Genomic DNA, 72089 nt, shown 5'->3' on the forward strand with positions numbered 1-72089 from the left:
TTTGCCTTATACGAAAACCCTACATTTTGAACTAACCACTTTTACTATTCATCTTCTCTCTCTTGTCCGTTTGAGCCTCCATCTTTGTAACCATAGCACTTGCAGAGCCTGCGTCCTTACTACCATCTTCGTGGTTTTTGATCTACATTCTCTCGTCTTCAAACCGTAAGTAGCTTAATTCTCTTTTTCTTTCTATTCATACAGTCTAGCAACATGTAACATTGTTTATGTGTGTCTTTTCACAACACTCTCAAATGGTTTTCACAATAATGAGCAATAGCCTTTTGAATTGGATTTGCAAACAAACTGAAATGGGATGTTTTTTTATCCAAAATCATACCACGACCGTGATAGGAACTGGTCTGCCATAGGCGCATTTTAGACCGAATTAGAAGCCTTACCCATCGACCGAGCTTAAACTTGGAACCACCCTTTGCACTATGTTCGAACTATAAAGCTTAACTAATGACCGAACAAAAAACTATGAGCCTCCTTAGGTTTTACAATCGAACTAGGAACCTGTTTGTAGTTAGGTGTCCACTCAGCCAAACAAATAACTCCCCCAATAACCGAACTAAAACTTCATACCACACTTGAAGTTTCAGTCAGTCTAAGAACCTTGTGCTTCCTTTGGCCGACCTAAAGTCCTTCGCTCCAACCGAATTAAGAACGGATAGTCTCCCACGTAACCGAGCTAGGCTTACATTTATTTTTGCCTTTATACTTAGCACGATCCAACAATCTGGGCTTAACACTTTTTCCTTTTCACTTTGCAGACTGACTTAGGTTTGCCAGGCACTTCTTTGAACGCTCAACCGAGATACTCAACATCATCTCAACACTGAGCTAATTTATATATAATTTAAGTCCATATGGGCAAATATAGATTCCTAGTAAACTCACCAGGGGCTATTGCCGAATTTCGCAAGGACTACAACATCCCTGATGACGTCCACCTTTCACTAGCTGAGCTAGATATAACTCCATGGGGAAAATAGGGCTTCGTTCCCTTTACCGTCTTTTCCATTGTAGAAACCAGACTCCGATTCCTTGTCCAACCACTCCTCTGTGAATTCCTTAGGCAGACTAGAATATGCCCAATCCAACTCAACAGTAATTCTTATAGAATAATAAACGGTATCGCTGAGCCAAATCCCCGGCTTGGCCTCAACCTCGGTTTAGCCGAGCTATTTCACCAATACTCCCTTGGCTAGAACGAAGACGGCAGGGTATACTACTTAAGAATAAGACGCCGCCGAGAGAAAATAATAAAAAACACTCCAGATAAAGATGTAAATGACGATGACTTTTTCTGAGTTTCTGGTAACTTCAAGAACTAGGAAGCCCAAATACTAGGAGACCGGATTAACTGGAATAAAGGAGCGGCCAGTATAATTACCTCGGCTCAGTTTTGTGCTTTCTTTACTCCGTTGGTCACATTTTGAACTATACTAACCGTTGTCTTTTTCCTTTATGCAGACTTAAATCATCTAAAGTGGCAGTATAGTTACCCCAATCTAGACGCACTTCGCGCCGCGCTTCGATATCGCGAACGAGGTTGGGCCCAGTTACTCAATTTTGAACCGACATACAGATACAGCAGCAGGAGAAAGACCAGGTGTAACAACCCTCATACTGTTTACCGATTAATGACTGATTAACCGCTAATTACTGTTAACCGAGACTGATTTTGACTGATAATTGAACTACCTAAGGTACTGAACTGACTGACTGAAAACTGGAATCGAATTGACTGAGTATGTGTGTGTTAAATTGTGTTCTATCTGTTTGACTGTTTGACTATCTGTTCCTGTTTGTATGTTTAAACTGCTAATTGAAGGCCTTATCGGCGGCCGAATTAGAAATCGACTGATGTTCCGTGACCCTCATAATTAATGTGATTTTACGGTATATTTACCTGAAAACTGTTTAGGTATGATTAAATTAGATTAAAATAAGCTAATTGAAGAGTTGGACTTAATTACCGTTTTGCCATTGTTAGTGGGCCCTTATTATAACATGTTAGAGCCTTGGTATGCTTGAATCAAACATTTTTTCCCAGCTCATTTTCTTGCTTTTGCCGACCAAGAGAGGAGAGTTAGAGAGAGAGAGAATTGTTCTTGTTGATTTTGCTGGTAAATTGCTTGGTAATTGAAGAATTGTTGAAGTGATTGCATATTTGAGCTCCCTTCTTGAAATACAAGACTAAAGGTAGCTCCATTGTCTTCTTATTCATGTTTTGAGTGGATTCTTGCATGATTCATGCTTCCTTGTAGAACTAAGTCATGTTTTGGTTCATTGTTGTTGAATTGAGGCTCAATCTTTGCATGCATGTACATATATTGAAGTTTTGAGGTTGTAGTTCATAATGCCTCACATGCATGTCCATCTTTTGGTCATACTCCATGAGTTCATCTTGTTTTTGAAGGTTTGAGCTCTTTTGAAACAGCATTGAAGCTTTGAAAATGATTTAAGATCATGCATGTCATGTTTGAGGATTGTTCTTGAAAAATGGTTTGAAATTGAGTTTGAATTAAACACCCTTGGGCTTTGATTTCTCAAATTGAGCTTTAAAACATGTTATTCTATACGTTTATAAATGTTTTCTGGAAATTTAGCCCAAGAGGTCGAGTTTTGATGCTTTTGAACTTGATTTTGAGCTTGGAGGTGCAATCTGGGTTTTCCAGATTTCGCACTTCCGCTCGAGCGGGGGAAGTACCGCTCGAGCGAAGAATCCGAGCATCCAGCATCTCTCTGCACTGTTTTACTGTCCGCTCGAGCGGAGTATTGGGCGCTCGAGCGGAGTTTGTCTCAAGCTCGAGCGTGCGTCGAGCGGAGATTTCACCCATCCAGTACTTTTACAGTACGCTCGAGCGGGAAAGTTTACGCTCGAGCGTGTACCTTCGTTTGCCTGTACGCTCGAGCGAGGGAAACCTGCGCTCGAGCGGGACTCTGTTTTTCTAAAAATGCTTTTAAATGTGCATCTTTGCATCCTCATCCCGTTCTAGGCATTCTTAGGCCTAGTTTAAGGCATCTTGTTGAGGATATAGATATAGAACACACCGAGGCATTAGGGATTAAGTTATGAGTTTTCCCAACTGTGTAGCTTAGTGTGTTCAACCTGTTAACTGTGTAGGGTTGGCAACTGGGGAGACGCGCTCTAGCATACTGTAGCCCAGAACTCTGTGAGTAACAATTGTGTAAAGATATGTTCAACTGATATCTTTTGAATACTGAACTGAACTGTTTACTGAACTGGTATTATTTACTGAATGAATGTATGTCCTTTATTTCTGAACTGTACTGTGGCATCCTTAGTGCTTACTGTTTACTGTTACTGTTACTGCGACAAAATTCTCTGTCGGTTCCCTCGTGGAACCACTACTGTTTACTGACTGATGGCCATCATTACTGTTCGGTCTTTTAAGACCTAATGTTACTGTTATGCTAATGGATGTACCACATATGACTGTTTACTGTACTGAACAACTGAAATACTGATTGAATTGAACTGTTTTCATCACTGTAAGGACATTCATTCTAAACCCCTTTACGCATTATGTTATTCACTGGGCTTTAGCTCACTGCTCATATATATATGTAGGTGTACAGGCACCAGACCGCAGCTAGAGGCGTCAGGGTTACTCCAGTTTTGTCAAGCCAGCCTTTGTGCCTCACTGCGAGGTTCCGAGTTGCCATGCTATGGCTTGGGGGTGTTTTGTCTGTTTTTCCCCCTTCTGTACTGTTTTACTGTTTTGTATAGACCGTGCTGTTTTGTACAGACGGAATGTTTTCTGTACTGTTCTGTAGGGTTGAGTCCCTAGTTGAATGATTGTAAATATTGTGTATACTGTTCTGCACTGTTTATGTATAAATGTGTGAAAAGTCCTTTTGCATACAGAATGTCACAGCTCAATGGACACTATTTACTTACTGTATTGGCTTCCGCCAGGCCCTGTACTCTGTCTTACTGTATTACTGTTCTGCAGGCCTTTGGTAATCTCGGATTACTGGCCGGTTACGGTGCTAAACCCATAGGACCGGGTTTGGGTCGTGACAGAGTGGTATCAGAGCGATACTTAACCACGAGTTATACCGCACACACGTGTCCAAATGAGCTATATGGTGTCCTAGAAAAGTTATTAGGGCATCTCATGAGCATGATAAGTGTGTGGTTATGTTATGACCGAATACATGCTAATGTGTTAAACTGTTAAACAAATGACTGCTTATGTTTAAAACTGTTATAACTGCTTATAGTGAAATGGATAATGCAAATGAACCTGAGTCCTCATCTACTGAGGCAAGAATGGAAAGAATGGAAAGAATGATAGAACTGATAACTGCTAGACTGGAACAACAACAGAACCAACAGCCCCCACCTCCTCCTCCTCCTCCGGTTCAGCCGGAACCTAATGTGAATGTGAATGATGGGGATATTATTGCTCTTACCCAGAAGTTCAGCAAAATGAAACCGCCATCCTTTCAGAGAGGCCTTGAACCGTTAAAAGCTGAAGCTTGGGTTCTGGAAACAGAAAAATTATTTGAAGTGTTTCCGTGCTCGGAAGCGAATAAGGTATTGTTAGCTACCTTCACCCTCCAAGAAGAAGCTAGAAGGTGGTGGATGTTGATCCGTGATACAAATACTGTTATGACTTGGGCTCAGTTCAAGGAGTCCTTCTTTGAAAAGTACTTCCCTCAGTGTGTCAGGGATAGGAAAGTGACTGAATTTGAGCAACTGAAACAGGGCACCACGTCGGTTGCCGAATATGAAACGAAATTTACTGAACTTGCCCGTTATGCGCCGCACATGGTGGATACTGAATATAAGAAGGCCAGAAAATTTGAAGGTGGCCTTAATGTGGCAATACTTGACCGGATAAATGTTTTGAAATTACCGACTTTTGTAGGTGTTCTCGACCGGGCATTGATGGCCGAGTCGAACATTGCAGCAGTGAAACAATCTGAAACACCAACAACTGAATGGCATGGTAAAAGGCAGGGTTTCAAATTCAAGAAAGGCAAGCACAACCCAGCCAATAAGAAACAGAACACGGGATCAATGACTAGCCCCAGTCAAGGGAGTGGGTTCATTCCACCCTGCTCTGTATGTGGTAACAAACATAAAGGGGTTTGTCACAAATTATCTGGGGCCTGTTACAGGTGTGGCAAGGTGGGCCACATGGTTAAAGATTGTCCTTCTGCTCCTCAGGGCAATAGCAAAGCTGCAGCCAGCGGCGCAGCATCAAACGCTCCACCAAAACCGAACCCTAAAGCTATCGGGAAAGAGCCTGTGAGGCAAGGCCGAGTGTTCGCACTAGTACCGGGAGATGTGCAGAATACCGAGACCGTTGTGTCAGGTATTCTCTCTATCTGTACTCAAAATGCATATGTACTGATTGATTCGGGGTCTACGCATTCTTATGTATCGCATGCTTTTTCACGGAAATTGAATAGACCCTTAGAACCTATGAACTATCTGCTAGCCGTATCATCACCTGTAGGGGGATCCATGACATGTGCTTATATGTACCCCGCATGTGAAATTATTGTTGGGGATATGCATCTGTTTATTGATTTACTGCCATTGAACATTGATCATTTTGACATAATATTGGGAATGGATTGGTTACAAAAATATCATGCCACTATTGACTGTGTGACCAAGCAAGTTGTTTTCCGTCCACCTGGTCTGCCTGAATTCGTGTTTGATGGGGTTGGAGTAGTACCTCCCCCGTATCTGATTTCATCTGTGAAAGCTGTAAAATTGATTAGAAAGGGCTGTAAGGGATATTTGTGTTCTGTACTGACTGTATCTACTGATGATAATGCTAATGTGAACTGCATTCCTATAGTCAGAGAATTTCCAGATGTTTTTCCAGATAATCTTCCAGGAGATTTGACTGATAGAGAGGTTGAATTTACCGTTGATGTGATTCCCGGAACACAACCAGTTTCTAAAGCTCCGTACCGAATGGCCCCAACTGAACTGAAGGAGTTGAAAGTGCAACTACAGGAACTACTGGATAAGAAGTTTATCAGACCTAGCACTTCGCCATGGGGTGCGCCTGTTTTGTTTGTAAAGAAGAAAGATGGCTCACTGAGACTGTGCATTGACTACCGTGAATTGAACAAGGTAACTGTAAAGAATAAATACCCATTACCGCGTATTGATGACCTGTTTGATCAGTTACAGGGTGCTAAAGTATTTTCCAAGATTGATCTTAGATCCGGATATCATCAACTGAAGGTTAAACCGGAAGACATTGATAAAACTGCTTTTAGAACGAGGTATGGACATTACGAATTTTTAGTTATGCCTTTTGGGGTCACGAATGCACCAGCTGCATTTATGGACCTCATGAACAGAATTTTTAAACCATACCTTGATGACTTTATTGTTGTATTTATCGATGACATATTGATTTACTCCAAAAGTATAGAACAGCATGAACATCATCTGAGACTTGCCCTGCAAACCTTAAGAGAACAGAAACTGTATGCTAAACTGTCTAAATGTGACTTCTGGCTTGACCATGTTATGTTTTTGGGGCATGTTGTTAGCAAAGATGGAATTTCTGTTGATCCGCAGAAAATTGAAGCTGTAGTGAACTGGCCTAGACCGACAAATGTGACTGAAGTCCGAAGCTTTTTGGGATTGGCTGGATATTACAGAAGATTTGTCAAAGATTTCTCCAAAATTGCTCTACCATTGACTCAGTTAACTCAGAAGGGGACATCATTCGACTGGACTGACCAAAGAGAATCTGCTTTTCAGGAGTTGAAAACTCGATTAGTGACTGCACCGGTTCTTACCTTACCTTCAGGTACGGATGGTTACACTGTATTTAGTGATGCTTCTCATAAGGGTTTGGGATGTGTTTTAATGCAGAATGGGAGAGTTATTGCTTATGCTTCCCGACAACTGAGACCACATGAAAAGAACTACCCGACCCATGATCTGGAACTTGCTGCAGTAGTATTTGCACTGAAAATCTGGCGTCACTACCTATACGGGGTAACATGTGAAGTATATACCGACCACAAGAGTTTGAAATATTTCTTCACACAGAAAGAACTGAACATGAGACAGCGGAGATGGCTAGAACTGATTAAAGACTATGACCTACAGATATTGTACCATCCGGGAAAAGCCAATACCGTTGCCGATGCATTGAGCCGAAAATCGATTGGAAACTTAGCATGTTTGCTTATCGGACAGAAAGAGTTACTTTGTGACCTTGAAAAGTCTAAAATTGAAATTGTTTTAGGAGAACAAGGTGGAACCTTAGCTGCTATTTCTGCCCAACCAGCACTGATTGAAGAGATTAAAGAGAAACAACAACTGGATGATTTCTTGAAGAAGATCATCGAGGAAAGAGAATCCAAACAGAGACCGGGATTCAAATTTGAGAATAATGTACTGAAATTTCAAGAAAGACTGTGTGTACCAAATGATACTGAACTGAAAAGAAGAGTTCTGCAAGAAGGCCACAATTCAAAATTGTCTATCCATCCGGGGAATACGAAAATGTACCAAGATCTGAAACAGAATTTCTGGTGGCCGGGAATGAAGAAAGAAATTGCTGATTTTGTATCCAAATGTCTTCATTGCCAACAGGTCAAAGCTGAACATCAGCGACCTGCCGGATTATTGCAACCCCTACCCATACCAGAGTGGAAATGGGAGCATATCACGATGGATTTTATCGTCGGATTGCCTCGCTCCAGAAAAGGTATGGATTCAATTTGGGTTATTGTTGATAGACTAACCAAATCTGCTCACTTCTTACCTGTCAAGACGATTTATAATGCGGATAAATTGGCTGTTATCTATATTGATGAAATTGTAAGACTGCATGGAGTGCCTGTGTCTATTGTTTCTGACAGGGATTCGAAGTTTACATCGAGGTTTTGGCAAAGCCTACAGACTGCATTGGGTACAGAATTGAGGCTGAGTAGTGCCTATCATCCTCAGACAGATGGCCAGTCAGAAAGGACCATCCAAACTCTGGAGGATTTACTGAGAATGTGTGTCCTTGATTTTCAGGGAGACTGGGAAAGTCATTTGCCCTTAGCTGAATTCGCCTACAACAACAGCTACCATTCGAGTATTGGTATGGCGCCTTTTGAGGCATTGTATGGCAGAAAATGTAGATCTCCAATTTGCTGGGCAGAAGTTGGAGATGGGCCTTTGCTTGGGCCCGAGATTGTGTATGAAACAACTGAAAAAGTGAAACTGATACAGCAAAGACTGAAAACTGCGCAGAGTAGACAGAAAAGTTATGCAGATGTCAGAAGACGGGACAGAGAGTATGAAGTGGGTGATCACGTTTTTGTGAAAGTGACACCAATGAAAGGCCAGACTCGTTTTGGAGTCAAAGGCAAGTTAGCGCCGAGATATGTCGGACCGTATGAGATTATTGAGAAAATCAATCCGGTGGCGTATCAAGTTGCGCTCCCTCCTGAAATGGAGCATATGCATAACGTCTTCCACATTTCGATGTTGAGAGACTACCTCCGGGATCCCTTCCATGTAATTGAGCCTACTCGTATAGTGCTGAGTGATGACTACACTTACGAGGAACGTCCTATGCAGATTGTTAACAGACGGATCAAGAAACTGAGAAACAAAGAGATCCCGCTAGTGAAAGTTGACTGGCAGAACCATGGTGGTATGTATGCCACTTGGGAAAGGGAAGATGACATGGCTAAAAGATATCCTGAACTATTCCCACTGAATCCTGTTTTCTTCCAGAATGAAGGTAACTCGAGTTTAGAGGACTAAACTCTTTATAAGGAGGGGAGACTGTAACAACCCTCATACTGTTTACCGATTAATGACTGATTAACCGCTAATTACTGTTAACCGAGACTGATTTTGACTGATAATTGAACTACCTAAGGTACTGAACTGACTGACTGAAAACTGGAATCGAATTGACTGAGTATGTGTGTGTTAAATTGTGTTCTATCTGTTTGACTGTTTGACTATCTGTTCCTGTTTGTATGTTTAAACTGCTAATTGAAGGCCTTATCGGCGGCCGAATTAGAAATCGACTGATGTTCCGTGACCCTCATAATTAATGTGATTTTACGGTATATTTACCTGAAAACTGTTTAGGTATGATTAAATTAGATTAAAATAAGCTAATTGAAGAGTTGGACTTAATTACCGTTTTGCCATTGTTAGTGGGCCCTTATTATAACATGTTAGAGCCTTGGTATGCTTGAATCAAACATTTTTTCCCAGCTCATTTTCTTGCTTTTGCCGACCAAGAGAGGAGAGTTAGAGAGAGAGAGAATTGTTCTTGTTGATTTTGCTGGTAAATTGCTTGGTAATTGAAGAATTGTTGAAGTGATTGCATATTTGAGCTCCCTTCTTGAAATACAAGACTAAAGGTAGCTCCATTGTCTTCTTATTCATGTTTTGAGTGGATTCTTGCATGATTCATGCTTCCTTGTAGAACTAAGTCATGTTTTGGTTCATTGTTGTTGAATTGAGGCTCAATCTTTGCATGCATGTACATATATTGAAGTTTTGAGGTTGTAGTTCATAATGCCTCACATGCATGTCCATCTTTTGGTCATACTCCATGAGTTCATCTTGTTTTTGAAGGTTTGAGCTCTTTTGAAACAGCATTGAAGCTTTGAAAATGATTTAAGATCATGCATGTCATGTTTGAGGATTGTTCTTGAAAAATGGTTTGAAATTGAGTTTGAATTAAACACCCTTGGGCTTTGATTTCTCAAATTGAGCTTTAAAACATGTTATTCTATACGTTTATAAATGTTTTCTGGAAATTTAGCCCAAGAGGTCGAGTTTTGATGCTTTTGAACTTGATTTTGAGCTTGGAGGTGCAATCTGGGTTTTCCAGATTTCGCACTTCCGCTCGAGCGGGGGAAGTACCGCTCGAGCGAAGAATCCGAGCATCCAGCATCTCTCTGCACTGTTTTACTGTCCGCTCGAGCGGAGTATTGGGCGCTCGAGCGGAGTTTGTCTCAAGCTCGAGCATGCGTCGAGCGGAGATTTCACCCATCCAGTACTTTTACAGTACGCTCGAGCGGGAAAGTTTACGCTCGAGCGTGTACCTTCGTTTGCCTGTACGCTCGAGCGGGGGAAACCTGCGCTCGAGCGGGACTCTGTTTTTCTGAAAATGCTTTTAAATGTGCATCTTTGCATCCTCATCCCGTTCTAGGCATTCTTAGGCCTAGTTTAAGGCATCTTGTTGAGGATATAGATGTAGAACACACCGAGGCATTAGGGATTAAGTTATGAGTTTTCCCAACTGTGTAGCTTAGTGTGTTCAACCTGTTAACTGTGTAGGGTTGGCAACTGGGGAGACGCGCTCTAGCATACTGTAGCCCAGAACTCTGTGAGTAACAATTGTGTAAAGATATGTTCAACTGATATCTTTTGAATACTGAACTGAACTGTTTACTGAACTGGTATTATTTACTGAATGAATGTATGTCCTTTATTTCTGAACTGTACTGTGGCATCCTTAGTGCTTACTATTTACTGTTACTGTTACTGCGACAAAATTCTCTGTCGGTTCCCTCGTGGAACCACTACTGTTTACTGACTGATGGCCATCATTACTGTTCGGTCTTTTAAGACCTACTGTTACTGTTATGCTAATGGATGTACCACATATGACTGTTTACTGTACTGAACAACTGAAATACTGATTGAATTGAACTGTTTTCATCACTGTAAGGACATTCATTCTAAACCCCTTTACGCATTATGTTATTCACTGGGCTTTAGCTCACTGCTCATATATATATGTAGGTGTACAGGCACCAGACCACAGCTAGAGGCGTCAGGGTTACTCCAGTTTTGTCAAGCCAGCCTTTGTGCCTCACTGCGAGGTTCCGAGTTGCCATGCTATGGCTTGGGGGTGTTTTGTCTGTTTTTCCCCCTTCTGTACTGTTTTACTGTTTTGTATAGACCGTGCTGTTTTGTACAGACGGAATGTTTTCTGTACTGTTCTGTAGGGTTGAGTCCCTAGTTGAATGATTGTAAATATTGTGTATACTGTTCTGCACTGTTTATGTATAAATGTGTGAAAAGTCCTTTTGCATACAGAATGTCACAGCTCAATGGACACTATTTATTTACTGTATTGGCTTCCGCCAGGCCCTGTACTCTGTCTTACTGTATTACTGTTCTGCAGGCCTTTGGTAATCTCGGATTACTGGCCGGTTACGGTGCTAAACCCATAGGGCCGGGTTTGGGTCGTGACACCAGGGTGACAGATTTCCTCCTGGAACCCTCACCAGAACCAGATCCAACACTACCACAAATTAATTTGATCCCACTAACAGAAGAGCAAGAAATGTCTAAGAAGAGAGCTGTTAGAGCACTTATCACCGAAACAAATGCACCAGCCGTTGGGGACCAAACCGTGGTACAACAAGCTGGCCAAACACAAGAGGCTGTGGTGGCCCTCCCAACAGCCCGGGCCTCGTCATCCCGGCCAAGCAAGCGCGCTCATACTTCCACAACCGAGCCGCAACACCTTGTTAACGAAGATGAAACCGTGCTCTCATAAATCACTTCGCCAAGCTCAGAGCTCACACGACCTGACCGGGCTAGCTCTTTAGAATGGGCACCAAAACTGACGTACAAGAACCAAGCCATAGCTAATACTGACTCAGTGGTGGCAGATAAAGACCACTCACTTGCCTTTAATCTTGCAAAAAGTGTGTGTCTGCCACCTGATATGGAACATCACGACCATCTTACCGAGCTCAAAGCCATCCGTTCAACCACCAAATCGATGGTGCTGGTGAGTGCCTTTTTCTTTTTTCTTTCCAAATTTGTGCATCTGTTTGTTTGGTTTTACTCAAAATTTCTTACCTCCTTTTTGCAGGCCATGTAGAAAAACCACATTGCTCATAAGCGTATATTGGAGCTACGCAAAACAGCGCGGCTTGTCGTGGCCGATGCCGACGCGAAGACGGCCAAACTAAAGGAAGCTCAACAAAAAACCATCGAGCTGCTTTCTGGCAATGCCCGACTTACCGAGCTAGTTAACTCGGCGGAATTCGATAAGCAGCAAGTTCTAGCCGCGCTAAAAGACCGCTATTTGCGCGAGCTGGTCAAGCTAGAGAAAAAGAAAGACGCTGAGATTGCCGAGGGCTATAAGGAGAGGGAAGCCACCTACATTCTGCAGTGTGAGGCTGCCAAGGATATATTTTTCAAATGTGGGTGGAAGGCAGCCGTGGCGAAGCTCGGTCATGGCCAGGAGACCGAGATTTTTCAGAACCCTCCTCCCCACTTTATCCCGAGCTACATAGCGGAGTATGCCAATGCAATTCAGTAAAAATTTCTTCAAGTTGAGGAAGAAAAAGAAGAGGCATCCCCAGAACCCAACAACACCTCGGCCGTTGTCAATGATCCGATGTTCAAGTTGTTCAGTCAGCTCGGGTGGAGCTCCCGGTACCCATTATAGTTGGAGATGCGACCGATCTTCCTGTTAAGACCGGGCTACGGCGTAATGAAACTCGAGTTGATCTTGACGCAGACCTTGATGATCTTTTTGCTTGATTTTGTACTTTTCTTCTTTTGATATCAATGGAGTTTGTAACCAGGCTACGGCCTCTCCTTTTGTAATGCACTTTGGAACGAAATCTCCAGTTTGGAATGAGACCTTCAATTTTTTCATCTTTTTGCTCGGTTTATTCCATACCTGCCTTTGTTTTTTAACTATAATTTGTATGAAGTTTAGCTTTTTCTGGCCGAGGTACTTATCTCGGTCTTGGAGCCTCGTATTTTGTTTGGTCGTGCCTGCCAACCTCTTCAGCCTAGATCATTATCTCGGCTGAAGAGCAATAAATGTTGGTTTTTCCTGTCAACCTCATCAGCCTAGCTCTTTATCTCGGCTGAAGAAATGTTGGTTTTTCCTGCCAACCTCTTTAGCCTAGATCTTTATCTCAGCTGAAGAGCAATAAATGTTGGTTATTCTTGCCAACCTCTTTAGCCTAGATCCTTTTCTCGGCTGAAGAGCAATGAATGTTGGTTTTTCCTGCCAACCTCTTCAGTCTAGATCCTGATCTCGGCTGAAGAGAGATAAGTGTTGGTTTTTCCAGCCAACCTCTTCAGTCTAGATCTTGATCTTGACTGAAGAGAGATAAGTATTGGTTTTTCCTGGTTTTTCCAGCCAACCTCTTCAGTCTAGATCCTGATCTCAGCTGAAGAGAGATAAGTGTTGGTTTTTCCAGCCAACCTCTTCAGCCTAGATCCTTATCTCGGCTGAAGAGCAATAAATGTTGATTTTTCCTGCCAAACTTTTCAGCCTAGATCCTTATCTCGGCTGAAGAGCAATAAATGTTGGTTATTCCTGCCAACCTCTTTAGCCTAGATCTTGATATCGACTGAAGAGAGATAAGTGTTGATTTTTTCAGCCAACCTCTTCAGCCTAGATCCTTGTCTCAGTTGAAGAGCAATAAATGTTGGTTATTCCTGCCAACCTCTTCAGCCTAGATCCTGATCTCGGCTGAAGAGAGATAAATGTTTGGTTTTTCCAGCCAACCTCTTCAGCCTAGATCCTGATCTCGGCTGAAGAGAGCTCAGTATTGGTTATTCCAGCCAACCTAGAGCGAAGTGTTTAGTTATTCCTGCCAAACTTCTTTTTAATCATTCCCCTGAGCTCACATACCCACTCAGGTTCGAATACCCCATGTATTACGTTAATTACACCTTGAGGTGGAGCGTCGACCGGCATCCCATTTAGGTTGTTGTGGTTCTAGGGGGCTGGCTGCGTCCCTCCTTCTATGTATTGGTCCAGGTGCCTAGCTGCCACTAACTCCTTCAAATGATACCTCAACGGCGTGCAATTTTCAGTACGGTGCCCCTTTTCATCATGGAAGGTGCGCTGGGACCTCTCGTCATAGTTTTTTTGTACTTCTCCCAACTTAGCTGGCTATCGGACGAAAGGTTCATTGCGTATCTCACTGAGAATCCAGTAGATTGGTTTTTTGAACACTGTGGAAATGGCAGTGCAAACTCTTAACCTCCTTTTGTCTGGGTCCTCTCTATTGGCCCGCCTACCTCGCCCATTCCTGTTAGGTTGCTCTACCGTGTTGACTTTTGCTGTAGTCTTTTTATCTGGCATTGCTGTTATGCTGGATTTTGCCTTAGCACGGGCGCTATCTTCCTCCACGCGAATATGTTGGTGCACTCTCTCCATTAAGGCCTCCATCGTGAGGGGTGGCATCATAGTAATTGAATCCCTCAACTTGTTTCTGACTAGTAGACCACTTTTGTATTGCGTGATGGTGAGATTTGTGAGGCAATCCCCTATCTGGTTGAAAGTCTCCCAATATTGACGGTTGTAGGATCTCAACGTCTCCTTATCTCCCACGTCAATGGAGAGTAGTTGGTCGATCTTCACTGGTGTCTTGGTGTTCGTCAGGAATCTAGTCACGAACACCTCTGCCAATTGTGCCCATGACGTGATGTTGCTTTCTGGTAGCCTTTCGAACCAGATTAAACCTAGGTTGCCAAGGTTGGATGGGAACAGGATACATATTAAGGCCTCGTTCTGCCGGTATACTGCCATAACCTGGCGAAAGTGGCTTAGGTGCATTTAAGGGTTGGACTTCCCCTCATAAGTGGTGAACTTAGGCTGGTGGAAGCTTGAAGGCAATGGCGCGTTCTCAATTGCCAGAACGAATGGCGAACCTTGTAACCTTGCTAATATTTTGTTTGCTGGTTCGTAAGTAAGGCGCGACATTGGCATTTCTACCTCGACGCTTCCATGCGTCCGAGGGGCCAGCCGCTGAAGGGCTGAAACTCTGCGCGGGTCACATGCCTTGGTATCCTCCTTCCATCGGGCCCTTTCATCAAGCACAGTCCGTAAGTCAGATGATCTAGGCAACTCCGTGTGCCTAGATAACGTCTGGTGTGTGTGCGAGGGCCAATAGGTGCTTCTCTCAGTATTTGACCTCTCAGTTCTCGTTTTCTCAGACCTAGAGTAACGAGTCCTAGAAGTCCTTGATTGAGTGTCGCCTGTTCTAAGGCTCCTACTTTCTTCTTGTGATGGTGTGGTACGTCTATCACGATCATCCGAGTGGCGAGAGAGCGTGTTGCCTTTGCGCCTCTCTCCTGTCGCCACCTCTTTCCCTTTTATCTGGCGCTTCATCGACTCCATGTCTGCCGCCATCCTCCTTATTAACTCGTCCTACTCCTTCACGCGATCCTCCAGAACTTGAAGGTCCATCCTCCGCCTTTGTCTTTCAGGACTTTGAGAACGACGAGGGTTGTTAGCCCGCCTCCTCCTTGCATCTCTCCGGGGGTTCTGTCGCTGGGGTTCTAAATCTGCTATGGAAGGGGTAGAAGGCAAACCTTCGCGCCTCTCACCCCTCTCCGGGGTTTGCCCATCAGTGGCTGATTGCGGCAAGTCTTCATTGTGTGTCATTGCTTCCAACTAGAGAGGAAAGCTTGATCAAGAGGTTTTCTTCGTTGTGGAATTCCCACAGACGACGCCAATTGTACGAGCAAGAAATAATGTTCTCGTATAATCCTGTTGATCAAGTCTGCACTCCTCTAAACGTCGTCGCATTACTCCCTGAAAACACAAACGTGAGCTAGCCGGCGGGTGTGTGCCGGATACCTCTCCAATGCCTAAGTCAGCAAAATAGACAAAATAGACCAAAAGTCTGTGTATTCGAGAATCAAAGTTGTGTTACCTCTCCATAGGTTATGTTGTGATCTTTTATAGTTTTTGCCTGGCACAATCCTAGTAGGACTTTTATTCCTCCATGTAGAGTCCTCCTAGGAATCACACTTCTGAAAGATAATGTTTATCCTTCAACACCCCCCCCACTGCTTAAACCAAGTGAGATGGTTTTGCTTCGGTTGGATGAGAGTACGACCGTGCTAACATTAGCACTTTCATACTTAATCCAGCGCCTTCACATGCAACTCATATCTCGGTTCTTGTTCACTTGTACCTCGGTTTTGTCCGTTAAGACCCAGCTAACTACAACAAACTTTGACCGCGCTAACCAGAGCAAGGTCCACCAAAAGAAGCCATAATACCTCGGCTTCGAATACCATGACCGAGCTAATTATCCCCACTCCAACCATGGTGACTCTAATCATACTTGGACCGAGCTAACACTAAGGTCCACTTGTTAAGCCCTTTTCACCACGGCCCATGGAACGGCCTATTACTACGCCTGGGCTTAGCTCGGCCCTAATGCTCATAAAAACTCCCTCTCAGGAACATAAAATTCATTTTATATAAGTGAAACAATTTCCTTTTTTCTTATTTTTCTTAATGTGAGATTGTAAAATAAAAATTAACAATTGTTTGGGCGAGAAGTTTATTTCTAATCAAACAATCAGTCGTTCAATTTTTAATCAAGTCAATCTTTAGTTTATTTCGAATAAAACAATCTAACCAATATATTTTGATAAAACCACTAAAATTGCAGTTAAACTAGTGAATTAGTCAAACAAAAAATGATTCAACCTAATTGGCAAGGTCAAAATATCAACCAACTTACACAAAAATTAATTAATTCAAACTTTCAAATTTTATTTTCAAATTTAAACTGTCTTGAACTGAAACATGCACAACACTACAATATTAAATGAGAGTATAAGATTCACTTCATATAAGTGAAACAACTCATTTTTTTCCCTTATTCTCCTGATGTGAGATTATAAAATAAATTATATCATAGACTAATTAGAGTTTTTATTTTAAAATTTGAACTATCTTGAACTGAATTATGCATAACACTACAATATTAAAAGGTAGTATAAGATTTATTTTATATAAGTGAAACAAACTTTGCTTTTTCTTCTTCTCCCGATGTGGGATTATTAAATAAATTATAAACTAGTTAGAGTTTTATTTTTATATGGCTAAATAGAAGTTAGCCAATAATTTTTTTTTAATTGTTTAAAATTAATAAAATCAATATGGAAAATCGCAAAAAATGGTTCATCCTAATCGGTTAGGTTAAATGACCAACCAACTTATATAATAATTAATTAATTAAAACTTTTAAATGTTATTTTAATTTTAAAATTTAAACTGTCTTAAATTGAAATATACACAATACTACACTATTAACATTCACTTTATATAAGTGAAACAACTTACTTCTTTCTTCTTTTATCGATGTGGGATTATAAAATAAAAGTTAACAATTATTTGGACGGAAAATTTATTTCTAATCAAACAATCTCAATCTTTTAATTTTTAATCAGATCAATCTTTAGCTTATTTCGAATCAAAAAAATCTAATCAATATATTTTGATAAAACCGCTAAAATCGCGGTTAAACCAACGAATCAATCAAATTAAAAATGATTTAGCCTAATCGGCTAGGTCAAATGGTCAACCAAGTTATACAAAAATTAATTAATTAAAACTTTTAAAATTTAAACTATATCGAATTAAAACATAGACAACACTATAATATTAAATGTGATTGGAGTATAAGATTCATTTTATATGACTGAAATGACTTTTTTTTTCCTTCTTCTCTCGATATGGGATTATCAAATAAAAACTACTCAATGAAGATTTTCTTAATTGTTTAAAATTAAGAAAATCAAGAAAATTAGTATGAGATATTGAAACTCTCACAATACTCCTCACTAAAAAATTCATTTTCCTTAGATAATATATAATATATAGATAGATAGATTTTCGAATCAAACAAATCTAATCAATATATTTTGATAAACCTCTAAAATCGCAGTTAAACTAACGAATCAATTAAATCAAAAATGATTTAGCCTAATCGGCTAAGTCGAAAGACCAACCAAGTTATATAAAAATTAATTAATTAAAATTTTTAAATTTAAACTATATTGAATTGAAATATGCACAACACTATAATATTAAATGGGATGGGAGTATAACATTCACTTTATATGAGTAAAACAACTCATTTTTTTCTTTCTTTTTCCGATGTGGGATTATCAAATAAATGCTAGGCAATGGAGATTTTCTTAATTGTTTAAAATTAAGAAAATCAAGAAAATTAGTATGAGATATTGAAACTCTTACAAGGCTCCTCACTAAAATACTATTTTCCTTATATAATATATATATATATATATAGATAGATAGATAGATAGATGGATAGATTATGTTAAGGTGTGGTTTGACAATATTTACAATTTGTTGTTTTTAATTTATAGAAAATATTAAACATGTTCATGGTTATTTTGAGTAAAAATGAAAACAAAAAATATGTTTGGTACATAAATATTTTAAAATTTTATTTTAAAAATAAGAAAAAATGGGTGATTACGAATGGTAATTGTCGACGGTTAGTGATGATGGTTGTAAGTAGCTGTCAGTTGGGGAAGAGATAGTAGCCGAAGGTGGTTGCCACTAGTGAGAGGTATTTGGCAATGGTTGAAGGTTGTTGCTAGCTATGAGAAGTGGTGGTTGAAAGTAATTGTCAATAGTAGGAGATAGTGACCTATTGGTTGCCGAAGGTAGCAGTTGAAAGTGATTTTCAGGTAAAGTGATGGCCGAAGGTGGCTATTGCCAATAAGTGGTGGTTGGTGGCAATCTCAAGTGGTTGGCAATTGAAGGAGGTGGTGGTTGAAGGTGATTCGTGGAGAAGGTCATCACCGATAGTAGCCAATAATGATGAGCAATGGGTAATTGTGAGAAAGAGTGGAAAAAGGAATAAGAAATAAAACAAAAAAGTGAAACTAACTTTTTTATGTTTAAAAATTTTATCAAATTTCATAAACTGTTTACAACTTTTTTAAATAAAAATAAAAATAAAAATAAAAATAAAATAAATTTTTGTTTATATTTTTTAAAAATTCTATAAATATGAATATTATTAAACAGGCTTTTAAGTGTTTTTATTATATCAATTGTAATGGTTAATGATGCTGTTTGGTGTACCTGTTAAAACAGATTATAAATTATAACTTAACAGATTATAGATTATAACTTTAATCAGAAGCTGTTAATCTGTTTGGTATAGTTGTTGGATTATAGATTTAAGTTGCTGAGTAGTGTTTGTTAAATAAGCTGTGAAGTAGCTTTTTCAATTATTTTTTATTTTTTATTATTCACTATTTGTCTACATTTTTCATTAAAAAAAAATAATATTTTATAGTCCATTTGGGTCTTTTTCTATTTTTAAAAAAATAAAAAAATAAAAAAATCTAAGAGTATAACCGTAAATTAACATGTCCACAGCAGAACCTGATAATCAGAAGTAAGGGGTGAGCAGCTTCTCAGAATCAGCTTTTTTGACTTAAAATACGTTATTAGAATAAAAAACTATTTAAAATAAATTTAACCAAACAGTTCAAAATAAAATTTTAAAAGTCAAAAATTATAAATTTGCTAAAAAAACCTCACCAAATACCTCCAATATAGCAATGGATTACATGTATCTTTTTACTGATGTGATTCATTATACTGATGCGGGCTGACACGTGAAATTATAGACTAAAAATAATATAAAAAAAATGATAAATATAACATTACACTATATATTGAAAGTCATTGGAAATGTATTTTGAGTGATGCTAGAAATCTATATTTTAGAATCACAAATTTACTCATAACGATTTGTCAAGGAATGTAAATCTTATATCACTAGCATATTATTCGTGCTATGCACAAGATTTTAAAATATATATATTTAATGAGTTATTATATATATTTTTTGTAATAAATTTTCCTTATCAAAAAAATTATATATACAACTATCTTAACGTTGATCTCTAGATCTATTAATCATTCTTTTTTAAAATGCTTCCTCTGATAACCCCTATCAATCTCCACCATTCACCAACTATCATCTTTTTACTTTTCATTACCTGTCTTTTGATCACATGAACTCTTATTTAAAACATATCTACTACACGACCACCTCGACTTATAACCTTTATTCTCTACATTTTTCCCCAAGTCGACCTCTATTCCCACCGATAATCTCTCTTTTCAAATCTCACATTACCTCTACCCTTCCGTTTGTTTGGCCTATTTTAGAATAAATTGGTTGAATTGGGATAGATTAAACTTAGACTTGACTTGTATAAGATAATGAATAATTTATTTATGATGCATGTATAAATAATAATAAAAAAAAAAGAAACCTAAAAAAGCCTCTTAGTGATTTTTTTGTAGTACTTTCTTATTATTATTGTTCATTTTTTATTCTATCAAATCATAATAATGAAATTAGTTATTGAGGTTATTAGGTTAAAATCAATTTTTAGATTGTGTGACCATAGTACATGTAGGTATTAGAAAATAAATTACATATACAGAGTTTGTTTGGGAAGAACTTTTTTAGCTTGAGCTAAATTAGTTCTGTTTGGGAAGAATTTTTCGATTTTTTTTTATTTTTTTTAGAGAAAAAATGAAATGATTATGGTTTGAATGTGACATTTGTTTTATTGGCTTATTTAGTTTATTTAGTCTTTTTGTGTGATTTTTGTATTTTTTTAGTCCCAACCTAAACCCAACTCACTTACCAAATATGGACACAGAAAATAATTCAAGTTTGAAAAATTTTATTCACAGAGAATAATTAAAATTTGCAAAAGAAAATGAACAAACATATCATATGTATTTATATAAACTATGAAAACAAAAAGTCTCTTCATATGTACATCAAATCATTTAATTTCATAATTGAAAAAAAAAATCAAAATAATAACATAATCAATTTACAAATTATGAACAAAAATCTAATAGATCTCTTTTACCTATATATATATATATTATTCTACCAACCATGATTAGTCAACACTACGCACACATTGCATACTTGATGTTCAAAAAAATATTTGAAATTTAAGGATATTGCTTATCTATAATAAAAATTTTAATAGCAGCTCATAGTTAATCAATAATGATTTAAAATCACATTTAGCCAAACCAATAGTTAACCTTATTTGAAACAAATGGTTTAATAGTAAACCGTAATTAATCAATAACCTATAATATCATAATTAGCGTATAGAATATTCTAAAATCATTGGTAGCGTAAGAGTTCCCACAATATTTCTTTGTTACAAACTCAATTTTGTAAAATATATATATAGATTTCATTATTTGAAGAAAAATATAATAAATTACATCTCTGATTTAATAAAAAATATATGTCACATCTTTGTTTGAAAAAACAAAACAGAGCTTGTAATTTATCAGCATATTTATCATCATCCAAAGTCATGTTAAGAAGCTAGAAAAACAAACCCAATTAAAATTCAAATTGAACAAACTAAAGTAAAATGTGCAATTCTGTAAATCAATTGCCAATCTTGATTGGTGGCTATATATCTAACGAAGAGGAAATATGTGAATCTAAACCATAACTATGATATCACAATCATAAAAATAATCGCTATAAAAAATAACATAATATCATATTGGGACTGGACAGTCTCCGGTCTGTTATCGGACTGGACCAACCAGCCCAGGCCATTGGGCCTACTTTTGGGTCCCCTCTGTGATGATCGGGTGTGCTACTCGTTTCGTTTTCCTTCATTTAACTTCGGGTTTGTCTTGTTGGGGTGTCAAGTTGACTTGGAACCTTGTTAGTTGATTGGGTTTGTTGCATTCGGGAGTTTTTCTCAAAACTTTTGCTCTTGTTTATTCTAGGGTTGAATTTCACTCGTTTCGGGGGGTGCGAGGTCGTTCCGAGGTGTTTGGTGTTGTGAAGAGAAAATTCTGTGTTTAAGGGCCTTGGGCCGCACGTGCGGGAGAAGGCTGCACATGCGGTAAGAGAGGTGTTTTCTGGGTTGCATTCTGCATAAAAGGCATGAGAAGAGGAAGGTGCGAAGTGAGGTGCGGGAAGGGACCACTGCACGTGCGGGAGTGAAGGCCGCACGTGTGGGGAGACGCTTCGTACGTGCGAAAAAGGGCGCCGCACGTGCGGGCCTCTGTGTAGTCTGAAAATCTACTCCTTTTTCTTTCCTTGGGTTGAGTGTATATCATTATACACATCTCTCTCTTTCTCTCTCTAAAAACTCTTTTCTCCTCAATCTTTCTACATTTCCTACACGAAAACACTTAGAACTCTTAATCTCTTTGGATCTATTGCATTTCTAACCTAACCTCCTTCATCAAAGTTGAAAAGCTCCTCAAGAGCTACATTGTGTGCGGTGAAGATTGGGTTTTGACACTGTACGGGGAGCAAATATTCCGGCAAGCCCGTACTCCTTTCTTCCGAGCTCCGTCTCTGTCCGATCACCTGCGAGCCAATAAGGGTGAGCTACCCAGCGGTGTGTGGCCGGAAAAACCCTCCGACGATCAAGTTAGCACACACCTTAGGATGGAGAGAGAGAGAGAGGAGTGTTTAAGTGTAAGAATTTCTTTACCAAAAAATGTTCGTGTGTCCGCGTACGGGGGGCGTCGACATGCATATATACCCTCTGCGCCTCATATCTACTCCCAGTCATCTCCTGACACGTGGCTCCGCTATCCCATTTGTCAGCATAAACCTTGCTGAACATCACCTAATCTCAACTGCCTGCCTTCACAGCTGGAGCTCGGCAGCCGAGCAGCTCTATCCACTGCCATGCCGTGCTTCATACCCAAGCACTTCACTGGCTAAGCCTAAGGAGGACCGGGCTAGGCTGCATCTCGGCAAAGCCTAGCCCGAGGCACCTCCTGTGGTCGGCCTTACTGCCGATCAAATGATTACCTCGGCTAACCACGCCTTTCCGGGCGCCGGTCATTCAGCTTGACTGGCTCCGCCTTTGTCTGATCAGGGAGCTCGGTCCAACCGAGCACTTCCTGCCGAGCAGCTTCTTTACGGTCTGGTCGGCACATGCTTGGCCCAATTTCTGCCAAGCCCAATTCCTGGCAGCCCGTCAGCGGGCGGATCGCCGGTCATCTCGGCCCCATGCACCATTAGACTCTCAACCTGCTTGGCCGTTACTTCGGCCCAATTCCAGACCATAAATCTCCCTCTCAATTGCCCCTCAATTCCGTCCGCGCGAGCGTGACTGGGATTACTTATACTTTGACCGGGGTAACATTTCTTCGGTCTTCAAAATGCCAAAGGGCGACCGGGCTAGTTAATCATTACTATCTGCAAACTTGCCCGGTTGTCCTCCTCGGCTGACATCCTCTTCTTTGAAAGTATCCCGGTTGGCTCTTCGACTCTTCAACCTGTCTCTTCAGTTCTGACGTTGCCATAAATGGGGACACGTGGTGGGCTGCCATTGGTCCTCGAGCAGCCAACCCGCCGTTTTTACCAGAATTTGAATTTGGGCGGCCTCACTTGCCTACATATACCAGACCCCTCTTGTTCAATTTCTTCCTACTGCTTCTCTTCTATCTGACGCTTCGGAGCTCAAGCAACTTCCTCCCAGCCTCGACTGCCATTCTTCGTGCTTGAAGGAACAGTTCCTGCCCTTCACAGGTAAGACCTTCAATCCCTCTTTAGTTACTATCTTCTTTAGTATTACACACATTAGGGCACTAAAACGTAGCTCTTAGGGCATAGGCCATAGAAACCGTCCCAAACCTCCCACTGTTCTTGGTGTTCTTTATTTTCCTGAAGAACACTGTGGAACTGGGGCGGACCGGGCTCCTGGTCTTCATTTGATCCAAAAAACCAGTCTAACTAAGCAAATAACATGTTTGCCTATATCCCAGCAAAACCCGAGATAACAAAAGGACTTGGCCGCTCAACCGGGCTAACATCTGGTCTGCTTGGGCGACCGAGCTCCTTAGTTAGAATAGACAACCGAGGTGGTTTGGCACTCTTAATGACCGAGCTAAAGTCCAGCTCCTTTTGCGCGACCGCGCTCACACTTACACTTGCCATCCTTTTCCTGCAGAGTCCAAGGGGACCACTGTCATTCCTGAGGCTCTCAGGACCGAGCAGCAACCAATTACCACAGTGCCAAACCCCTCAGCCGGGCTATACTAAGCCGGCCACAAATGGGGAAATTCCGCTTCCTAGTGGATACTCCGGCCGCGCTAGCTGCGTTCAGGGAGGAGTACGGCGTCCCGGCCGATGTCCACCTAGAGCTCGCAGAAGAAGAGACCACGCCTTGGGGTAGAACAGAACAATGCCCCTTCACCGTGTTGTCGATCGTTGAAGGAGGACTTCGCTTCCCTCTGAACCCACTCATCACCGAGTTCCTACGCCGAACCGGGCTAGCACCCACCCAAGTGTCCACCAACACTTACCGGATAATAAACGGTGTGCACGAGCTAAACAACCTGTTAGGCATATGCCTAGGTTTAGCCGAGATCCTGCGCCAATACACCCTAGGCCACACCGGCGACGGTCTCGCCTATTATCTCAAGATTAGACCGGGCAGAGAGAAAATCGTGACCGGCACACCAGACAAGGATCTTCACGACGATGATTTCTTCTGGGTGTCTAGCAATTACGAGACAGCTAAGGTACCGGGCTGGATGATAAGCAAAAACTTTGGCAGCACATGTAAGCCGGGCAAACTATCTCGGTTAATACACTTTGTTCGTGTTTTTGTACTTTAATCATTTTCTTTCTTGTTTCTTTTGCAGCAATCCAAGCCTTGCAAGCCAACTACCATTTCCCCAACGTAGAGGCAATCAAGACCGCGCTCCGCTACCGCGACCGAGATTGCAACCAATTGCTCGGCTACAGTCCCACATACAGATACTCCGCTCTCCGCCGGAGTAAAGTTACAGACTTCCTACGCGCTCTAACACCTCCACCAGATCCAACTCTGCCAGACGTTCCCCTCATTCGCCTGACAAAGGAACAAGAAATGGCCAAGCGCAGCAGAATCAAGAAACTGCTCACCGCCACATCCGCCGAGATGCCGAGCGTTGTCACTCGCTCGCCAGCCGCCGGTCAATCCAGTGGCGCTGTGGTCCCCCTTGCCTCTCAAGCGACCGGGCAATCCAGCCGAGAACCTGCTGCACGACGTGCCGGTAAAAGAGCTCGGGCAGACCCATCCGCCGAGCTAGTCGCCGAGCTGACTACCGAGCATCCATCTGACGCCCCCGTCCCAGTGCCGGCCTGGCGTCCACAGTTGAAGCACCGGGGTCAAGACATCCCGGCCACGGCTTCGATCAAGGGCGACAAAGAGCATTTGCTCGCCTTCGATCTTTCCAAAGCTCTTCTACTACCGAGCGACGTGGTCGGCAACGACCACGTCCCTGACACTCGGTTGGTCAAATCATCAGTGAAGTCTATGGCTAGGGTAAGTCAATGTTCCTCTGAAAATTTCACAAGTGTTTGCCCGGTTCCTTTTCTAATCAACTTTGCTTCTTGCAGGCCATTCAGAAACAACATCTCGTATTGGAGCGCATCCATAGGCTTCGGCAAAAGGCCAATGACACAGCCAGCCAAGTGGAGAGCCTCCAAGCCGAGCTCGGCCGGGCAAAGTCTTCGCTTGAGATTGCAAACGCCGATAACAACAGACTGCTCAGTCAGCTGGATGCGGCCGAGAAAAAACGGGATGAGCTCCAGACCGAGGTAGACGCGCTCAAAAAGTCGAAGAAGAAAGCTTGCCGGGCTGCTAACAACGCCGGCTTTAACGAAGCCGAGCAGAGCTACAAGAAGCAAGTCTTTGCAACACAAGACATCTACTTCAAGGTTGGCTGGAAGTCCGCCTGCGAGCATCTCGGCCAGGACTCTGACACCGACGTATTTGCCAATCCTCCTCCTGCTTCGCTACCGGTCTACCTCGTGCCTTACGCGAACGACGTCTTCAACGCTTTGCAAGCTGAGGCCGAGGAAGGGCTTGAAGAAGGAGATGGTGAGACAGATTCAGAGGAAGAAGATGCCGAGGTGCAGGAGCAGCCCGGCCATGATGAGCCCGGTGCACTAGACAAAAGTCCAACCATCAACCTTGAAGCCGCCGAGGACGAGTTTACCAATCTCTCCCCCTTAGTTTAGTTTTCTTCTATGTTTGTATTTTTGCTTTCGCGCTTTTGATGTAACCGGGCTCTGTCCCCACCTTTTGTATTTACTTTCTTATCAATGAAAAAACTCAAATTTCGCTAAGTGTTTGCACGGTTGTTATCAATTCCATCTTCGGCAAATAATCTCGGTTGGGAATCCGCAGTTGGACAAAACACCAACTTTTCCAACCGGAATAAATCATCTCGGTTGGGAACCCAAAGTTGGACAAAACACCAACTCTTCCAACCGGAGTAGACTATCTCGGTTAGGAATCCGAAGTTAGACAAAACACCAACGCTTCCAACCAGAGTAAACCATCTCGGTTGGGAACCCAAAGTTGGACAAAACACCAACTCTTCCAACCGGAGTAGACCATCTCGGTTGGGAGCCCAAAGTTGGACAAAACACCAACTCTTCCAACCGGAGTAGACTATCGCGGTTGGGAATCCGAAGTTGAACAAAACACCAACGCTTCCAACCGGAGTAAACCATCTCGGTTGGGAACCCAAAGTTGGACAAAACACCAACTCTTCCAACCGGAGTAGACCATCTCGGTTTTTTACATTAAAACAGCAGTCCAAGTGCTACAGCAAAATTACTTCTTATAAATTGACAAAAAGATTTACATTGTGAAGTGCAAGCCAAAAAATTCCTTTGCACAAGAAAAGAAAGCTAAAACTTAAAAGTAATACAGTTTCAGGTTGGCCGCATTCCATGGCCGGGGTATTGCTCTTCTCTCTAGATCCTCCAAGTGGTAAGCCCCCTTGCCCGCCAGACCGGTGATCTTGTAGGGTCCTTCCCAATTTGCCCCTAGTTTGCCTTCACCTGGCACTAGGGTGTTGCCCATAACTTTCCTCAAAATCCAATCACCAACTTTGAACGGTCTGGGGTGCACCGTCTTGTTGTATTTCTTTGAGAGCTCTTGTTGGTAGGCGGCCACATGGATGAGGGCCTTCTCCCGACGCTCTTCTGCTAGGTCTAGCTCCAAGGCTATAGCCTCGGCGTTGAGTTTGGGCTCAAAACTCTCGCTTCGTAGGGTGGGCATGCCAACTTCCAAAGGTATGACCGCCTCCATGCCATAAGCCAAAGCAAATGGAGTCTCCCCGGTAGATCGCCGCGGTGTTGTTCGGTATGCCCAAAGGACGCTGGGTAATTCCTCAGCCCACTTTCCCTTTGCCTTCTCTAGCCGTTTCTTCAGTCCATCCAGAATAGTCTTATTCGATGCCTCGGCTTGACCATTGGACTGCGGGTAAGCCGGAGTGGAGTTGTAGAATTCAATCTTCAAATCTTCACAAAATCCTCGGAACAGGCGATCGTTAAACTGGGTGCCGTTGTCAAAGATCAAGATCTTTGGGACGCCAAACCGCGTGACCACGTTCTGCCAGACAAATTGCTTTACGTCTTTTTCTTTGATGGTTGCCAAGGGTTCAACCCATTTCGTAAAGTAATCTGTGGCCGCAATAAAGAATTTCCGGTTGCCCGGTGCTGTTGGCAGTGGCCCCACTATATCTAGCCCCCACATGGCGAAGGGCCAAGGACTGGTGAGGGGAAGAAGTTCCCTAGCAGGCTGATGGATCTGATGGGCAAATTTCTGGCATTTTTCGCACTTGCAGACGTATTTTTGTGCGTCGGCCTGCATGCACGGCCACCAATATCCCTGCGAAATAGCTCGGTAGGCCAAGGACCTGCCCTTATGTGGCTGCCACAAATGCCTTCGTGAATTTCGTACAAGAAGGCCTCCACACTATTCGGGTGCACGCACTTTAGATATGGATCAGTGAAGGACTTTTTATACAGCGCACCGGATGGAGAGAGCCAAAACCGCTCTGACTTCACCCGAATTTTGTGGGCTTCTTTCTTATTAGTTGGTAGAGTCCGGTCTCTGAGGAATAAGATCAAGGGGTCCATCCAGGAAGGACCTAGCGCGGCGCATAGTACATCCGTCTGCCCGGCGTCTTCAATGCTTGGCCGCGGAAGAAAGTCAATTAACAGGGGGTTTTGAGACGTACTGTCTACCATGGAAACGAGGCCGGCCAGCTCATCAGCTCGGCTATTTTCTTCACGGCCAATCTGTTGGACTCTAATTGCCTCAAACTGCTTGATATGCTCCCTGACCAGAGCTTGGTACTTCGCCATCCTGTCGTCCTTTGCTTCGTAAATCCCAGAGACTTGGTTAACCACAAGCTGGGAATCACTGTACACCAGGAGCTCGGCAGCCTTCATTTGAATTGCGCTTTTGAGCCCGGCGAGAAGGGTCTCGTACTCGGCCTCGTTGTTAGATGCTGGGAAGCCAAGCGTGATAGAATGTTCAATGGTTAGGCCATCCGGGGAGATAAGAACGATACCAAGGCTGGCACCGTGACAGTTGGACGCTCCATCAACAAAAAGCTTCCACATCTCCCCCACAAAAAGCTTCCAGCAGTCTGATGGGTCCTGAGAGTGGCGAAGGGCAATGGGATCACAACTGCTCGGCTGTGTGGTTTCAAGTTCTGTGTTGACCGGTTCCAATTCAATCCCCATTGGTGATTCGGCACCGGACTCAGCAAGTTGATCTGTAATGCTCAAGTCCGTAGGTGAATCATCAGGTTGTGGTGTTAAGCCGGCCGCAGGTTTTGAGCTGTGTGGGTCCATTCCTTCCCCCCTTGATGATTCGGCACCGGACTCAGCAAGTGGATCTGTAATGCTCAAGTCCGTAGGCGAATCATCAGGTTGCGGTGTTATGCCGGCCGCAGGTTCTGAGCTGTGTGGTTCAATTTCTTCCCCCCTTGGTGATGCGGGACCGGACAGAGCGGATGTTTCGGTGATATTTAACTCCGTCATCGCATCACCGGGTGGTAAAACCGTGCAAAATGAGGGTGCTTCAATGGTGCGCGCAAACTCCGCATCGCTACCTCCTCCAACTGGTTGTACCTCGGATGGCCTTGCGTGCATCTCATCATCTGCCACGGTAATATCGACCGGGCATACCGGATGAGTGCCCAGTGAGAATTCGGCGACGAAGTCGGCCAAAGTCTGAGCTTTGATAGCAGTGCGCGGCTGGAACTTTACATCAAACTGTCCCAACTTGACCGCCCACTTAAGAATCCGACCGGAGAAGTCTGCCCGTTTGAATAAGGCTTTGAGAGGGAACTCGGTCAAGACAATGACGGTATGGGCGTGAAAATAATGCCCCAACTTCCTTGAAGCCATCATCAATGCCAACGCAAGCTTTTCCAGCGGCAAATATCTCGTCTCAGCCGACAGCAAGGTCTTGCTGACATAAAAAATTGGGAAGTGCTTGATTCCTTCAGCGCGGACTAGCACCGCACTGACCGCGTGCTGGGAGATGGCAAGGTAAAGGTAAAGTTCCTCTCCCGGCTTTGGTGTAACCAACAGTGGCGGAGTAGACAGATATTCCTTGAGCTCGGCCAAAGCTCGGTCACACTCTGCATCCCACGAGAACTTTAACTTCAATGCTTGAAAGAAAGGGCGGCAGCGATCTGATGACCGGCTTATAAACCGATTAAGCGCGGCGGCCATCCCGGCCAGATGCTGCACGTCCTTAGCCGAGCTGGACTGTTTCAATTCTTGCACGGCTCTGATCTGAGTAGGGTCTGCTTCGATGCCTCGGTTCGTGACTAAGAATCCCAAAAAATTTTCGGATCCCACGCCAAAGGCACACTTTGACGCATTCAAGCGCAGCTTTTGCTTCTTTAGAATGGCAAACATCGCGGCTAAGTCGGACAAATAGTTTGCTTCATGTTGGCTCTTTACCACCATATCATCGATGTAGGCCTCCATTGTTCGGCCAAGCAAAGGAGCAAACATTTTGGTCACCATCCTCTGAAAGGTTGCCCCGGCGTTCTTCAAACCAAAAGGCATGACTCGGTAGCAGAAGAGTCCCCTTGGAGTCGTGAAAGAGGTGATCTCTCGGTCAGGCCCGTGCATGGCAATCTGATGGTAGCCGCGGTAGGCATCCAAGAAGCTGAGCCTATTATGTCCAGTCGTCAAGTCCACTAGCTGGTCAATGCGCGGCAAAGGGAAGCTATCTTTGGGACAAGCTCGGTTGACTGTCTTATAGTCGACACAAACTTGCCACTTTCCATTCTTCTTGGGCACCACTACTGTGTTGGAAATCCACCGAGGGTAGTGCACTTCCTGAATTGCTCGTGCCTCAAGCAGGTTCTTAACCTCCTCTGCAACTACCTCGGCGTGATGCAGTGTCGATCTCCTTGTTCGCTGGATGACTGGCTTTGCTCCAGGGAAGACGTTGAGGTGATGGCAGATAAAACTTGGATCGAGGCCAGGCATGTCGTAGGGCGACCACGCGAAGACTTCGATGTTGGCCATCAAAAACTCAACCATCTCGGTCCTCTCTATGGCCGTGAGACTTGAGCTGAGCAAGAAGAACTTGTTCGGCTGTTCTGTATCAATTCGCACCTCAACCAATTCCTCAACAGCCTTGTCTTTGGCCTTGGTGCCCACATCATCCAAGACACCCTGGTCCTTCGGTCCCTCAATCATTTGAACGAATCCTTTGGCAGCTCGGCTTCCGTTGACTGCCACGAAGCACTGCTTGGACATGACCTGATCGCCCCAAATCTCCTCGATTGCCCCCATAGCCGAGGGGAATCTCATCACCTGGTGGTAGGTCGACGCTACAGCTTGCATGGCGTGTAGCCATCCCCTTCCAAGGATAAGGTTGTACGTCGAAGGCACTTGTAGCACTCAAAACTCAACTTGTTTGACCACGGATCCCGCTTTGACCAGCAGGATAATCTTTCCCAAAGGCCACTCCGGTTGTGAGTTGAATCCAACCAGTGGCGAAGTTGCCGGAGCCAAGTCTGTCTCCCAGAGTTTAAGCTGCTTGAACGCATCATAGTACATGATCTCAACCGAGCTTCCCTGATCGATCAAGATCCGTTTAACATCAAAGTCCTTGACGCGTAGTGTTACTACCAGGGCATCATTGTGCGGCGTCTGGATATGCTCTAGATCCCTTGAGATGAAACTAATCACGTCTTTTTCTTCAGTCTTTCCCCTTTTGATGGCAGGCTGTACCGACAAAACTTCCCTCATATGTTCTGCCTTTTTTATCATGCCCCGGAGTTCACAAACACGCTCCGGTTCTATGATGCCATGGATAACATTAATAACTCCCTGTGGCGGCGCATCTCGGTCATCCTGTCCCCTGGGATCAACAGGAGCCTGATTCGGCTTCACACCGCCATCAATGTAAAGGTCTAGGTGCCCGGCCGCGACCAGCTCTTCTAAGTGTTGCCTCAAAGGCAAACAATCCTCAGTCCGATGGCCTCTCTCCCGGTGGAATGTGCAACGATACCGCGGATTGTAGCCCTTCTGTCCATCGCCCAACTTAGCAGGAAACCAGACATACTCCTCGTCTCGGATTTCACTAAGTATGCGATAAATTGGAATCTTGAAGACCGTGGTGATGCCAGTCCTCGCCTTCAATCTTCTGTTAGCATCCGCCACATTATCTCGGGCGCAGTCATCCCGGTCGTTCCGACGTCCTCTACCCCGATTTTTGCGATTCGAGCCATGGTGTGATTCCTCTGCTCATTCATTTGTGCGGCTGGACTCTTGCCCAACTGCGTGCACCTTGCCTGCTGTCTTCTTGTCTGTTGCTACCGGTATTGCCTTCATGGTAGAAGCTGACGCGTCATCCTCTACTCGGATGTGCTCATTGATGCTCTGCATGAGCTGGCCTATGGAGGTCGGTTGGTGCATGGTCAGCGAGTCCCGCAATCTATGGCCGACCGGGAGACCACGCTTATATTGCGTGATTGCGAGGTTGACCGGGCAGTCCAAGATCTCGTTGAAGGTTTCCCAGTACCTTGAGTTGTACGTCTTCAGTGTGTCGCACGGTTCCATCTTGACACTTAACAAGTGATCGACTTCCTTCGGTGTTTTTGTGTTGGTTTTGAAGCGTGTAACAAACGCCTCGGCCAACTGATGCCACCTTTGTATGCTCCATTCCGGCAACCTCTCGAACCACTTTAAGCCCAGCTCGCCTAAACTTGACGGGAAGATTAGGCACATAAGTCCGTCATTTCGCCTATGTCCGGCCATAACCTGTCGGAAGTGGCTCACATGCATGTAAGGATCGGTTTTTCCGTCGTAGAGTGAGAACTTAGGCTGGTGGAAGCCTGCCGGAAGCGGTGTTGTTTCTATTTCCAGGGAGAAAAGGGTGGCGCTCAGCCTGGCCAAGTCCGTATCTTCAAAGAGTGGCACTGCTTGGCGGGGTGGAGGCATTCCGACCTCCTCGCTGGCGTGAACCCCATAGGATAACCGCTGGAACGCCGGTATTCTCTGAGCTTTGCGCCGGCGAGCTCGCTCCTTTAAAACTGCCCGCAAATCCTCTGAATGAGCGGAGTAAGAGTACCTCGACGTCGTCTCTGGACGTGAGGGTTTGTAGGTGCTGTCTCTGCACCCGCGTCAGAATCACCAACCTGGTAACTTCTGGTAATAGATATGGACTGAGTACGTCGCTGACTCTATCCGCCTGAACGGCGGGATGGGGTGCGCTCACTGTGGTCTCCCACTCCAGCTACCCCTTTCCCTTTGACATGCCGCTTCAGGTCCTCCATCTCCGCCGCCATTCGCCGGATGACAGCATCTTGGTCCCTTAACTTACTTTCCAGTCGCCTGGCGTGTGAGTCTCTCCTCCGCCGGTGACCGTCTGGACTCCACGAATGACCATGACTTCTTTCGCGCTTATCCCGCGCGTTTACTGACTGTCCTCCAGTGGGCGTCCCCAAGTCCGCCATTGGATGGATGGCGGGAGGACCTTCTCTCCTTCGGGTGAACTCCGGGGTGGCTTCGTCTATGGCAGACAACGAAAACTCGTCGTTGTTCGCCATGGACGGCAATCAGATGAACCTGGAAGACAAGGTTTTGTTTGTCAACTTTCCCACAGACGGCGCCAGTTGTACGGGGAGCAAATATTCCGGCAAGCCCGTACTCCTTTCTTCCGAGCTCCGTCTCTGTCCGATCACCTGCGAGCCAATAAGGGTGAGCTACCCGGTGGCGTGTGGGCGGAAAAACCCTCCGATGATCAAGTTAGCACACACCTTAGGATAGAGAGAGAGAGGAGTGTTTAAGTGTAAGAATTTCTTTAACAAAAAATGTTCGTGTGTCCGCGTACGGGGGGCGTCGACATGCATATATACCCTCTGCGCCTCATATCTACTCCCAGTCATCTCCTGACACGTGGCTCCGTTATCCCATCTGTCAGCATAAACCTTGCTGAACATCACCTAATCTCAACTGCCTGCCTTCACAGCTGGAGCTCAGCAGCCGAGCAGCTCTATCCACTGCCATGCCGTGCTTCATACCCAAGCACTTCACTGGCTAAGCCCAAGGAGGACCGGGCTAGGCTGCATCTCGGCAAAGCCTAGCCCGAGGCACCTCCTGTGGTCGGCCTTACTGCCAATCAAATGATTACCTCGGCTAACCACGCCTTTCCGGGCGCCGGTCATTCAGCTTGACTGGCTCCGCCTTTGTCTGATCAAGGAGCTCGGTCCAACCGAGCACTTCCTGCCGAGCAGCTTCTTTACGGTCTAGTCGGCACATGCTTGGCCCAATTTCTGCCCGGCCCAATTCCTGGCAGCCCGTCAGCGGGCGGATCGCCGGTCATCTCGGCCCCATGCACCATTAGACTCTCAACCTGCTCGGCCGTTACTTCGGCCCAATTCCAGACCATAAATCTCCCTCTCAGACACTGTTGATTTCAAGGGTTTCATCTCTTTTTATTCTTCAAAACTTGAGGTAAGGACTTTCTTAGAGTCATACATATATATATATATATATATTGCAAGATTTATTGTTGATTTTTGAAGTTCTCTTGTAAATATTGAATATTGATGGTTGGCTCAACAATGTGGGTAGTTTGGGAGGGGTCTTGCTTCTTATTTTCCATGAAATAACTTTCTTGAGGGTTTTAAATTACATTGGCTAGGGAGAAATGTTTTTGAGGAAAATTCTTTCAAAAGATTGGTGTATGTGTAGTGTGGTTGGGAAAAACCCAAAAATTGGGGTTTTCAAAAGATGTAGAGATGCATGTGGTTGCCATTGTTAATATGTTATTTTGTGGGCCAAAATGAGTAGAGGATGAGAACTTTGATTATTATTATTATTATTATTATTATTATTATTATTATTAAATTATGATTTTCATGGGGCATGAGGATTGTTGATGTTGTGAATTGTTGTTCAAATGTTGATATAGTCTTGTGAGGGCTAAATTGTTGAAGGAGGTATAAAATAAACAAATGTTGCTATTTATTGATAGAATTAAATGAATGTGTGGCTATTTTGTGAAATGGCATGGAAAGGAGAAATGGGGATTTGATTCTCATGGGATTATTGTTGAAATATTTGAACAAGGAGAAATAAATATTGTTGCATTGCTTATCCATTCAACTGGTTATCACATGTTTTCATTCGAGCTTGGAAACTTGCATTGAGGAAAGAAGTTTATAAGTGAATTTTATTGAAATGTTTTGGGGTAAATACGTTGGTAAGTCCGGATAGGAGGTGTAGATGAAATTGGTTAAGTTGGCCTGAGTGTCCGGGGTGAAAGACCAAAAACACGCGTGGAGGAGGTACCACTTTCCTTCCGATTAGTAACCGACAAAGTGGGGTATTGGTAGTGCTAGTTATGCTTACTTGCAGACACCAACCTAGGGATTACTTGAGTTGTATTTACCGCACCATTGAATAAAATTGTAAATTTCTGAATTGTTGAAATTTCAAGCTATTGTTGAACATGGTGATTTTTTTTTTTTTTAAACATGTAAATGAAATCCTTTTTTAATTGGCATTGCATGACATTTGCATTTCATAGTGGAAATCTTGCATAAATGTATATACTTTGTTAAGGATTCTCTACTGGGTTTTATGCTCACCCTTATGGGATTTTGGTGCAGGAAAAGATGTGGTGATCCCGTCGAGTTGAGGGCGTGGACATATTTTATATAGAGTAGATGACTCTTATTTTGTTGTGGTTCATTTTGCTAGCCAAGGGCTATAAATGTATGGGTTCGTGAAACTATTTTTGTGTAACCGGGCTTAAGCTTTGGAATATGTAAGCCCTCAAGGGCATTTTATTTATTTTTGGGATTTGATGTTCTACATGCTATAGATTCATGTATTTTATATCATTCAATGTATAATTCACATGTGGGACTATTTTGTATAAACCTCATTGATTAATGATATAAACATTGGAAAATTGTTATTATTCTTTAATGGATATTGGTTGATGTATCTAATTTATTTTGGATTTTTTGGGGCTTTACAACTTGGTATCAGAGCTACTGGGTTTGAATATTTGGGGCTTACGGGGAGTGGTTATTATATCACAGTGGGTTCATTTCGCATGATTAGGAGATGTTTTGTATTTTGTGATTATTTGATAACATGTTTATGTGACTATATGGGTATGAGATTAGACTTTTGGGATGTTATTTGCGCCTATTAAATTCCTTGAGGTCTTATTAGAAGGATAGTTGATCAATACTCGTTCTATTAAGAATTCTTGGTTTTTCGTGGGACTAATTTCATCACGAAAGGGTAATCCATATCTAATTACATGACTAAGTGCTTATGTGGAGTGAATTGAATTTTTTGTATGGTAGGAAATATATAAATTATTGTGGTTTAACGTATGAGAGTAGTCGCGAGCACATTTGAGATTATGTGCTAAATTGTTTATTTTATTTCTTAATTAGGATGTCAGGAAGGGGTCAAACCCGTGGTGGTAGAGGTGGAAGGCGTGGTAGGGCTCGCCAGGGTGTGCATGAGGTACCGATCCATGAGGTTCCGGTGCAAGATGAGGGGTTGGGCCAAGCTAATATGGCCGAGCAAGTGGGATAAGTGGAAATTCGGGAGCAAGCGGGTCAAGCAGCAATGGGGGCCCTAGCTCGAGAAATGGCGAGGGCCTTGAGGGAGTCAATGAATATACTAAGGGCGGGGAACCACGCTAGAGAGAACGCCGTAGAGACAAGGGCGAGCTTTCTCACTAGGGAGTTTTTACGAGCTAAGCCGGATGAGTTCCATGGTGGCCCCTAACCTAAGAAAGCGGATGAGTGGCTCGAACAGATGGTGAAGACTTTTGAGATGCTTCACATTGAGGATAGCAACTTAAGGGTGACTTTTACGAGTTATTATCTCAAGGGGGATGCAGGCCAATGGTGGAAATACGCCAAGGGCCGAATAAAACCAACGTAGGAAGCATTTGTGGTGGCTTTCCAAGACAAGTACCTACCTTCCACTACTCGGGAGAGGTTGAGGCAGGAATTTCAGAACCTCAAGCAGCTTAATATGTCAGTGGCCGAGTTTGAAGTAGCATTCTCTAGTTTGTCCCTGTTTGCGCCAGAGTTGATGGCAACGAAAGAGCGCCGTTGCATTGAGTTTGAGAAGGAACTAAAAACCAAGATCTTGTTCAAGGTTGTTGGAAATATGATCCAAAATTATGACTGTCTTGTGGAAGCGGCGACACACGAAGAGATTACTGTGGAGGCCAAGAAGGAGAGAATTTGAGGTCAAGGTCGAGGGGTTAAGGGTCACAGGGGGACTATAGACTTAACAAGAAGAGTAGAAACACCTTTTTATCCCAGTCCCAACCACGGCAGTCTAGATCCACCTTTCCTTTGCCTAGTGCGGGCCTGGGAAAGAGTGCACCGAGTGATTTTTCTTGTTTCAAATGTAGCCAACCAGGTCACCAGGCCTTTGCATATCTGCAAAAAGGAGGAGGACAGCAGACTCTGCCACCACCACTACCTAATCGATCTCAGAGTCAGTCTCAGAATAAGGGGCAGGGGCCTACTTGTTATCAGTGCGGTCAGTCAGGGCACATGAAGAGAGCTTGCTCCCAGTTGGGAGACGTATTTAGTGCATTGGGGTCGAGGGCGACTCAGAGCCGCAGCAGGCTCACTCAATTCAGACTTCACGAGCTAATCAGAAAGCTGCTTCGACTCAGTCAGTGTAGTAGGCCTATGTTCCGAGAGATGAGTAAGTTGATCAGAGGCCACAGGGGCGCGTGTATGTTATTACTGCGCCAGAGCAGTTGCCAGGATCCTCAGTTGTGAGAGGTATTTTTGTTGTATTCTTTGGTTAATGTGTTGATAGATACGGGTGTATCTCATTCATTCATATCTACTGCATTCGCATCTGCATTAGGGTTAGAGGTGGCACGACTAATGTCTTTGCTCAGAGTTGAGTCACCAGTCGAGGGTATAGTTGACTTAGATCGAGGTGTCGCGGTTGTGAGATAGAGGTTGCCGGACGTCGACTCCCATTAATTTTGTGTTGTTAGACATGTTAAGTTTTGATGTCATTCTAGGCATGAATAAGTTATCTTCGTACCGAGTGGTGATTGATTGTTTTCATCAGAGGGTCACAGTGTGCACCTCAAGTGGTGATTATTTTTGCTTTCTAGTGGACCAGATTGATATAGTCTTGTCGCCAGTGGATAGTGAGAGTGACAGGACTCGTGTTGAGTTGCCAAGGGTAGTTTGTGAATGCCCTGACGTATTTCTCGAGGATCTTACTAGTTTACCACCCCACCAGGAGATTGAGTTCACCATTAACTTGGTGCCTGGAACGACACCAATTTCCATGGCGTCGTATAGATTTGCACCCGCAGAGTTGCATGAGTTGAAGATTCAACTCCAAGAGCTTTTAGACAAGGGCTTCATTCACCTTAGTACATCACCTTGGGAAGCGCCGGCTCTCTTTGCGAAGAAAAAGGATGGGTCGTTGCGGTTGTGTATTGATTACCGTAAGTTGAATCGGGTTACCGTTAAGAACAAGTATCATTTACCCAGAATAGATGACTTGTTTGACCAACTTAGAGGTCTTGTTGCTTTTCAAAGATAGATTTGAGGTCAGGGTACTATCAGTTGAGAGTCTGGGAGGAGGACATCCAGAAAACGGCCTTTTGTACGCATTATGGCCACTATGAATTCCTTGTAATGCCTTTTGGGTTAACTAATGCACCAGCTTCCTTTATGGATTTGATTAATCGAATTTTTAGAGAATACTTGGATCATTTTGTGGTCGTCTTTGTGGATAACATCGTAGTTTACTCAACCTCCAAGAAAGAACACGAGGCTCACTTGAGGGTAGCACTTGGATTGCTTAGGGAGCACCAGTTTTATGCTAAGTTTGAGAAATGCGAGTTTTGGCTCACCGAGGTGAAGTTTTTGGGTCATGTAGTATCAAGAGAGGGGGTAACTGTAGATTCTTCAAAGATTGACGCCGTGCAGGATTGGGAATAACCCAAAAATGTTTTTGAGATCCGGAGTTTCTTGGGATTAACGGGATATTATCAGCATTTTGTGAAGGACTTTTCTAGACTAGCCGCGCCTTTGACTAGAGTGACTACAAAGAGGGTTAAGTTTGTGTGGAGTGAGGCTTGTGAAAAGTCATTCCAAGAGCTCATGACTAGACTGACTATCGCACCGGTATTGATAATTCCGGAAAGAGGTTTGGGCTACACTGTTTATTGTGATGCGCCTTGAGATGTGCTTGGTTGTGTCTTGTTGCAGGGGGAAAAGGTTGTAGCTTATGGTTCATGACAATTGAAAACTCATGAGAAGAATTACCCCACCCACGATTTGGAGTTAGCAGCAGTAGTGTTTGTCTTGAAAATTTGGAGGCATTATTTGTATGGCGAGAAATTTGAAGTTTTCTCCGATCATTAGAGTCTAAAGTTTTTGTTTTCCCAATAGACTTGAATTTACGCCAACAGAGGTGGATGGAATTTTTGGAGGATTATAACTTCCAGTTACACTATCATCTTGGAAAGGCCAATGTAGTGGCCAATGCCTTAAGTCGGAAATCCATGAGTAGTTTGGCGACTGTGGCAATTCGGGAATAGGTTATGTTGGGTGACATTGGCAAGTTTGAATTGCACTTAGGTGAGTCCGAAGAGGGTGCAACTTTGTTTACCTTGAGTACTTAACCTACCTTGATTAGTAAAGTTATAACGGCACAACAAGGAGACCGTGAAGTAGAATCAATTCCTGATAGAATCTCCAACGAGAAGGAAGAGAAGGATTTGAACATCCACTTGGATCTGAGTGTATGATTCCTAGACCATTTGTTTGTACCAGAATCTTGTAGAGATGATGTGCTTCGGGAGTTTCATCACTCACGCCTTGTGGTATATCCGAGAGGCACCAAAATGTATCGTGATCTTAGCCGTCAGTTTTGGTGGAAGGGTATGAAGCAGGATGTCGTTTCCTTTGTGTCGAAGTGCCTTACTTGTTAACAAGTGAAGGCCGAACACCAAAGACCAGCGAGTTTGTTATAACCTTTACCGATAGCCGAGTAGAAATGGGAGCACGTTATCATGGATTTTGTAGTTAGGCTTCCTAGAACACAGCAGGGTAATGATGCCGTTTGGGTGATTGTTGATAGGTTGACTAAGTCTACGCATTTCATTCCAATGCGCACTGGTGACCCAGTTGAGCACTTGGCAGAGTTGTACATTAGAGAGATAGTTCGACTTCACGGAGTTCCTGTAACCATTGTATCGGATAGAGATTCTCGTTTTACCACTCGGTTGTGGCAAAGCCTTCAAGAGGCGTTGGGAACTAAGTTGACCTTTAGCACCGCTTACAACCCTTAAACCAATGAGCAGTCGGAGCGTACCATTTGGATTTTGGAGGACATGCTTAGCGCTTGTGTCCTTGATTTCAAGAGGTCTTGGGAGAGGCACTTACCACTGATTGAGTTTGCCTATAACAATAGTTACCAAGCTAGCATCGAAATGGTACCGTTTGAGGCCTTGTAGATCACCGGTTTGTTGGGCCGAGGTGGGGGATGCACCGTTGTTGGGTCCGAAAATTGTTAGGTAGACAACCGAGAAAGTCGCTGTCATTCGAAAGAAGTTAGCTACGGCCCAAAGCCGACAAAAAAGTTATGCCGATAAGAGAAGATGACCCTTCTTTTTGAAGTGGGTGGCCATGTATTCCTTAAGATCTCACCTGGGCGGGGTTTGATGAGATTTGGTAAGAGTGGTAAGTTGTCTCTTAGGTTTATTGGGCCTTTCAAGATATTGGAGAGAAATGGGGAAGTGGCGTATCGGTTGGCTTTACTGCCACAACTTCCGGAGGTTCACAATGTGTTTCATATGTCTATTCTTAGGAAGTATGAACCCGACCCTTCTCATGTGCTAGATTATGTTGATTTAGAGGTGGATGAGGATGCCTCTTACGAAGAGTGACCAGTTCAAATACTAGATACCCGAGAGTAAGCTTTACAGGGAAAAACTATACCATTGGTAAAGGTATTGTGGAGACACCATGAGGTTGAAGAAGCAACGTAAGAATGAGAGGCGGAAGTCCGCTCCAAGTATCCGGATTTGTTTGAACATGCTTAAGTTGTTTTTTTTTTCTTTTTTCCTTGAAATTGTTCTCTAATGTTGAGAGAAGTGTATTGAATTGTTAAGTATGTGTTGTTATATACATTGTTGTTTTAAGCATGAAGTTGTTGTAAGTTGTTACCATCTTTGTTGGAAAAACTCCATGCATATGTTTATCTTGAATGGTCGTTGTTTGTGTGGTAACCACGATGTTAATGAGAAAATTGAGTTGAGAATTAATATTGTGATTTGAAAATATGATAATGTGATTGTGAACGCTTGAAACTCTTGTTTGTGTAGCTTATTCAAATTTTGGGGGCCGAAATTACCTATGGTGGGGAGGTTGTGATAACCGGGTGCGCTACTCATTTCGTTTTCCTTCGTTTAACTTTGGGTTTGTCTTGTTAGGGTGTCGGGTTGACTTGGAACCTTGTTAGTTTATTAGGTTTGTTGCATTCGGGAGATTTTCTCAAAATTTTTGCTCTTGTTTATTCCGGGGTTGAATTTCACTCGTTTCAGAGGGTGCGAGGTCGGCCTAGGGTGTCTGGTGTTGTGAAGAGAAAATTCTGTGTTTAAGGGCCAGGGTCACACGTGCGGGAGAAGGCCGCACGTGCGGTGAGGGAGGTGTTTTCTGGGCTGCATTCTGCATAAAAGGCACGTGAAGAGGAAAATGTGGAGTGAGGTACGGAAAGGGACCACCGCACGTGCGGGGGTGAAGGCCGCACGTGCAGGGAGACGCTCCGCACGTGCGGGAGAGGGCGCCGCACGTGCGGGCCTCTATGCAGTCTGAAAATCTGCTCATTTTTCTTTCTTTGGGCTGAGTGTATATCATTATAGACATCTCTCTCTCTCTCTAAAAGCTCTTTTCTCCTTCATCTCTTTATATTTCCTACACTAAAACAATTAGAACTCTTAATCTCTTTGGATCTATTGCATTTCTAACCCAAGCTCCTTCATCAAAGTTGAAGAGCTCTTCAAGAGCTACACTGTGTACGGTGGAGATTAGGTTTTGGCATCGTTGATTTCAAGGGTTTTATCTCTTTTTCTTCTTCAAAACTTGAGGTAGGGACTTTCTTAGAGTCATACATATATATATATATATATATATTGCAAGATTTATTGTTGATTTTTGAAGTTCTCTTGTAAATATTGAATATTGATGGTTGGCTCAACAATGTGGGTAGTTTGGGAGGGGTCTTACTTCTTATTTTCCATGAAATACCTTTCTTGAGGGTTTTAAATTACATTGGCTAGGGAGAAATATTTTTGAGGAAAATTCTTTCAAAAGATTGGTGTGTGTGTAGTGTGGTTGGGAAAAACCCAGAAATTGGGGTTTTCAAAAGATGTAGAGATGCATGTGATTGCCATTGTTAATATGTTATTTTGTGGGCCAAAATGAGTAGAGGATGAGAACTTTTATTATTATTATTATTATTATTATTATTATTATTATTATTATTATGTATTAAATGATGATTTTCATGGGGTATGAGGATTGTTGATGTTGTGAATTGTTGTTCAAATGTTGATATAGTCTTGTAAGGGCTAAATTGTTGAAGGAGGTATAAAATAAACAAATGTTGCTATTTATTGATAGAATTAAATGAATGTGTGGCTAATTTGTGAAATGGCATGGAAAGGAGAAATGGGGATTTGATTCTCATGGGATTATTGTTGAAATATTTGAACAAGGAGAAACAAATATTGTTGCATTGCTTATCTATTCAACTGGTTATCACATGTTTTGATTCGAGCTTGGAAACTTGCATTGAGGAAAGAAGTTTATAAGTGAATTTTATTGAAATGTTTGGGGTAAATACATTGGGAAGTCCGGATAGGAGGTGTAGATGAAATTGGTTAAGTTGGCCTGAGTGTCCGGGGTGAAAGACCGAAAACACGCGCGGAGGAGGTACCACTTTCCTTCCGGTTAGCAACCGGTAAAGTGGGGTATTGGTAGTGCTAGTTATGTCTACTTGCAGACACCAACCTAGGGATGGGGTATTGGTAGTGCTAGTTATGTCTACTTGCAGACACCAACCTAGGGATTACTTGAGTTGTATTTACCGCACCATTGAATAAAATTATAAATTTCTGAATTGTTGAAATTTCAAGCTATTGTTGAACATGGTGATTTTTTTTTGTTTTTTTAAAACATGTAAATGAAATCCTTTTTTAATTGGCATTGCATGACATTTGCATTTCATAGTGGAAATCTTGCATAAATGTATATACTTTGTTAAGGATTCTCTACTAGGTTTTATGCTCACCCCTATGGAATTTTGATGCAGGGAAAGATGTGGTGATCCCGCCGAGTTGAGGGCATGGACATATTTTGTGGAGTGTAAATGAATCTTATTTTGTTGTGGTTCATTTTGCTAGCCAAGGGCTATAAATGTATGAGTTAGTGAAACTATTTTTGTGTAACCGATCTTATACCTTGGAATATGTAAGCTCTCGAGGGCATTTTATTTATTTTTGGGATTTGATGTTTTACATGTTATAGATTCATGTATTTTATATCATTGAATGTTCAAACCTTATTGATTAGTGATGTAAAGGTTGGAGAATTGCTATTATTCTTTAATGGATGTTGGTTGATGTATCTAATTTATGTTGGATATTTTTTGGGGCTTTACACCCTCTCAATGATCTAAATTTTTCACATTTTTCGATTTGTCGAGTACATCATCTCAGCAAAAAATCAAGTCGATCGGATAATGGAAATCACGTGTTCGGATCAATTTTGTATGAACCGCTTTTTTTCTCACCACCTATTTTTTTCATACAAAACTATTCCAAACACATTGTTTCCATTATCTGATTGACTTGATTTTTTGTAGGGATGATATATTCGAAAAATATTAAAATATGAACGGTTCAAACTCAAAATAAGAAAAAGGGAGCCGAATGAGCCCAACAGTATCCCTCCGGTCCAACTTGGGACTGGAGAGTAGCCAAGCCCTATCATATTCATCCACATGGTTAACAATGACAATAAAAATAAATAAATAAAACTCATAATAATATTTAGATCATGTATCATCCAATGCAAATAAAGTACCAAGAAAAATACATCGACATACCTGTTGGAGAAAAGATTGAAGAGATGTTATCGATATGTTGTGGTGCAGGAAAATATTGAAAATGTTGAGCTTTTGATGCGGAGAAGCAATAGTATATAGCTACTAAAACTGTTTATGAATTTTGAATTTTGAATTGAAATTGTATATTTTAGGTTTTTCTAATTCTTTGACTGATATATGTATATATATATAGTATAGATAATATCATATCATAGTAATTTTAAATTTTAAAATATCAAAAGTAAAAACATAGAAAAGGACACATTTTTGTAGTGTTTTGTTTTTAGGTTTTTATTTATTTAATTTTTTCGTCAATAGCTTAGTTTGTAGGTGTATTTGACTAAAATATGAAAAAATAAAAAGAGTATATTGAAGATTAAAAAAAAAAAAACTCAAAAATAATTTTTAAAAACTAAACCAAACAAATTTGATAAGTGTGTTTTTAATAAAAATAATTAAATAATTATTAATACTTTTTTGTTACATATGTACTTAATTTAAAATGCAATTTTAAATATCTTTCTATATGGAAAGATTAATACAGAAAGATTTTTTTTTTATTCACCCAAAAAAATCTTTCTATATCATTTTTCTTAAATTATATTATCATACTTGCATTGCAATAGTATTTGAAATAATCCCTTTTTTTATATTATTTGCAAATAATTTTTAATTTGGGAAATGAAATCCTACACTTACCAGAGTCAATTAATCCATTAATAATGACTTTACAAATTTTCTTTAATTATATTTTTTTTTTTCCAAAGACTAATATGAAACTAATGTGGAAATGTTTTTAAAATTATTTTAAATTTTGAAAAGATTAATATGGAAAGATTTGGGTATAGGGTTTCTTTTTCCAATTAAGAATTATTTACAAATAATAAATTTGAAATAATATTACATTGCAATTATGGCAGTACATTTTAAGGAAAAAAATTATAATAACAATTACTATATCTAAACTGATACTCTTAGGGAGTTTAAAATTTAAACTTAAAATTATATAAATCTAATTTTGGATAATTATTGCAAAACAGAATAATATGTGGAATATTTAATGGTGTAAAATTATAAAAAAATATCTTAGAAAGTAAAAAGTAAAAACATTTATCTCTTAGTTTTAAATTTATTTAAAATAATTCTGCCTTTTAAAATATATATATTATACCAAATAATTTGACACAAATTTTAAAATATATATAACTTAATAAATCACAACGAATACAGATTATATTCCACACATGCAAAATTAAATTATTTAAAAAAATAATTTATATTCCACTCCAGCATGTTTTTGGCCTTGTTTTTGGCTGGTTTTGAGGGTTCCTCCTAGCCAAAGGCATGGTCTCTCTCATATCTTAAGTTATCTTTTGATTGACCTCTCTCTCATTAGAGGACTTTCACATTGGACAAATCAATTAAAGAATGGTTTGGTAACTTAAAATGTGTAAACAAGAATTAGATCAAGTAAAACATGCCCGAATAAGCATGTTATGTGTGCATTGCATTGTGTTCAATCGGACGTTATATTGAACACAAGGTAGATTGGCCCATTTCATACTCAAAGTGATGAAAATGAGCCAATCTCCTTTGCCTCTATTGCCTTTGATTATCCATGATAAGTTAATGGTCCTAGAGTCGTGTGTTTGTGCATTTATTGAATGTGTACAAGTTAGATCTTTGGCCGTCATGCATTGTGAATGCTTGATTGATGGTTTTGGATCCAATAGTGCCACTCCTTTGATGTGTTGAGATGATAAGGAGGGGCACAGTACACACATACCCTTGGGAGACCCTCACTTTTCCTCTGGTTTGAGCTCTGTTGCAGAATGGTGATACAGTACACCAGTGGCCGGTAGTGCCTCATTGATGGCCAGCACTGCTTCATCCTTGGCCGGTCTTTCACATCCTTGGCCGGCAGGTGGCTGGCAGCAAGCTCCCATGGCCGGCAGGCCACTGGTGCAGTCTTCAGCAGTGAATTGGTAAGGTGGAGCAGAAAGTTCCTGAAGTAACCCTGCAAACAGAGCCTCTCAAGAGCAAACCGGAAGGTGTTTCAAGGCGGCGACCGAGCGCATGCATCTTTTAATTCCCAAGGCAGAGTTGAGGCAACCTAATTTAAATATCATGCATGTTTAGTTGGTTTTGTAATTTAATTAGTTAGTTTGCTAATTGATTAAGTGTTGTAATAATTAAGTAGCTTAGTTTAGCTATTTCTTTGTTGTTTTGTAATAATTAGTAAGTAGTTTACTAGTTATTCAATTTGTTGTGTAATAATTAGTCCAAGCATGTCAAAGCAAGGCTAAAAACATGTTGGAGTGGAGCCAACACATGCTAGAATAATAGGTTATAACATCAAGTATGTTAAGCTAGTAAGCATGATTACACTACAAGTGTAAGAAGCAAGCAAGAAATGACTCAACCAGCCAAAAACAGAGTTATAACATGTTGAAAGAAGGCCAAAAACATGCTTGAACTAAGCTACAAAAAGGTAGAAACACATGCTCATATGTTAGGCCATCAACACATGCAAACAAAACACAAGGAAGGGAGGCCACCCTGTGGACGTGCCCTCGGGCTTTATGCCACCACAGTTCGAACTCCCTTTTTGTGTCACGGTTCTTAGTCTGAACCAAAGAGTCCAAATCTGGCAAATTGTTTTGAGAAAACAGATTTTTAGAAAAGAAGTGTCAAACATGGACTGCTTTGCCAGATACAGAGTCACCACCTAAATATTTTTTAATGGGGAAATTTAGGAAACCCTGACTCGTTTTCCTAAGGCCACGTGTCCGTCATTACCAAAGTTGCCTCGGCTCGGGAACTTGGGTACGATTGGGAAAAGTTAGCTATGAGCACCCCCTCTCGCCCTATCCGAAGATCGGCCTCTACTAACCATGATATCCAATTTTGAAAACGTTATGTGTTCTTATTCCGGTTAATTAGCTAGAATTACTATATGATGCGCACAGCAAAACAAGTATAGACTAGCTCGCCTAATTTGGAACAAAGCATCGCATATCCGTTTGTTTGAAAAATGTTTTGAAATTTGCTACTCGCGAGTAGGCTAAAACACGGATTTTGATAAGTTGTTCCAATTCAAGCAATCCAACCTTCACCCATAGGCATTCAGGCAGTTCATATCACATAAGCATCTAGCCACATGGTAAGCATGCTGTCATGTTAACATTCACACTCGTGTGAGATGCTAAAGCACAAAATACTTACAGTGTACTCCAAGCCAAAACAAAGAACTCGTTAGCAATCAATGTATGATCCAAGTCCATGTTAAGTGCCTAATACAACGCATACAGAATGCAATTAGGATAGGCTCGGCTAATCCTAGGATGGCATGTGAAATGCAACCATTTAATGCACATATTCAAGTTAGATTTGAAATACTATGCAGTTAGTATGATGCGTCGAGCCCGATGCATGCAATACTGATGAATGATGCACGCATGCATAGCATAAGGATGCTAAATTAAATATGCCCTAGTACTAACCATCAAAGCAGGTAAGTAAAAGGGAGAAATAAGTGGGGGTTGGAAGACATGCACACACGCACCCACACTTATTACAAATTTGCCCTCGCTCGGAGGGACCGAAAGAATAATACAGATTTAACTAACCTACAAGCTAATTAAATATTACAGACCAATTAAACTAGTTAAGCAAATTAAATAATCTAATAAAATAGTAAACAGCTTCAGGGAGAAGGCCCAATGCAATGCGTGCTCGACACCGCTCGGAAGTTCACTGCCATGCACAAGTTGCCTCTGTCCACACTGTTTTCCTTCTCTGATCATTGCAAAATTCCCAAGGTGCACTCTATGAACCCTGTGGGATACCACCGGCCAAGGGAAGTGATCACCGGCCAAAGGAAATGATCACCGGCCACTGGTTAAGCTATCGGCCACCAATTGTTGGTCAGTCAGCACTAAAGATGGCCGGCCGGCCAAATCTTCCTGCAGAATCCTGTTTTGACAGCAGCAGAGGGCAAAACAAGGCATGGTAATGCATTCCAAGCAAATGTGTGCACCAACACATCCCTTATCATGTTTATGACTCAAAGGGACATGGTTCTCAGTTCTCGGACCACCAATCGCGCATTTCGATGCGTAATGGCCCAAGAAACCAAATTATGCACTTTGATTTCAAATGAAATACACATAAACAAGCAAGGAGCTCAACCTCTATCATACTCAATTCAAGAGGCTAAGCATGCATGTCAATGCAATGCAATGCAACCTAGACGTATGAGCTAGTATGCAACATGAGCAATGCGAACATGCATACAAGGCATGTGACGATCATGCTAACCAATAAGTATGCCAAATACAATGAGGATGTCCAAGCATGCAAGCAAGCATGTGACTTCATTCAATCATGCCACAACACATGGAGCAAACATGTTAGACAACCTAAACATGCGACAACACACAAGTATGCAACAACACACAAGGTGAGCATGCAACAACATGCAAACTATGGACTTAAACTAATTTGGGCAGCTCTATACTAAGCCCAAAACAGTGGCCAATATGCTCAAGAATGAAGGCAAAATGACATGCAAACATGCATGCACACAAGGACCAACACTTAAGCATATAGAAACAACTCTCAAGCACACTTAAGAGGATGCAAACATGGACAAATGGCATGCATTATAAGCTCTGAAAGTCATGTTAGAGAAGGTGTCAAACCAATCTACAATGCAAGCTAGGCATGCCACCAAGCCCAAAGACTTAAACCATGGCCATATGACATATGAAGCAAATGACCAAAATGAACTAAAAAAGTCCTAAATCATGCAAAAGTAAGCCCCAAAAACCACTTAGATGGCGTCTAAATGATCTAATCCTAGAGGCATACACAATGGCACAAACATAGAGCAAGAAACACCAACCTTTTAAAGCATGAAAGGGGCATCAAATGCAAGCATACGAGCATATCATGAGGACTGAAATGATATAACAAGTGGTTTTAAACCACTGAAATGATGCAAGGATGGCATGCGAGAGGGGTCAATGCTTAAGGCATAAAAGAGAGGTTACATGGTAGCTATACAAAGCAAAGCATGGACAATCCAAATGACCAAAAACAGACCTTTAGCATGCTAAAACAAGCATAAAAGCTTCACAAAGCTAAGCCAAAAACATACTAGAAACAAGGCTCAAAGCACAAGGCATGTTAAGGCAATTCATGGCATTACAAGACATGTATGCTAAGCAAGCATGGTGTACCTAAACCAACTCACAACAATGCTATATCATGGCAAGATAATCATAAAAAACAGTTAAGGCATGTCCAACATGCACTTAAACAAGGTGCTCACTAATGAGGCTTAAATGGCCATTATTGAAGACAACAATGAGAGAGGGTGGCCCTCTCCTTCTTAGGACCTTAAACCACCAAGATTTCAGTGGTGAGGAGGCCTAAACAAGGTGGTCCCGGAGCTCACCAAAATAGCACAAAAATAGGGCCTAACAAGGCCTATGAGGGGTCAAACAACCCCAAAGCTCACAGGAACCTTAAACAACTATTTTAAGCAAGTAAAAACAAGACTTTTATATGTTATATACTAAGCTCAAAAATAGGTGCAAGGTAGGCAAAAAGGCTAAGCAAGAATGGGGAACAAAAGGAGTAAGTTCTTACCCCTGTTGACCCCCTTCAAGAATGATGCTCCAGCAGCTTCTTCAAGCTCAAAACCACCCAAAAACACCAAGAACAGCCTTCTGGTCCCTCAGCAACCAAGAGAAGGTGTAGGACTAGGTGTTTGTGTGCAATAGTAAGACCAAACACACACACAAGGCAAAAAGAGAGATATAGAGATGGAATAGATACAAACTCAAACCCTAATCTCAGAGCTCCTCTAAAAATTTTGTCCCCCAATGGAGGGAGAAGAGGCTCCCTCTTATAGACAATTCCTCTTGTAAAGCTTTCCAAACAAGCTAGTCAAGAGGGAGATCCCTCCATACACGTGTATGGAGGGGAGCAAAGTGTATGCCAGTTAGCACAGCTGGCATAAAAATATCTGCAAAAGCAGATGCACAGTGGTCGGCCGGCCAAAAATGCAATTTGACCAAAATAGATGGCCGGTCGACTACAAAGAGTGCCGGTCGGCCAAATATTTGGCCGATGGCAACAAACTAGTAGCAGGTGGCCTCAAGCCATGGCCAGTGATGTGTGGGGATGGTCAACAAGCCATTTCCTGCCCCTCAAAGGCAAAGCACAAGTGTTTGGTGCAAAACCAGACACAAAACAGTCGAGCCGAGAGATCCTAAGGCAAGGCGCGTAACCAAGACCTTCGGGAACTCAAGACAAACACAAACAAAGATGATCACCGAGTGTTCAAGCGGTGACGTCCAAGTCTTAAGGACGGTAAAAAATGGGGTGTCTACACACCCCATCTTATTTTGGACCTCAAAACCAATTTTTTACCACTAAAATTCCTCAAAACTAATTTAAAGGTTTTAAAAGATGGCACAAAGCTTAGCAAATAAGTCACAAAAAAGGGGGGAACACCCCCAACCCCAAAAGGGCCTCAAACTACCATTTTTAACAATTAAAAATAGAGGTTTTTATAGTTGACAACTAGGCTAAAAATAGCATGCAAGGGTGGCCAAATCAATGTACAAAAATAAGTTTAAAAGGGGTAACTCCTCACCCTTGAAGCACAGCAACAACTCAGCAACAAAGACAAGCCAAAACCAAGCTAAAACCCTCTTCTAGGACTCAAACCAGATCTCAAGCAACCTCCATATCAAGATGATCAAGTTTGATCAAGAACACCCAAGCAAAAGTGTAGAGAATTCAAGCTTTAAGGCAATATATTTAGAGAGAGAGAGAGAGAAAAATTTGCTCACAAATTTTTGTAACCCCCTCCATGCAAAAGGAGGGTTTCTATATAGAGAGGATGCAAAATCCTCTTGAAGAGATCCAGCCACCCACGTGGGTGTAGATGGTCCATCCTGCAAACAGTTAGCTCAAAAATATCAGAAAAATATCTGTTGAAACATTGGTGGCCGGCCGACCATCAATGATGGCCGGCAGGGGCCTCATTGATGACCGACAGGCCAAAGTGCATGGCCGGTAATCCCATTTTGTGGCCGACAGTGCACCTAAAGAAGCATGCTGAAAGGACCAACATATGGTCCAAAAATGAGGCAGAACTGATGTAGGGTTTGGAAAGCTCAAACTTGTGACGTTCCACAGCGAAATTCAAGTGCTCGGTGATCGATCAAACTTGTCACTGGATGTACCTGCAAGAGCATCTAAGTCTTGAGGATGGTCAAAAATGTGGTGTCTACACGGTCATACGTCGATCTTACTTACTCGCCTCTTCCATCGTTTTCTTCTTCTTTTTATCACTTTAGAAGGCCCTGCCCCCGTGCTTTTGCCTAGAGCAATGACTCCCTGCTGACTATTAAAGGCCAAGAACAACGTTGCTCCAAATCGGGCTATAGAGGTGGTTTTCCGTTTAAATTTTTTATTTTCAGCCTTCAATGCGCAAATCTCTGCTCGGGCATCCTTGTACATGCGCTAGAGCAACGAGAGTTGGGCATTGACCTGGTGGAGCTCACTTGTCCTGTTCTGCAGTCGGTGAGCCAATTTTGTGACTGCAGTCACCGTCTCCATACAGGAAGTCAGTGTGAAATGATTGGCTTTAATGTCTGATTGAGCTGCCATTATTTGCTCAATCGACATCATAGGAAGGTTAGGAAGAGTAGGAGCCGGGGCACTCGGCCCAACAGCGTTTACAGGATCATTCAGGTCTGGAAAGAGAGTAAGGGGATAGGACGAGGCCATGCAGTAGAAGAGAGAGATGTAATTGACAGGAGGGTCGTTTTTTACAGCCTTTCTGCTCTGTTCAGTCTCTGTGTTCTATCTCTCTCACGTAGAAGAAGAAAGAAATGGAAGCGAATAAGAAAGAAGAAGAAGAAGAGAGTGATTAAGAAAAAGACAGAGGAAAAAAAGACAAGAGAGAGAGAGAGCCGAGGCCGTTGATTGACCCGTCTCGCTTTTGTCGGTCGGCTGACGCAAAAGTGAGAATGCGTGTCCGACACGATTTTCGATAGAAAAGAGAGAGGCGCGCGAATCGTATATATATGTATATTCGTAAATCTAAAAAAAATTACTTTGGTATACTAATTTTGCACAATCATGATTGATTTTTAAAATCTGCTGGAGTACTTTCTGCCCATCATGTATAACTTGTTATTAGTAAATAAAATTAAAGCATTTAAAAATATCTATGAATGAGATTATAACTTCTATAAATAAATAAAAAAAAGTAGCATGTTATAGTGAGAATAATTAAAATACTTATTGTTAAAAAAATATAAACACACAATTTATTTATTTTTATTTTTTAATTACAAACACCCCATCATATTTCCCTAAAAAAATTAATAAAAATCCCAAAACATTAACTTTTTAATAAGGGTAAAACACCATTAAATCCCAAATCAATATTTGTTGCACTATTCAGTCCTGCAATTTATTTCATAAACTAATAGGTCCTATTTAAATGTTAAAAACATTGGAGCCCCTGCTATTAGCGCGTGTGTTGCAAGTTATAGGGGTATTTGTGGGTTTGTAATGATGTTAAATTTACCAACTTGTCCATAAAGCATACTATAGTGTTTTTTGGATTCTCTTTTGCTCGATCAAAACGTAAAAGATAAAGATGGAAAGTTCTGGAGTGCCACCTGATGTTAGGGGGATGATGATCATTCCATTCTTTGAAATCCGAAATTGGCAAAGTTAATCAGCCATATAACATTCCCAAAATTAACATTTGAGTTTTCTCCCAAAACCTAGTGTCACGACCCAAACCCGCCCCTAAGGGTTTAACACTGTAACCGGCTAGTAATTCGTGATTACCTAAGGCCTGCTTAACAGTAATACAGAGTACAGGGGCTGGCGGAAGCCAAAACAGTAATAAAAGATGTCTAATGAGCTGTGACAGTCTGTATGTAAAAAAGACTTTTCATACATATTCACATTCAGAACCAAAACAGTATATACATACATATACAATCATCCAGGACAGGGACCTAATCCCTATTAGAACAGTACAGTACAGGTACAGTCAATCTATACAAAAACAGAGACAGAAATGATGAATCTAAAACACCCCAAAAAGCCCTAGCTTGAAGGACTTAGAACCTCTCAGTGAGGCACAGTGGTTGGCTTGACAAAAAGGGAGTTAAACCCAATGCTCCTAGCTTCGATCCGGTGCCTGGACACCTACATATATATATATATATATATATAAATAGTGAGCTAAAGCCCAGTGAATAACATATGCGTAAAGAGGTTAAAAATGAATGTCCTTTCAGTATTTAAAACAGTCAGTTATAACAGTATATCAGTCATTCGATCATAGCAGTCATAAGTGGTACATTCCATAGCAAAACAGTACAGTAGGTCTTAACAGATCGAACAGTCAGTTGATGGCCATCATATTAGTAAACAGCAGTGGTTCCAACATGGGAACCGACAGAGACCTCTGTAACAGTAGCAGTAACAGTACAGTAACAGTAAATTGCTATGGATGCCACGAATATAGTTTGCAAACAAGACAAACATTCATTCAGTAAGAAATATCATTTCAGAAAGCAATACAGTTGGTCATTCAGAAAATATTCATGATTGAATATATCTTTACAACATTGTTACTTACAGAGTTTTAGGCTACAGATAGGCTAGTGAGCGTCCTCGGATGCCAACCCTACACAGTTACAGAATGAACACACACTAAGTTGCACGTTTGGAAAAAATAATAACTTAGTCCCTATCTTGACTCGGTGTAGTTCTATAGCATTATCCTCATTAAGATGCCTTAAACTAAGCCTAGGAATGCCTAAGATGGAATGAGGATGCAAAGATGCACTTCAAAACACTTTTTAAATTTTTGCTGAAACAGGGGTCCTGTTCGAGCTTGGCTTTCTCTACTCGAGCAAACATGCAGACAAAAGAGCTACGCTTGAGTGTGACTTTCCTCACTCGAGCGGACTGCAAAAGTACTAGATGCATGAAATTCACGCTTGACGGGTGCTTGACCCCCGCTCGAGCGTGAGACACAAGTCCTCGCTCGAGCGTGCTTTCCCTCACTCGAGCGGACTGTAAACACATGCAAAGTACTGGATACACGCATTTCATGCTCGAGCGTTACTTTTCCCGCTTGAGCGTGGATCCAAAATCTGGAATTTCTAGATTTGTCTCCAATCATGAAATTCAACATTTAAAGCATCAAATTCGATCCTTTTGGGCTAATTTTCTAGAAAACACTTTGAAACTCATAATATGACATGTTTCAAAGATCAATTTGCAAAATCAAAGCCCAAAGGTAGTTCAATTGAACCCATTTCCAAACAAAACTTCAAGAACATGATGTACATGCAACATGCATGAATTTAATCAACTTCAAAACTTCTAATACAAGAACAAATAAGTGAATCCTTCCAAAAACATGCTGAATTCATGGACCAAAGCTAGAATATGGACATGCATGTGAGGATTTCCATGAAATCAGCCACAAAACTCAACAATGCATACATGCATGCATGAATTCCTACTCAAATCAACATATTAAGCTAATTCATGCCTTAAATCACTAACCTTATCATGAATCATGCAAGAACAACTCAAACTCACAATCAAAAAGGTGAGTCTCCTACCTCAAGTCTCTAATTCAAGGTATAGAAGCTCAAATTTTGCAAGTTCCTTCAAATCTTCCAATTCTCCAAGCAATTCTTTGATGAACTCAAGTTCTCTTCTAACTCTCTCTCTCTCTCTAGTCAGTTTTGGTCTCAAGAATGAACAAAATGATGCAACACATAAGCTCTAACAAGACTTAACAAAATGGCCCACTTCTATGGCATTTTGGTAAATAAGCCAACTAATGTAATTTAACATTATTTAATCCAATTTAATCATACCAAATCAAATTTCAATTAAACATACCATAAAATCACATAAATTCTAATTAACATAAAACACTAATCAATTTCAGATTCGGCCGCTAATAAGGCTTTCAATTCACAGTTCGACACTTAAAGCTTGAACATATAAATTAACAGTCAAACAGATAGAAATGCGTTTAAACTAATACACTCAATCAATCAGTTCAGAATATCAATCAAATCAGTTACTTGATCATGTTCAGTCACAGTTTAGCAGTAATCAGTGGTATTATCAGTAAACAATAGTGAGGGTCGTCACACCTAGAAATTCAAAAACCCTATTTTGCAAAAACATCGCCTTCGTCATTTGGGAGCAAACTTTGAAACATTGTGAACCGTGGTTTACAGCGACGTCGCATTGTCAACGAGTTCTCTTCGTCCCATAGTCTGCGTTGGTGTTAATTTCGTAGTTCCATGGCATCAAGTATGTGGTTTATAATGTTTTTGTGTTTCTTTGGGTGCTGAATGAACATTGGCTTGTTTGAAGTTAAATTTTTTTGCCTATTTGGTTTTGTCTACAATTTATGTAATGGTAGATACTATATTACATGGTGCTCTATGTTAATGGTGGAAATGTTTTGATGTAATGCTGGTGTTGAGTACGTTTGTTTCTGTTGGTAGGTATGATGGTGTCACTGTTGAGGAGAGGGTACTTTGTGTCCTTCATTGTTAGTCATTTTGGTGTAATTGAGGGGGCGGGGTGTTTGTGATGTTTGTGTCGCTTATGTTGGTTGTGTCGTTCGTGTCAGTTTGTTGGTTTAGGCCCCCTGATTTTTATGTGTGCTAATGTTGGGGTTATTTGTTGGTGTTGAAGATACTAGTACTAGTGTGTAATGTGTAATGGAATTTTATGGAAAATTTGTTTATAATGTATGATGTGTACTAGTACTAGTTTATAATGTGTAATGTCATTTGACATTATGTTGGTTAGGGCACCCTAATGTGTAATGGCACCAATGTATAATGTTTACGTAGTGTTATGTCGTTCGTCGGGATATGTAGAGTTTGTGTTTGTTGTGTTATGCGTAGTTGGCATGATGTCCAACGTTTGTGTTAGTTTGGTAATGGGGTGTGTCGATGTAGTGTAGTGTGGTTGTTAAAAGAGTACGATTCCATTGGTGTAGGTAATGTGTAAATGTTGACAACATTACTGTGGTTGATTAGCAGACGTAAATGGTGTGTTATGGATTTTTCGATACACGAGAGTACATGTGTGTCTACGTTGTTTATTGTGTCAGAAAAATGATTGTGTTGTCGAACAATATTGTAATTTACAGTGTTTGTGGCACGTTCATTTTGTATTATGTGTTGATGTGGTGTATCTTGCTCGTAAGTTGTTGACGATTAAACCACATGTGCCCAATACGTCACGTACATGTTGTCGAATTTGTATTATGTCCGTACTCATTTGGGGTAATCGGTGGTATATTGTTATTTATATGTTACGAGTGTTACGTAATGAAGATACTGGTGTTAGTTGACATGTCTTTATTATTTTGGTAAGTGTGTTATATATGTAGTTGATTATATATGTTATGAATTTTTGTTAATGGAATACAAATGTCTTTGTTGATTATCGTTCTGTATGCCACGTACTGATATGAGACTGTGAACATTATGGTAAGTAATGCAGATCGGCGAAGTGCGAAACGTAAACATGATAGGTGAACACCATGGGGGCAATCGTCGGTCCAAGCATCAACCAAATTGGCCACACGAAGACAAGCAAAACTGCCATTCAAGAAGAAGAAAATAGCATCTGTTGGTGTTAAAAAGCATTTTATCAACCCTACAAAGCTAATGTACCCTTCGAAAGATGAGTGAACACCACTGTGCAATTTTGATTTGTTCCATCATTCGGCAATAGTGCACAGAGTCGAAATTAACAACACAATGGATGGACTGACGCCAAGTGTTCTACATGTAGCAATGGTGAAAATGTTTCTCAGCGATCCAATAAGAGGACTCCGTGCGATGACGTCGTGAAATCTTTGTCTCACCCAATCCCTCCGACTTCCAATTTATACATGGTTTTTGCCGTATGAAATTTTTTTTAATTTTATTATTATTATTTTTTTATGAATGAATGTTGAATATCAAGCAGTTTTGTGTTAGGGTATTATTATAATGTCGTACGAATTGGATGACATTTTTTGGAATATTTTTTGTGGTTTGGTAAGGTTATCGGTAATTTTGAAGTGTCCGATGGTGGTATTACATTTATTGTCATCTATGTTGTCATTGCGGATGACGAATGGATTATTTTTGTTATTTGTGTGTGAATGAATTTATATAAACGCCCAACTTGGAATGTAATAACCGTGATGTTTTTGTTGGTTACGTAATGTGTTTGGTTTTTGAGAATGTGTGCAAAGGCGACATTCTATTGATTGTCACATATGTTGTTATTGTGGGTAATGAAGTTATTTTTTTTATATTAGTGTGCCAGTGGATTTACGTAAATGGGGTATCCGAATAATGCTCCATACCTGCGATAGAGTAAAAGAACACCACATAACATTATGAATTGAAACATCCCAATCACTAAAATTGAAAAAAACCCATCCATAGCAGAATAAATCAAAATGCATCCTTAACAATCCAGTGCAAAAATAAATCAAAGAACACCCCTTATTAGGGCTGCAAACGAACCAACCCGAGCCGAGCTTTGCTGAGCTTAACCTCAGCTCGTTTACTTATCGAGCTCGTTTATTAAGTTCTAGCTCAGCTCGATAAGGAACTGGGCTTAAGCTCGGCTCAGCTCGGCTTGATAAATTTTTTTTAATATTATTTAATATATAAAAAATGTATTTATATTATTATTTATATATATATTTATATATTATTTAATATATAAATAATATATTTATTATATAATTTAAATAAAGATAAATGAGCCGAACTTATGTGAGCTCGAGCTCGACTCGTTTACTAAACTAGCCTAATATTCAAGCTTGAGCTCGGCTCATTTACTAAACGATCCGAGCCGAACCAAGCCCTTAACGAGCCAAGCTGAACTTGTTCATGAACAGTTCGATTCATTTGCAGCCCTACCCCCTACAATGGCAACGTAACATCCGCACCTTAACTCCATACTTCCTGATACACCCACATAAACGGAAAACACGCCCACATACACACCTGCAACATAAGAAAATTGACCTATAAAAAACAAATATGCTTGTCCACAACACGGCAATGAAAACAGACTTGCAAAATCCCGCACAGCAACATCAACAAAAAAACAACCGTAGCATAAATTGAACACAAAAAAATAAAATAAAATAAATAAAGAACAACACCCTCATACATCAACGATCCACATCCCACATCAGAGAACACGCGAAATGGGAAACAACATCAACAACCCCATAAACACTCCACGCACTTTCCAAAACAACATTAGACTGATATCATCACACATAAACCCATCCAACACCAGTACATAGAACAAAAATCAAATAACAAGTAAACACTGAATGAAATATTCCACATTAGAAACCCACACCAAATGGGTAACATCGCTAACCCCCCAAATCACACCACACAATCCCTCCAAAAAAAAAAAAAAAAAAATTGAAAACAACACCATACCATAACCAACCTACCACAACATCAGGAAAAAATCAAAACCAAAATCACACACAAGGTTAAACAAGTAAACTCCAAACCCTCCAAATTAAACCAAAACAACGTACCAAAAATAAAAGGACTAATTGGTTTAGAAGAAAACATCCATGACTAAATAGAGCAACATTTTCTTAAATGGGATTTTTGAGTAATTTATCCTTTTAGGAAGTATTTTAGCCAATAAAAAATATTCTAGTAGAGAACATACCTTACTAATAAACATTTATCAAATGATAAATAATTTTAGAGCCGATTTACATTTTAGATTTGTTGATGTTTGTGACCCTCGAATTTGTAAATTTAATTCAATACTACGATAAATAGAATTCTTTATTAGTATAAATAAATAAATAAATAATAATAATAATAATAATAATAATAATAATAATAATAATTAATGTTATGGTTGTGGGTGATAAAATGTATCTAATTAGATTACTAAAATCTTGGGCCTAATGCGAATTAAATCGAAGGTTAAATATATATATATATATATATATGTATGTATGGTGGTTAACCACCATCCTAATAAATAGGATGGTGACTAAGTGATCACCAGCTTAGGCTACGTAGAAAGGGAGAAACAACACCTGTTAGATAGGTGACCAAGAGTGAAGCAACCCACCTAATCTAAAACCATGCAAACATGCCTATAAATAATACCTGTGCAGTAAGCTTCAGAAGTAAGAAATTGGAAACCATTCGTAGTGAGGTAAGCTTCGAGAACTAAGGTAGTGTAGCTGGGAGTTGTAGTAGGAAAATAAAGGTTACGGGTCAATCTTAAGGTGAGTTATATTATATCTTGAGTTACCATAATATATTTTATGAATGTTTTGAGTTACCATAATTTATTTTATATAATTTATGTTTTATGGTTATGTTGATGTTTCAATTACATGGATTATTTTTTGAACTCCATTTGCTTAAATTGAAATCCATGGATATGTTTGTTTAAATTTTAGAAATTATTTGACAATAATCTAATAAACAATTATTTTCTGTAAGTACCACCACGGGAGTCCCATCCCTTGGGGGACTTAAAAAAAAAAACCATTGGCCCTTGTTTGACCACTTTGTGGTCTTCTGTTTGTCATGGATCTATTGACCCCTGTTTTGATTGTCACTCCAATGACCCCTGTTCTGTTTTGTTCTGTACCGTGTTTATAGTTATTTACGTAATTTCTATATTTCAATTTCTTCCATTTAAATAATTTATTTATGCAACTTAAATTATATTAATGTTTTAGCTTAAATAACCATCCATGAATATTTTGTGCCCCTATACTCACAATATAATATTTCTTACTCTGCCATGTGCTTATAACTGTTACCCTTTTCAGGAGACGAGGCTTAGTAAGATCAAGATGGGGGATAAACCACAGTGTTTTCTTTTCTTTTCTTTTCTTTTCTTTTTTTTTTTTTTGTACTGTCTACATTTCTAATTAGACACCAGGAACAAAATAAAATCCCAAATGACTATGTTTGTTTCTTTTTAATAAACATTTGGTACCCAATTATTTTATTTTATTTTATCCACTTGCGTTACGACTACAAAATTATTTGAATTATTTTATTTTCATCTTGTTGCGACGCCAAGCCTTTGGGTACGGGGTTTGGGTCGTGACAAAAGTGGTATCAGAACTTTTATAATAAAAAAAATAAAAAAACAAAACCCTGAGTATCTATTAATAAATATATATATATATATATGTTATTGTCATAAAATAAAAAAATAAATAAATACTATATTTTGTCCAACACCATAATTCTTTAATTATATATACATATACATTGTCATAATATAAAATAAATAAATAAAATATTGTGTCCAATATGATTTAAATAAATATTGGGTAGGCTAAGTTTTCCTGTGTTGAAGGACATGGCACTCCAGGAAGAATTGATTTGGTTCGAACCCAGGGAGCGCATTTGGCCCCTAACTTATTAGAGGGATGGCGGGACTCAGAAAGCATTATCGGACAGACCCACCCAGACCTTGACCAACTCATGAGGAGGCCAGTATATTTGCAAGCCGACCCTGACGAGGACTACCTGTTTTGGAGACTTAGCCGGGCTAGCACCCGAGATAGATACATTGGGCCGACGCACGTCGTCGGATTGGTATATCCGCATTTCTTGGTTGCTCCCTTACCCCCATGCTTTGCCGAAAGGAGAGGGAATATATACCCTAGTAGCCACATTCGCACTATTACACCTCCTCCACAGCACATTGTCCAGACCCCAGCTATGGACTACACTGACAATACCACATACTTAGAGATGCCTATGCGGCTCACTGGGCGACAATTTTGGGGGTATGACCATGGTGCACCGGTCCACATGGTCCAGGTAGTTTGGCGCTGTTTTGGGATTGAGCTCAATGGATGAGAGTTTGAGTCCCTCATATAGTAGGAGTTCCTATGGATGTTCCATGGCCCAATCTTCCAGAGCCAGTTTTCATAAGGGTTCAGTGACCTATTCTAGAAGCATGACCGAGAGATGTCGCTGATCTTTTTTTTTTTTGAGCTGACAATGATTAGTGTAATCCTTATATTTTTGTATCAGTAGGATTAGACATTAACTCTTGACGACTGGACTAACGTCTTATGTATAGTAACAATGATGTATATATGATGTTTTATGTGGTATTAATGTGGTAGTAAAACTAATAAAACTAATACGTTATATATGATGTTGTATCAAATTTGTGTCAATGTGATGTCACGCTTATATCATTTTACCTTGTAGTAATGGCTAATGATGGAAACGGAATTGGATCGTCAGTCAGCAGTACCGACCCAATGGAGCAAATCATGGGAAGAGCAGTTACTAGTTTTCTGCGAGCCCTACAAACCAACATTAATAGCAGATTGCCTGAATGACGAGAAGAACCAACTACAATAAAATAGTTCCAGGACTTGAAACCTACTATATTCACTAGCAGTACAAACCCACTGGTGGCAGAAGCTTAGGTCAGAGATATGGAGAAAATTTTCCGCGCACTACCTTACACAGAAAGACAGAAGGTGACTTTTGCCACATTCACCTTCAAAGATAATGCACAAGAATGGTGGTTACTTACCCTGGAGAAAGAAGATATTGTGACTTGGGCCATATTCTTGGAGGTATTCTATGAAAAATACTTTCCAGATTCATTGCGGAAACAAAAAGCGTCAGAATTCATACATCTAAGGCAAGGAACCATGACAGTGGCTGAATATGAGAGCAAGTTCACGCAATTGGCTCGATTTGCGACATACGTCATCCCCACCGAAGCTCAAAAAGCCAGGAAATTTAAAGTAAGGTTGGATGCTGAAATCAAAGACAGGCTGGAGGTTTTGAAACTACCAACCTATACGGCGGTGGTAGATCGAGCATACATTGCAGGAAAAGGGATTAAAGCCTTGCGCTCCGGGAAACCAAGCCAAAGAAAGCAATTTTGGGAAAGAGATAACAGAAGACCCAGTGTCGTGCCTCCCAAAAAGGTAAATACAGGCACAACCAGTTCAACCAATTTAAGCAATCAAGGTCCTACGAATCCCAGAGGTGGCGCCATTCCAAATTGCTCAACCTGTGGAAGAACTCATTGAGGACAATGTCGTCCAGACACGAGAACATGCTTTAGATGCGGCTAAGTTGGCCACTTGCTGAAAGATTGTCCCAAGCTTTCCAGTCCTACAGCCGGCCCCTCTGAACTAGTCTGAAAACCCGAGGTACGTAGAGGAGTGAGAAATGACCAAAAACACCAAGGAAGAGTTTTTGCCTTGGTGCTTGGAAACTCAAAAGTTACTGAGAATGTTGTATCAGGCACACTTTCTGTTTGTGGTCACTTAGCTCATGTTCTCTTTGACTCTAGTTCAACTCATTCTTTTGTTACACCACACTGTACTACCAAGTTAACATCAACATCCGAACCCTTAGGATATATACTATCTGTGTCTTTTCCTTCTGATAATTCTGCTTTTAGTGCTGATGTGTACAATTCTTGTCATGTATCCTTAAAAGGTGAAACCTTACACGTAGATTTGATTCCCCTCTGCATTAGTAACTTTGATGTGATCTTAGGAATGAATTGGTTAGCTACCAACCATGCCTCTACTGATTGTAAAGCCAAAAAGGTCTTCCTCGGGTCACCAAACCAACTCAAGCTTGTCTTCGAATGAACTAGAATCTCTCTCCCTCCATGTGTTATATCCTTCATGACAGCCCAACGACTTCTAAGAAAAGGTTGTTATAGTTATATTTGTTATATGATCAATGCTCAACAAGAGGCCCACACACTTGATGCAATCCCTGTGATTCGAGAATTCCCGAATCTATTTCATAAAGACCTGTTTGGTACCCCAGTTGATCGAGAAATCGAATTCACCATTGAAACCCAACCTGGTACACAACCAATCTCAAAGGCCCCTTACTGCATGTCCATGACAGAATTGAAAGAACTAAAGGCCCAACTCCAAGAACTACTGGACAAAGGCTTCATTCGACCAAGTACCTTACCTTGGGGAGCTCCAGTATTATTCGTAAAGAAAAAGGATGGCATGATGAGGTTATGAATCGATTACGGAGAGCTAAACAAAGTCACCATAAAAAATCGGTATCCTCTGCCACAGATCGATGATTTGTTCGACCAACTGCATGACGCCCAAGTATTCTCAAAAATTGAATTGCGTTCTGGTTACACTCAACTAAAAGTCAAAACAAGAAGCATCGAAAAGACTGCCTTCAGAACTCGTTACGACCACTATGAGTTTCTCGTCATGCCATTTGGTGTCACCAATGCTCCAGCGGCCTTCATGGATCTCATGAATAGAGTGTTCAACCCTATTTTGACGAATTCGTCATTGTCTTCATTGATGACATTCTCATATACTCCAAATCACTAGAAGATCATGAACACCTCTTGCGAATAGTTCTACAGACACTACGTGATCACAAGCTTTATGCCAAGTTGAAGAAATGCGAATTCTGGATCACTAGTGTACACTTTTTCGGTCACGTCATTAACAAAGATTGCATCTCAGTTGACCCCCAAAAGGTTACAGCAATCGTGGATTGGCCACGACCTACTAATGTGTCCGAGATTCGAAGTTTCTTGGGTCTAGCCGGCTATTACCGGCACTTCGTACAAGATTTCTCGACGATAGCATCACCCTTGACCCAACTAACTCAGAAAAACACGCCTTTTGAATAGACAAACAAGCAGGAATGTTGCTTCCAAGAATTGAAGAACAGACTCGTGATGGCTCCTATACTAGCACTCCCCACGGAAACAGAAAGGTTCATAATCTATAGCGATGCCTCATACAATGGTTTGGGTTGCGTTCTTATGCAAAATGGGAGGTCACGGCATATGTCTCACGTCAACTAAAGACCCACGAGAAGAATTACCCAACCCACGATCTGGAATTAGCTGTGGTAATCTTTGCCCTCAAAATCTGGCATCATTATCTTTATGGAGTAACCTGCAAAATTTCTACAGATCACAAGAGTCTCAAATATCTGTTTACACATGAGGAATTGAATATGAGGCAACGGCGATGGCTAGAATTTATAAAGGATTACAATATAGAAATCCATCACCACCCCAGCAAAGCTGACGTAGTAGCAGATGCATTGAGTCAAAAGATGACCAAAAGTTTGGCATGTACCCTCGTTCCCCGCAAGATCAATGGGTTGCTCTCCAACATAATCGTGGAACCCGAGTTGATTGAAGAAATCAGAGTCCGCCAATATAAAGACAAACTTTTGAAAAAAAAGCATGAGGAGCAAAAAAGCACGCCCAATCCTGACTTTACGATGAGCAATGGGATGCTAAAATTTCAGAATTGAATTTGCGTACCCGACCTTTCAAAACTCAAGAAAAAGATGTTGGTAGAAGCCTATAGCTCGAGATTTGCAATCCACCTTGGCAATACGAAGATGTATCACGATCTGAAGGAACGCTTTTGGTGGACAGGAATGAAGAAAGACATAGCTAGTCACGTCTCCAAATGCCTGCATTGTCAACAAGTTAAAGCAGAACATCAGAGACCTGCGGGATTGTTGCAACCACCCCCTATTTCTTAATGGAAATGAGAGCACATTACTATAGACTTCGTGGTCGGGCTACCGCAATTAGTCTCAAAGAATGATGCAATATAGGTTATCGTAGATCGATTGACGAAGTTGGCGCATTTTCTACTAATCAGAATCACGTACTCCCTTACTAAGTTCGCCACTCTATACATTAAGGAAATCATTCGTTTGCACGGCACCCCAGTTTCAATCGTATCTGATAGAGACCCGCGCTTTGTGTCTCATTTCTAGAACAAATTGCAAGAAGCTTTGGGAACCACTTTGAAGTTTAGCACGACATATCACCCACAAACTGATGGGCAATCTGAAAGAACAATCCAGACTTTGGAAGATATGTTACGTGTGTATGTGTGCTAGACCTCAAAGGTAATTGGGATGATTACCTACCTTTGGTGGAGTTCGCCTATAATAATAGCTATCATGCAAGTATTGGAATGGCACCATACAAGGTATTATACAGAAGAAAATATCGATCACCTCTATATTGGACGGAAGTCGGAGATAGGAAACTGTTAGGCCCCGAGATCGTGCAAATAACGAGCTATAAAATATAACTCATCTAGCAGCGAATCCGCACTGCCTAGAGCTGCTAGAAAAGCTATGCAGATTCACGGAGACGAGACTTAGAATTTCAAATAGGCGATCATGTGTTCTTAAGTATCTCAGCAACGAGAGGGGTTATCTGATTTGAAAAAAAGGAAAGTTAAACCCATGTTACATTGGGCCATTTGAGATACTAGAAAGGATTGGTCCTGTAGCATATCGCCTTGCGCTTCCACCCAAACTATCCAATATCCATAATGTGTTTCACGTTTCGATGCTTCGCCGATATCTTCAAGATCCAAAGCATGTTGTCAATTATGAGAACCTGGAAGTTCAAGAAGACCTCTCTTATGAAGAACAACTAGTACAAATTCTTGATCGCCGTAATCAAGTCCTTCGAAATAAGACTATACCGCTTGTAAAAGTCTTATGGAGAAACCATCGTGTCGAAGAAGCAACGTGGGAAACTGAAAGTCAAATATGAGCCAAATACCCACACCTCTTCGAAAACCAAGGTACGTCAAGTTTGAGGACAAACTTCTTTTAAGGAGAGGAGAAATGTGATACCCGAATTTGTAAATTTAATTCAATACTGCAATAAATAGAATTATTTATTAATATAAATAAATAAATAAATAATAATAATTAATGTTATGGTTGTAGGTGATAAAATGTAATCTAATTAGATTTTTAAAACCTTGGGCCCAATGTGAATTAAATCAAAGAATTAAAAAAAAATAAAATATGGTGGTTAATCACCATCCTAATATATAGGATGGTGACTAAGTGATCACCAGCTTAGGCCACGTAATGGTCGCGTGAAGAAAGAGAGAAACAACACTTGTTAGACAGGTGGCCAAGATTGAAGCAGCCCACCTAATCTGAAACCATGCAAACATGTCTATAAATAATACCTGTGCAGTAAGCTTCAGAAACAAGAAATTGGAAACCATTCATAGTGAGGTAAGCTTCGAGAACTAAGGGAGTGTAGTTGGGAGTTGTAGTAGGAAAATAAAGGTTAAGGGTCAATCTTAAGGTGAGTTATATTATACCTTGAGTTACCATAATATATTTTATGAATATTTTGAGTTATCATAATTTATTTTATATAATTTATGTTTTATGGTTATATTAATGTTTCAATTACGTGGATTATTTTCTGAACTCCATTTGCTTAAATTGAAACCCATGGATATGTTTGTTTAAATTTTAGAAATTATTTGACAATAATCTTGTAAACAATTATTTTCTATAAGTACCATTACGGGAGTTCCATGCCTTGGGGAACTTAAAAAAAAAAAATCATTGGCCCCTGTTTGACCACTTTGTTAGGGATGACAATTTCACCCCGGCCCGACGGGGAACCGACCCCCCGACCCCGATCAAAATGGTTTTTCTCCGAAAAATACCCCCGTGGGTACGGGAATGGTATTTAAAATTAAATCCCCGAAGCATTTCGGGCCGGGGACGGGGATAACATTCACAGCCCCGGACCCGGCCCATCCCCGTCCCCGTCCCCGTATCTCCCCGAAGTGATATTACGAGTATGCCCCTGTGTATATATATGTGTGTGTTTAGGGTTTGTTGACACAATCCCAACACAAACAAACAGAACAATGGGGCTGCTCTCATTTTCACTGTCGTTCTCTCTACTCCCTCAGACCATGTCTCTCATCTCTTTCTCCCTCTCCCTCACTCAAATTTCTCTCCCTCAGACCACGTCTCTCATCATCTAGAACAGATCTAAACCGATCCTCCACCACCACCGCCTCTGTCATCATCATCTAGGTCAGATCTAAACAGATCTGGAACAGATTCGCCGATCCTCCACCACCGCCTTCATCATCATCATCTAGGTCAGATCTAAACAGATTTGGAACAGATTCGCCGATCCTCCACCACCGCCTTCGTCACCATGGCTTCCTCGTCGCAACACCGCCTTTGTCCGGCCTCCGCTGTAGCTCCATCGCAACACTGCTTGACGAACAGATCCGCAATTTTTTTTTTTTAAAGTTGTTGTTGTTGTTGATGATGATGATGATGATGATATATATATATATATATATATATATGCGTGTGTGTGACATGAACAAGTTCAGATTTTTGAGATTTGAGATTTTTTTTGAGATATATATATATCTTTGTCGAATCGTCGCCAGATTTTTGATATATATATATATGCGTTGATCATGATATATATCTGTGTAATGAAGAATTTGAGATTTTTTTTTTTTTTAAGTTGATGATGATGATAGATTATACAACATATTGAATTTTTTTTTTTTGTGTTAAAAAAAAATAAAAATGAACAGGTCGGGGATTTTCGGGGTCGGTGAAACCCGATCCCCGATCGGGGGCGGGGATAGGGGGGCTGATGGGGTCCCCGTCGGGGATCGGGGCTGGGGCCGGGGAATTTCTCACTATCGGGGATCGGGAACGGGAAGTGTGGTCCCCGGCCCCGCCCGCCTGGCCCCGTCCCGTTGCCATTCCTACACTTTGTGGTCCTCTGTTTGTCATGGATCCATTGATCCCTGTTCTGATTGTCATTCCAATGACCTCTGTTCTGTTCTGTTTTGTTGTATACCGTGATTATAGTTATTTACGTAATTTCTGTATTTCAGTTTCTGCCATTTAAATAATTTATTTATGCAACTTAAATTATGTTAACATTTTAGCTTAAATAACTATTCATGACTATTTTGTGCCCCTATACTCCCAATATAATATTTTTCACTTTGCCATGTGCTTATACCTATTATCCCTTTCAGGTGACAAGGCTTAGCAGGATCAAGATGGGGGACAAACTACAGTATTTTCTTCTCATTTTTTTTTCCTTTTTTTTGTACTATCTGCATTTCTAATTGGACACCTGGAATAAAATAAAAGCTCAAATGACTATGTTTGTTTCCTTTTAATAAACATTTGGTACCCAATTATTTTATTTTAATTTATTTAATTTATCCACTTGCGCTGCGACTACAAAATTATTTGAATTATTTTATTTTCATCTTGTTGCGACGCCGAAACTTTGGGTACTAAGTTTGGGTCGTGACAATGTCGCCCTCCTTCCCCACCCTACATCTTTCACCTCCTTCTTAACTATACCACACTTAACATTGAATTCTAGTAAAAAAATTGGGACATAAGAAATAGAAAATAATAATCATTAACTAACTTGTAATATATTTGACAAAAAATTTTAAAAGTATTGTGGTAATTTATTGCATAAATAATATCTTGAGCGATAAAAAAATTTTATATGGTGTGAAAAAAAGTTCAATTGTGTAACCATTAAGGTTTTGTGTAGAGAGAATAGATTAAAGAAAAAAAATTTAACCTATCATTTTAAATTTTTATAATAGATAATAGGTTTGGACAAATCAATTAACTTTCCTTTTGAAAAACATAAATCATGGGATAATGAGTATTTTTATAATTATTACATTAATATATTAGCCAATAACATTTTCTAAAATTACTTTTTAAAATGTTAAAATTAAGAAAATTTAATAATTTTATTTTTAAAAAAAATAGAGAGGTGATGTGACCAAAAAGAGTTTAAAAGCTAAAAAACTACTTTTAACCTCTTTACCAAGAGAGGCTTAAGTGTAGTATTATTCTTTTGTTAAAATCTAGGGTAAATCACAAATACACCTATTGAGGTTTGTTTAAAGTATAGATTGTCTTTTGTGATTTAAAAAATTACAAATATCTCTTTGTTAAAAAAATTTATTTAATAGAATTAACTAAATATATGAAATTCATAATTGTTCTCCTGTATAATAATAAAAGTACCTAAATTATTAATTGAAGCATAATTCTAACATTATTAATTGACTTGATGGTTTATTAATAAAAGAAACAATTTGTTAAACCACAGGAGCGATTCTTATTTTAATCAAACTTTAGGGGGTGTATTTGTAATTTATCCTAAAATCTAATAGGTTTTCGGGTAAACAAAATTTAATAGGTTTAGATAGTGTTTGAGGTACACTATAAAAGTGTTTTTTTTTTTTTAAAAAAAATTATTTTGGATTATATTATCTCTCTATTTTTTGTATGTCTTTTCATAAAAAGTCAAAAAATATATTTATTTAAATTATCCTAAACAACCCTTATGTTGTGTTTAATTGAAAATTTTAAAAAGATATGTAAAATCTATCTATATATTATTTAAAGAAAATGATATTTTTAGTGAGAAACCTTGTGAGAGTTTCAATATCTCATACGAATTTTCTTGATTTTCTTAATTTTAAACAATTAAGAAAATCTCTATTGATTAGCTTTTATTTGACAATCCCATATAGGGAAAAGAAAGGGAAGAAAAAAAGTTGTTTTACTCATATAAAGGAAATCTTATACTCGCATCTCATTTAGTAAAGAGTCTTGTGAGAGTTTTAATATCTCATATTAATTTTTTTGATTTTCTTAATTTTAAACAATTAAGAAAATTTTCATTAACTACCTTTTATTTGATAATCTCACATCGGGAAAAAAAAAAGAGTTATTTTACTCATATAAAGTAAATCTTATACTCACATCCCATTTAATATTATACTGTTATGCATGTTTCAATTCAATATAGTTTAAATTTTAAAAGTTTTAATTGATTAATTATGACCTAGCCAATTAGTGTAAATAATTTTTTATTTGATTGATTTGTTGGTTTAACCGCGATTTTAACGGTTTTATCAAAATATATTAATTCGATTTGTTTGATTTGAAATAAACTAAAGATTGATCTGATTAAAGATTGAAAGAGTGAGATTGCCTGATTAGAAATAAAGTTTTCGTCCAAATAATTGTTAACTTTTATTTTATCCACATTGGAAAAAAAAAATTGTTTCACTTATATAAAGTAATTCTTAATAGTGTAATATTGTGTATACTTCAATAGAAATAAACTTTCCGTCCAAATAATTGCTAACTTTTATTTTATAATCCCATATTGGAAAAAGAAAAAAAAAAGTGAGTTACTTCACTTATATAAAGTGAATCTTAATAATGTGGTATTGTGTATACTTTAATTGAAGACAATTTAAATTTTAAAACTCAAATAACATTTAAAAGTTTTAATTAATTAATTTTTTTATAAGTTGGTTGGTCATTTGACCTAACCGATTAGGCTGAACAATTTTGGGTTTGACCGATTCGCCTGTTTAATCACGATTTCTCATATTGATTTTATTAATTTTAAACAATTACAAAAATTTTCATTGGCTAATTTCCATTTAACCATATAAAAATAAAACTCTAATTAGTTTATGATTTATTTTATAATCACACATCGGGAGAAAAAGAAAAAGCAAAAGCAAAATTTGTTTCACTATCTATCTATCTATCTATATATTATATAAGGAAAATGAGATTTTTAGGGAGAAGCCTTCTAGGAGCTCTAAACCCTCATTCTAAAATAATTGAATTTTCTTAATTTTAAAAAGTTAAGAAAATTCCCCCTGGCTAGCTTTCATTTACCTTTTATTTTATAATCTCACATTGGAAAAAGAACGAAAAAGTGAATTATTTCACTTATATAAAATGAATCTTATACTCCCATTTATATAAGTAAAAAAATATTTTTAGTAAGAAACCTTATGATCAATATCTCATACTCAATTTTTTTTTGATTTTCTTGATTTTAAACAATTAAAAAAATTCTCGTTGGCTAGTTTCTATTTAACTTTTGTTTTACAATCCCATATAAACGTTTTGACTTTTAAAAATAATTTTGTATGAGATTTTAAAACTCTCATAATATTTAAATTTAAAATAATTACAATCCCACATTAAATAAAATAAAGAAAAAAAAAAAGAAGAAGAAAAAAGTGAGTTGTTTCACTTATATATACTGAATCTTATAAATGAGGTTTTAAGGGAGAAGCCTTCTAGAAACTCCAAACCCTCATTCTAAAATTATTAAATTTTCTTAATTTTAAGCGATTAAGAAAATTCTCATTAGTTAGCTTGCATTTACCTTTATCTTACAATCCTAAATAGGGGGAAAAAATTGTTTCATTTACATAAAGTGAATCTTATTCTCCAATTTATATAAATAATTGAATTTTCTTAATTTTAAACAATTAAGAAAATCTTCATTTTTTAGCCTTCATTTAACTTTTATTTTACAATTCCACATTGGGAAAAGAAGAAAAAAGTGAATTGTTTCACTTATATAAAGTGAATCTTATGCTCTCATTTATATAAGTAAAAGAAGATTTTTAGTAAGAAACCCTATAATCAATACCAATTTTTTTTAATATTCTTAATTTTAAACAATTAAAAAAATTTCCATTGATTAGTTTCTATTTAACTTTTATTTTACAACCTCATATAGACATTTTGATTTTAAAAATAATTTTGTATGTGATTTTAAACTCCCATAATATTTAACTTTAAAATAATTACAATATTACATCGAGAAAAGAAATAAAAAATGAGTTGTTTCACTTATATAAAGTAAATCTTGTACTCTTATTTAATATTATAGTATTGTACATGTTTCAGTTCAAGATGGTTTAAATTTTATAAAATTTAAATGTTTTAATTAATTAATTTTGTTGTAAATTGGTTGGTCTTTTGACTTAGCCGATTAGGCTGAATCAATTTCGGTTTGACTGATTCGTTTAACCACGATTTTAGCTGTTTTATCAAAATATATTGCTTAGATTTGTTTGCTTTGAAATAAACTAAGATTGACCTTATTAAAAATTAAACGATTGATATTGCTTGATTAGAAATGAATTTCCCATCACTACAACATTTTTTTAGTTTAGTGACATTTGAAAGTACCACAAAATTATTGGTTTAATGACATTTTTTAGCCTTGTGGCATTTTGAACAAGTGCCATTTGTATCCGTGCCACGGGAGAACTAGTACTACGGTAGATACTTGCAAGTGCCACTACACCATCATAGTTAAAAATCTTCAATGACATTTTGATGTTGTAGACGCGCCCTTGGGCCTCACTACAGTTCGGACTCAATTGTCACGGTCCTGTATCTAATCTCGCAGAGTGCAATGCAAGACCGATGAATCATCAAAGAGTCCAAATCCGGCAAATTGTTTTTTGAAACAGATTTTTTGAAAGGAGTGCCAAACATGAACTGCTTTGCCAGATACAGAGTCGCCACCTAAATATTTTATTTTGGGAAATTTAAGAAACCCTGACTCGTTGCCTAAGGCCACGTGTCCGTCATCACCAAAGTTGCCTCGGCTCGAGAACTTGGGTACGATTGGGGAAGGTCACTTCATGAGCACTCCCGCTCGCCCGATCAAAGATCGGCCTCTACTAACCATGATATCTAGTTTTGAAAACATTATGCGTTCTTATTCCGGTTATTAGCCTAGATTTACTATATTATGCGCACAACATACAAATATAGACCGGATCGCCTGAATTGGAACAACACGTCGCATGTTTGTTTTTGGAAAATGGTTTGCTACTCGCAAGTAGGCTAAAATGTGAATTTGCCACTCTCAGGTGGGCCTAGAAAACAAGGTGATTTGCCACTATCTAGTGGGCTTAAACTCACAAT

General features: G+C 40.1%; 1 protein-coding gene across 1 annotated transcript; it reads left to right on the plus strand.

The window, feature by feature from the left end:
* The first annotated feature begins 24430 nt into the window (after positions 1-24430).
* Positions 24431-26259, plus strand: LOC145790278 (uncharacterized). Its single transcript, XM_082868049.1, has 2 exons — positions 24431-25174; positions 25249-26259. Exons 1-2 carry the CDS (start codon positions 24737-24739, stop codon positions 25870-25872), a joined length of 1062 nt encoding a protein of 353 aa, XP_082724175.1. The 5' UTR covers positions 24431-24736; the 3' UTR covers positions 25873-26259.
* The last annotated feature ends 45830 nt before the right edge of the window (positions 26260-72089 follow it).

The sequence above is a fragment of the Camellia sinensis genome, chromosome 5 (genome assembly GCF_055761805.1).
Source record: "Camellia sinensis isolate YWXY chromosome 5, ASM5576180v1, whole genome shotgun sequence".
Classification (NCBI taxonomy): domain Eukaryota; kingdom Viridiplantae; phylum Streptophyta; class Magnoliopsida; order Ericales; family Theaceae; genus Camellia; species Camellia sinensis.

What these genes read in the sequence shown, in the direction of transcription:
- LOC145790278 (XM_082868049.1), top strand. Translation starts at nt 24,737, where the DNA reads ATGGCCAAGCGCAGCAGAATCAAGAAACTGCTCACCGCCACATCCGCC. An exon ending in CAGTGAAGTCTATGGCTAGG is followed by an intron (nt 25,175 to 25,248) that starts GTAAGTCAATGT and finishes TGCTTCTTGCAG; the next exon opens with GCCATTCAGAAACAACATCT.